Raw genomic sequence first — 67957 nt, forward strand, 5'->3', positions numbered from 1 at the left:
GGGCTAAACCCAGCCGAGCCGCGCCCCCCCGACGGCAGCCGCCCGCGGCTCTCCCCCGCCCAGCCCGCAGCGCCAGGCAGCCCAACCCAGCCCCTTCCTCCTCCTCCTCCCCATCCTCCTCCTCCTCCCCTCGTTCCCCCCCCCCCCCCCCAAGCCCGATTTGGGCAGCGGCGCGTTCCGGTGGTGCCGGCAGAGCCGCCGGGTGCGTGCGCGGCGCCGGAGGCAGCTGAGCCCGGGGGGGGGGTGTGTGTGCAGGGAGGCAGGGTCCGGCCGCCCCCACCCTCCATCACCCCCTGCACCCCCCCACGGCACCCCCCGGCCCCCCCCTTCCCCTGCATGCCCGGGCAGCGAGCATGGCCCGCAGGCAGGAGCGGGCAGCGGGCAGCGGGCGCTGGCTGCCCTGGCTGGGCTTCGCGCTCCTGCCGCTGGCCGTGCCCCCCGCCGCCGCCCCCGGGGGCTGCCCGTCCGCCTGTTACTGCGTGGCCACCCCGGAGCAGGTGCAGTGCCGGTACGAGAGGCTGGAGGAGCCGCCGAAGGAGCTGCCGGTCACCGTGCACAACCTCAGCATCGCCGGCAGCAACCTGAGCGTCCTGCCCCGCGCCGCCTTCGCCGCCCGCCCGCTGCCGGACCTCCGCCTGCTCCGCCTGCGCCACGACAACATCCACAGCATCGAGGACATGGCCCTGCAGGGGCTGCCCGCGCTGCGCACCCTCGACCTGAGCCACAACCCCCTGCTCTCGGTGGCCGCCGGTGCCTTCGCCGGCGTGCCCCTGCTGCGCACGCTGCAGCTCAACCAAGCGCTCTTGGCCGCCCCGTTGGAGGACCAGCTCGCCCTGGCCGTGGGCAACCTCAGCCTGCGGCGCCTGGAGCTGGCGGGCAACGCGCTGCGGGCGCTGCCGGCCTCCCTCTTAACCCCCGGCTTGGAGGAGCTGGACCTGCGCAACAACTCCCTGCAGCGGCTGGTGGCCGCCGAGCTGCGGAGCCTGGATGCTCCGGGCTTGAGGGGCTTGAGGCTCACCTTGGGAGCCAACCCATTGAGCTGCGACTGTGCCCTGCGCCCCTTCCTGGCCTGGCTGCGCTCCGCCGCCGGTGCCCGCGTTCCCGATGCCCGCAGCCTGCGCTGTGCCGCGCCACCGGCGCTGCGCGGGGCCGTCCTGCTGCGCCTGCGGCCCGAGGGGCTCGTGTGTGCGGATGCTGAGGGCGGTGAGCCCGGCAGGCTGGAAACGGCCTCGTACGTCTTCTTCGGCATCGTCCTGGCCCTCATCGGCATCGTGTTCCTCATGGTGCTCTACCTGAACCGCCGGGGCATCAAGCGTTGGCTCCATAACCTCCGCGAGGCTTGTCGTGACCAGATGGAGGGGTACCACTACCGCTACGAGCAGGACGCTGATCCACGCTGTGCCAGCACCATCGGTACCCCCGGCCTCTGATGGCATCCTCAGTATCCCACCGTCCCTGCTCCGGCATCCAACCACCATGCCGTACCTCGACACCTCTGCTCCTGGCATCCTCCTTGCCTCATCCCCATCCTCATTCCCTTCCCCGTTCCCATCCCCATCCTCATCCCCATCCCCATCCTCATCCCCTACCCCGTTCTCATCCCCATCCTCATCCCCATCCCCATCCTCATCCCCAACCTTACGCCCATCCCCACCCCATCCCCTTCTCCATCCCCATCCCCATCCTCATGCCCATCCCCATTCTCATGCCCATTCCCACCCCATCCCCATGCCCATCCCCATTCTCATGCCCATTCCCACCCCATCCCCTTCTCCATCCCCATTCCCATCGCCTTGCCATGGCACCAGTGAAAACTAGTGTCTGAGGATGAGCCGGCCTCGGGGATGAGTGCTGGGGTGCATCAGAGTGGGGTGCACCCTCCCTGGAGGGCTCTGGACCAGCTCTCCCTACCCATGCCCCAGTCAACCCTGTCGCACTGATTCCAGAAGCAGAACTGGATCCATTCACCCCATCCCAGTGCCCGTGGGCAGGGGGAAGCACATCCTGATCCCCCCCATGGGATACCAGCACACGCAGCCCCGATGCTCCCGGGAGGATTAGGAGCAGCTTCCCATGGTTTCTCCGTTGGACTGCGGGATCCACAGTGAGTGTTTGCTTGGCGCATCCCGGGAAGCAGCGGGCCATACCTGAGACTGTCCTCCTGGATGTTCCTGGAGCCTGGACTTGACTTTGACCATGTACAGCTCTCTTTCCTATTAGATTTCTATTTGAGAGATGCAAAACTGAACTTCCTGATGCTTTCCCCTTTTATTTTGCTTCAGACAGAGGAAAACGCTCCATCCTGCTGCTCCCCCTGGGAACCCACGTCCTCTTCCAAGCCCGTTGATCCGTTTCATTTTGATCAATGACATTCCCAGCTCTTCCCAGGCACAGAACCATGCAGCTGGGTAGGAAACTCCTCCGGCTGCGTGCATGTTCCCCAGCGCACACGGGGACAGCCCTTCTCTAAGATGTATCCTAGACCAGTGTCAGCACTTTGTAACTTAAACCAAGCGAGCCCAGAGCTCTCGACCTCCTCCACTCGCCCGTGGTTGCTTTAGAAGCTGTTGTATATCCTAGAGCAAATATATCTAAAGCTGCATCCACGCCGTGGTCTATTTTCTGTAGAGCTCCTTGCGATGATTCCCGATATCCCCTCGGCTCAGGTGATGCTGATGCTGGAGGAAGGTGCCTGTGGGCTCCTTCCGTAGTTTTGCTGCTGCTTGGAAACTTCTTTTCCTGGCTTGGTTTGGTGGGCAGGGATGCGGAGAGGTTTGTGCACAGAGCTCGGGCTCTGCCAGTCCCGATCCTTCCCTCGTAACAGGGGCTGGAGCTCAGGAAAATTATCCAGGTAATGGTTTCCTAAAGGAGGTTTTGTCTCCCGGGTGGTTTGGTGCCTAATCCGTGCGAGAACGGAGCGATGAGGGATGCTGCAAGAGGCAGCGCGGGGCTGCGACCTGCAGCATTCCCAAAATGGGAAAGCTTCCCATAGCTTTTGCACTGTGGCACCCTAAAATGCTGAATCTGGGGGCTTAAAAGTGAAGCGTTGCATTTGGATGCATCCATGTTTGCCTTCCTCCATGCCGGGAGGATGATAGGGGAAGCTGGGCAGGGGTGAGGCTGGAGGCTGCATCCTTACATCCGTGCTGGACCAGCCCCCCGTGTTTGCTCGGTGTTTTGGGATCCCTGATGCAAGGAGCAGCAGGAATCCGGTGCGTTGGGTTTGTAAGTGAGGGGTTTGTGGGATTTATGGACCCTGAGCCTCCGTGTGTGTGCGTTCAGCTGCAGGGTGGAAAGCTCTGCTGGGGGAAAGCACAATGATCCCCATCCCAGAGGCTTTGGGAAGGATGCGACCTGGCACAGGATCCTTTCCATTTTATCCCTTTGCTTTTCCCCCTTTGGCTTTTTCTCCCAGTACCGAGGTGGGCAAACTGGGAAAAGGGAGCTGATGCAGAGCCATGCGTTTGGGCTGTGCTCAGGCAGGGATACGGCACCAGGAGACAAAATGAGTGTCCTGGATGCTCTGGGCTGGTCCTGCTGAGCTGGGAGCTGCTTCCCCACCGGAGCTCAGTCCCGATTCATGGCTCAGCTCATCAGAGACGAGCTGCTCCAGCAGAAACTCCCATCTCCTGAGGTTTTCTCCCTATCCTATGGGCTCCATCCCCACCTCACCACCTCATGCAATGAGTTATTGAGGTTTATGGGGAAGAAATCTCAGCCTGCCTCTCGCCGCCATCCACTTTCCCACCTCCTCTTTCCTTTTCCCGTCCCCACGCAGCCAGAACGAAGCCGCAGAGCAAGGGAAAAGACAATGGGGTGGGTTTGCACATCTGGCAGCCACATCTGGCAGAGCACACCATGCCAGGAGTGCACACTGCTGGGCATTGAGGGCTGTCCCGGGCTGCGACTCAACCGGAGCAGCGTCAATTCAAGGGGATGATGATGGGAAATCCTTGAGATTTAACATCTGGCAGTGAGGAGGGGAAGCAGCTGGAAGGGTTTCATAGAATCATGGAATCCTGGAATGGTTTGGGTTGGAAGGGACCCTAAAGCTCATCCAGTTCCAGCCCCTGCCACGGGCAGGGACACTTTCCACTAGAGCAGCTTGCTCCAAGCCCCATCCAACCTGACCTTAAACACTTCCATGGGTTCTTTTTGCAGGCAGATGGGTGCTTGTTGGACCAGGAATCAGAGCATCCGGTGCCTGGAGATAGATAATGGGAAGGAAATTGCCTCCAGGCAGATAGGAAAGCAGCCAAACACATCCAGACCCCAAATCCCTTTGGGCATGAGGGTGGCTGGTGTGGGCAACTGGCTGCTCCGGCTTTCCCTGGGCTTGAAGGGAGGGTTGTGGTGGGGTTTGGTTTCCAGGGAGGAGGATATTCCTCCTTTCCGCAGTGGGATATTGGGAACATCGTGGTCCCCATCCTCACTGGGTACACTGAGGTTCATGCACCAGCCCTCCCTGGGGAGGCAAAGCCCTGCCACCCTGTGAAGGTGACATGAGGGTGGTTGGGTGGGCAACCAGCTGTGTGGCTTGCTGATGCAAATGCTATTCCATACAGCACACACCCCATGGATGACAAAGCAGGAATAGGGAACCTCTGGACTAGCAAAACCAAGACTCAAAAGGTGCTTTTGGGTCCCCAGAGGCAGCTGCTGTCATGTTTCCATGTGGTCCCTTCCCACAGAGGGCTCTGGAAGAGGGATATGAACCTCCCAGTGAGCTGGTACCCAAGAGGAAAATCATCCTGATGGCTCCTTGAGCCAAATGAAACCCAGGATAGAAACAGCATCTGGGCTACGAATCAAGTGCAGGATGCTCAGAGCCCTCTGCAGTGGCTCGTCTCCAAAAAAGAGGGGAACCCCCCAAAACTCTCTATTTAAAAGCCTTGCATGTGAGATGCTTATAAAGCCACCGGTGTTTTGCAGCCCCTGGTCTTTCAGATCTGGTTTTCTTTCCTTGTTTTCCAAAGAGAATCCATGCAGGAGCCAAGCAGTGAGATTTAGACAAGGGGGTGGATGTGGGTGCGGCTGGAGTTGGACTGGGCAACCCTACCTGCATCCTGCATCCTGCATCCATCCATCCATCTTCCCCCTGCACACATCCCTGTGGGATGTAGGTGCTCGTGTCGCTGGACCAGCGCATCCCGGGTGTGTTTTTGCTCAGGTTCAGTGGAAGCTGCTCCGTGGTGCCGGGATGCTGAGCACGGTCTCAGTGCAGAAGAGGCCAAAGCTCCCCGTGTGGTGATTCCTGCTTGATTTATCAAGTGGAGATACCTGGGCTGAGCATCATCCTGCTCCCTGCTGACGTGGGGCTGCGGTGCCCTGGAGTTTGGGCAGGGAAGGAAGTCAGTCTCCCCCTTCCAAGCACACACAGTGTTAACAACAGCTCATCCCCCCCAAGCACGCTCATCCCAGGAAGCTTCACACCAGGTTCCTTCATCCCCATCCTCTGTGAACAGGGATGAAGCAGAGGAGAGAAACCCTCTGTGCTTTCCATGTATTCCTTTAGGATGAGGAGGTGGGAACCGTTATCCTGAAGCACTGGGGAAACTGAGGCACAAACTGAACCAGCTCCTGCTGTCACAGAAGGCTTTGGGCACAAACCACACAGAAATGGGGTTCAAACCTCACGAGGTTCACTTAGAAGTCGGGGCTCCAGGGCTGTGACAGCCCCTGCTCTGTTTGTCCTTCCTGCAGCTCAGAGGTGGCCCCTGCAGCCTGCCAAGGAAATTGGGATTAAACAGGATCCCTGCTATGCACCCGGAGTGCTTCCATTGGCCAGGCTGGGATAATGCTGGAGGTGCAGCAGCAGGGTGCAAGGATGGGCAGGACAGGGACCTGGGCAGGAGGAGACCACAGAATCCCAGGCTGGGTTGGGATGAAGGGACCTTAAAGCTCCTCCAGCTCCAACCCCTGCCACGGGCAGGGACCCCTTCCATAGAGCAGCTTGCTCCAAGCCCATTCTTATCCCTACAGGCCCTTGTCCCAAGCCCCTCTCTGGGTTTCCTGCAGCCCCTTCAGGCACTGGAGCTGCTCTCAGGTCTCCCCTTCAGGAGCCTTCTCTTCTCCAGGCTCACCCAGCCCAGCTCTCTCAGCCTGGCTCCAGAGCACAGGGATCACCCCATGGATCAGAGATGGGCAGGGGCAGGCCAGGCAGCACCAGGCTGGGATGCACAAGCAGGGGCTGGATGGGAGGCTGCTCCCCACACCCCAAAGGGGGCTGACCCCCCCTGTCCTCATGCCCTCCCTGCTGCACGGGTCCCCCTCATCCCCCCTGGGAGCTGGCCCAGCACCACTGGGCAGATGGGGAGGGATCTTCCCCCCTAATCTGGATTATTTCTGACAATAAACCTGCTTTCCCAGCTGTTTTAAACATGGTTTTGGCACGTTGGGATAGGTGGGATTGTGGGATGAGGGAGAAGCTCGTAGGGGTGGAAGTGATGGGTAACACAGGGAGAACACGTTGCTGTCCCTGTGCCACTGAGGTCCATCTTTTGGCACTAGAGCATCCCCAAGGTGGTTTTGGCCGCGCATCACCCAACTCATGGGGCTGGGATCATCCATGGTCCTTATTCTGGACACTCAAGTTTTCCCCTATCAAATGCTACTGGGAAATAACTTACATTGAGGGACTGGTGTCCCAAAGCCCATCTCTCCTCACCCCATCTCCCATCCAAAGCAGAGCTGGGATCTTCTGCAGCTCCCATCGGGCTAAAACAGCTTCTGGCCATGCTGATCCCCATCAGCCAGCTTTGGGGGGTCTCTTAGAGAGCCAGGATGAGCCCAGGACAGAGCAGTGCTGGTCCCTCAGCCTGCATAAGGATGCACGGGTCCCCGCTGAGCTGCTCCATCCTCCCGGCACGTTCCCAAGCACTCACCCTGACATTTACAGATCCCTATTTTTAGATGATCATCAGCATCATTCCTAATTGGTGAAGCTCCTCGGCCTCAGCTCGAGGGAGACAAAACCAGTCCCTTCCCTGCAGGTCCTTCCCCCTCCTGTGGTCTTATACTGGTGGGACTGGTCCTGTGGTCAATGGTGCTACATGAGAGCTGCTCACAGCTCCATTCACTCACCCTTTACTCAGACCTTCCTGCTTCAAAGGATGCCCTTGAGAAGGACTTTTCTGTGGTAGCTTTTTTGGGGGAGTTTTCCATGTTCTTCACAAACAGCAGCCTAAAAGAATCTCTATAATGTGCAAGTAAAGAACCCGCACCCCAGCACCTTGGAGATGCTTCTCTGCAGGGGCACAAAGAGCCCCTGAGGCCCCAAACCTATGGAGATGCTGCTCTGCATGTGGAGAATGGTCCCCTGTGTCCTCAATCCATGAGGATGCTGCTCTGTATGGGCAGGATGGACCCCTGAGCCCCCAAACCCATGAAGATGCTGCTCTGCATGGGCAGGATGGGCCCCTGTGTTCCCTAAACCCACGGAGATGCTGCTCTGCACAAGCAGGATAGACCCATGAGCCCCCAAGCCCATGGAGATGCTGCTCTGCATGGGTAAGATGGGCCCTTGTGTCCTCAATGCAAGGAGATGCTGCTCTGCATGGGCAGGATGCAGCAATGGGACCCCAAACCCATGGAGATGCTTCTCTGCATGGGCAGGATGGACCCATGGGACCCCAAACCCATGGAGATGCTGCTCTGCATGGGCAGGATGGACCCATGGGACCCCAAACCCATGGAGCTGCTGCTTTCCACCCCGATGAGGCAGGCTTCCAGAGCAGCTTCCAGCCCTCCCCTTTGAGATGCCCACACCAGCAGCCTCAGAGGGGGTTTCCATGCACCCCGTGCAGCCATCTGACAGCTCAGCCCTGGGAGGACAGAGGAGCTGGGGACCACAAGCAGCCCAGGAGCTGCTGCTCAGGAGACAGGGGCTGGATTTGGCCACACCACTGGGCTTGGGGCGGTGTTTCTGTTCCTTGCTCCATGCCTCAGTTTCCCTTTAACACTGAGTGTGAGAAGGCCGGGAAGGCTCCAGCAGAAGGAAACCTTCCAGGGCAGAGGGACCAGCAAGAGGATGCTGGGACTGCTCTGGTGGGACTCCCTGGAGCTGAAGCCTCTCCTTTGGGTGGGTGCTGCCTTTGGGGGGGATGCTGTTGGGGACAGCATCCTGATGTGAGAGAAGAGATCTCACCCAGCATCATCAGGGCTTCAGGGAACGCTGCTGGTCCTGGGGCATCGCTGTCAGTGCTCCTCCTAGCCCAAGGCAGGAACAGTTCCCCACCAGCTCAGCTTTTGGGCCACCAGCATTGGACTAAGGAAGACAGAAGAAAGATGCAGGATTGCTACTACGAAGAGAAGGTTTTATTACTTGTAACACTTCATTGAGCTGAATCCACAGAGCAACACACAGAAACGGTTCAGGAAAGTGCAAATTCCCACTCTGCAGTTGGAGGACTCCTGGTTTTACAGGACAGGCACTGGGTAAACAAGAGCACAGAGCCAGAACTGCCCAGGATTCGAGACAAGGAGAACGATGCAACTTGAGATACTCCTGTCACCTCTGTACAAAGCTACTCAGGAGCAAAGGGGAGGATGGGGAATGTCCTGGGTCTTTTAACCAACAAGGCATCACCATGCAAAGAGCCCCAACTCTTACTTGGGGAGAGGGCAAAAAGGGGAGACAAAATGAAGTGATGCCAATATTGGTTTGCAGATTAAAGAGAACATCCAAGTGCTTTCCAAAGCAGACCACACGCTCCACCATGCCCCTATGATAGAAACCATCACTCCACTTCTCCCTCAATACTCCCTTTAATAAAACAGGAGGTGAAACCCCCAACGCTTTGGGAGCCACACAGAGCAGGGACACAAAGTGCTTCCCGAGTACTGCTACAGCATGGGTAACACCAGGGATCTCACCACACAGGTATCCTCCAACAGGAGATGCATCACCAAGCACCACCCAAGGCAGGTAAAGGAGGCCGGGCAGTGATACTGGGTGCTGTAACTCGCCTCAATACCCGAAACACATTGCATTCTAGCTCTCAGTTTACTTTGTGGATGACAAAGCCAAGTTATTTCCCCTCCTCAGAAGGAAGAGGTGGGTATTTGCTGTTAAGGAAATGAGACCTCAGGCAAAACCCCAGCCCAAAGGAAACCTGGCTCCTTGGAGGTGCATCCTGCTGGGTGCAAGGGAAGTGAAGGGCAAGTGATGCACGACTGACCCACCATTTGGATGGGCACCAGGACACAAAGCAGGGGCTACATGACTTTGGGCTACAGCTCAAGCTGTGCTTGAAGCTTCCAGTCACTCACCCTGTGTTAAACACGCTCCCTCCTCCTCCTCCTCTTCCATGCAGGAGTCGAGATTCAGTCGTGCTGTGGCAGGAAGCATCCTCTAGAGGGGCAGGAGGAGACCCCTGAACAGCACTTGAAGGTATTTAAGCCACACTGGACACTGTATCACAACTAGAATAAACCACTCAGCTAAAAGCTCTGTGTTATATATAGATGTCCAACCCTGCCTGGCAGCCCTGTGCTTACAGATGGCCTGTCCTAGACCCAGGGAACCAACTTCATCACGTATCTGAGGGAGACGGAGGTCAAACCTGTCACATCAAGAAGGGAAAGGGCAAACCTGAGCCCTCCTAACTTCAACAAATGCTAAACCCAAGTCATTGCTGTCCAAGCACAGTTAAAGCCAATGACTGGCTGCAGACCAACCTCTGAAGAGGCCTATTTTAACTGGAAGCTCCTAACAAGCCCCATCCACGGTGTACTTTGATCTGTTATCTGCTTCCTATTCAAGTCGGGAAAGCCTTTGTTCTTATCTGGAAAGTACTAACGAAGAGCTGACAACTGAAAGAAGGTTGTGCACAAGCCCAACAAACTCCAACACGATGCAGAACAAAGTCAGAAGTAAGATAACTCCACAACTTCACATAACAGAAGGGAAGCGAGATCAGAGGGAGGAGATAAAGGAGGAGTTCCACAAACGGAACAGTATAAATATATCCAACAGTTCAAATACAGTAGGAAAACAATGGTAGCAGCAGCTTAAAACCAGCAATAACTATTATACCCTTAAATACATTCAACACGTTGTGCCTGTTGCTGTCATACATCTCTAACTCACTGCTCAAACCTATGGATGAGAAGAATTCCAGGTATTAAACTCCCTGCTATTTGCCTTTATTATTAAAGACATTTAAACTATGAACAGTTACCAACTTCTAAGAATGCTGACTGGAAAACAATTTGCTTCCATACTGCATTTATAACACTTGTCTACTGATAGAAAGCAGATCCCTGGGGGAAGATGCAGGCTCCTGCTCTTTGCAGGAGCATCAATGTTAACTCAAGACATAACTCCTAATGCTAACTGCTACGATACACACAGAGCTGGCCTTACCACACACACTATGCTTTTTAAACCTTTGTTCAAACTTAGGTTCCAAGCCATTTGTTCTCTACTACTAAAAGGCTATTGAAGAACGAATCCAACCTGCCCAAGGCTTTACTCTGCTGCCACTGAAGGAATGATGAGTCCTCATGCAGCTGGGATCCAGATCTGCACCTCTTTGTGAAAGCTGAAGCCAAAGCAGCAGTCAGAAGTACCTTCACACCTCCTGACACTTGCCAAGCACTGTACAACAACATGAGGATACCCTAAGTGTAAATGCTTTCACCCCATTCCCCCCATCAGTCAAATATACAGTCAAAGAGAACCAACCAGGCTTTTTGGCATTAGATACATTTCACCCCATTGCAGAACAATCTGGAAGCATTTCCTCTGAAAGTAATAAATAAGTATCAGTGGCCAACAAGACTTTGTGCAACACAGACCTCCTGCAGCACAGGTACATTCATATACAGCAAAAATACTTCTCCATGGTTATAGTGCAAAGCTGCTGTCAGCATGAAATACCTAACATGAACCTCTGGTGCTCTTTGGAGCTGTGGGAGTGGGACACACACAAACCCACTGCCCAACCCTGTGGCATCCAGCTGTAAGGGTATAATAAGAGAGAGGACAAACGGAGGGATTTAACAATAGTGGCAAGACAAGAGCTTTAAATTAAGTGCACCTTAGGTTCTTCTCACCTAACCTTCAATAGAGCCCTTAAGAGTTTATCTATTTCTTTTACTGTGAAGTGATAGCAGGGAGATATCCAGAACATACTGACCTTATTCTGGAGCCTTCTATAGCCATTCAGGACACATTAACAAGTATTACTCTCAGTTAATCAATACCCAGTTTTCCTTGAAGCACTGCTTCAGTTAAAGCATCTTTCATGGCTTTTCTATGCCAAAACGTGGCTTTTGCTTTCTGAAATCCTACCTATGTCCATGAGAACTTCTGTACTGGCCTATTTCTTGGGGGGGGAAAAGGGATGAGCTGTGCCATTTTACTCAAGCAAACGTAGGAAACAGATGGGAAGTTGTTAGAAACATGCCTTAAAAGAGAAAAAAATACTATTGTGACTGCTCTTGTAACAGAAATCAGCTTACAAGACACCACAAAAAGTAATGGCTTAGTAACTAGGAAAGAAAATATGATGGTATCTGGGTCTCACCTCCATGTCCACTCCTTTTGCAATACACAGGCAATAGGAATTCAAGCCATAAACCCCCCAAAAAGTCACCAGCTGGAATTTGCAGTCAAAGTTACTGGATTATTTCTGACACCTTTACTAAAAGGTTTAAGATCTCTTTCTCCCTTCAGGGCCATGGGCTAAAAGAAAGCAGGTGCAAAGTAGCTCAAATGGGCAATTTAACCAGGGAATGAGTAAGTCTCTATCCCTCTGGAAGCACTGTGTAATCCAAACCCAGGCTGCAAGTGGAGCTCTGTGTGGTGCCACTATTGTTACACCGTTGAGTAAATAAGGTACACACAGGAACGTTACAGCGCACCAAGAGCACCTTGAACAACAGAAGGTTACTTCAGGAGCTGAAAAAGGTCATATTGAACAACTTGCCTAAACAAGGAATGCAAAGCACTGGACTCTACCTCCACTTGTTGGGAAATGAAGAGCTGTCATGATACCTACACTCACACACAACAGCTAGGAAGAAACAGGCTTCTTTGTCAGGCTGGAGCAATCGCTTCCTTTAAGTGACTATCTGATTATAAAGCCTTTTCCCACAAAAGCTATTTGATACCTGAAATGAGTTGAAGACATGATCTAGTGGTTAAGATCTGTCTTAAACCTACGAGGGCAGTTCATTTGCATTGGTGCAGGTTAACAAAGTCTTTTGGTCAAAAGGATTGAGAACTGTAGTAAGAAAAGAAATTCCATCCTTTTCTCTCACCTCCTCTCCTTATCCCAATTTGCTTTTCCAATGTTCTTTTGGTGAAAAGCCTGACAAAAGAATGCTCCTTTATAGAATAAAACCATAGCTGTTTAACACACATACACACACACATATATATTAAACTGAGTTGTGTTCTTGGTTCCTTTGTGACACAGGGCAGAGGGTCACTGCTCTGAACACCAGGGCCAGCAGATCTAAGCCGAGCGCCAGATCAGTCCATTCTTATCAGGTTCAAGGAAATTCTCAATCAAAGCTTCAATCAGCTTCTGAAGCTCTTCTTCCAGCACGTTTCTGTCACTGGACAAGAGAACAAGATGGTGTCAGAGGTCTGATACACACCAAGCATCCATTTACAACCTGAAAAGCAGGATCTGATGGTGATGGAGCTGTTATGTTTCCTACCAGCATCACAGTGTAGAGACTCCAACCTTCTCACTTCAACCAGCTACTTTTCCATGGGGACTATTGCAATATCAATTTAAATTCATTTAATTAAAGAACAAATTAATCTCCACTAGAGGGCTCCAGGCTGGCAGAGGGGATACGACAACTCCTAACTGCAAAACCAATGCAAGACTGGTCAGACACGGAGTGTAAATGGGTTTAAAAGTAAGAATGAGCTACCAAGAGGAGGTAGAAAACCCATATTTTCCTCCACACAGCATCCAGATGCCCATCTTGGGTGACATGGCTTAGGCTGAGCTGTCCCTGCCCACAGCAGGGGGTAATGGAACTGGATGATCTTAAGGTCCTTTCCAACCCAAACCATTCTATGATTCTATGATCTAGGGTTTCTGATTGTATTTTGGCTAAAGAGCCATTTAGGAGGATTGAGTAATCAAGGCAAAGTGTCGTGGCTCAGAAGAGGACACTGTAATGTGCTGATCCTTTCCCTATTTAAATGCCCAGACATTCATTTGATCCGCCTGCACTAATGCATTGCAAAACTGCTTTAAAAATGCATAACCCTGTGCCAGAAGTCTCAGTGGAAGGAGAGGAACTCAGCCTGGTTTTAACAGAGAACAGGCAAAACAGGCTTATTTACATCTGCTTGCTTCATTTGTGGAACTGAGACTCCATCATTGCACTTCAGGACACCACTGCCTCTTAAAGAAACCACCCCAAAATGCTGTTGTTAAACTGCCTTTCCTGATGTTCAGCTCTTAAGAATAACCACTAAACAGGAACCCAGAGTATTTGGAATGCTGTTACAGAGAGGGATGCCTTTGGAGGTTCCTACAGGCCATTTTATGCCTTGAACCAGGGAAGCTTGAGAGCTTTTCAATTTAGAATCATAGAATCATTTAGATTGGAAAAGACCTCTAAGGCCATTGAGTCCAGCCATTAACCCAGCACTGCAAAGCCATCACTAACCCGTGTCCCTAAGTGCCACATCTATTCATCTGTTAAATATCTCCAGGGAGGGTGCCTGCAGCCCTGCCCTGGGCAGCCTGTTCCAATGCCTGAGCACCCTCTGGGGCAGGAATTGTTCCTCAGCTCCATCTAAACCTGCCCTGGTGCAGCTTGAGGCCGGTTCCTCTTGTCCCATCCCTTGTTCCTTGGGAGCAGAGCCCAGCCCCTCCTGGCTCCATCCTCCTCTCAGGCACTTGTAGGCAGCCATCAGGTCCCCCCTGAGCCTTCTCTTCTCCACACTGAACCCCCCAGCTCCCTCAGCCCTTCCCCATCACACTTGGGCTCCAGGCCCTTCACCAGCTCCTCTGCCCTTCTCTGGCCCCACTCCAGCACCTCAATGTCTCTCTTGCAGTGAGGGGCCCAGAGCTGAACACAGGATTCAAGGGGTGGCCTCACCAGTGCCCAGTGCAGGCGCACAATCCCTGCCCTGGCCCTGCTGCCACAAGCCAGGATGCTGCTGGCCATTTCGTGCTCCTGATAATAATGGCCATTAACCACAGGTAATAAATTAAATGTCAATCCACTTTCCTGACTTACCAGAACGAACAGCAGCAGAAGCTTAAATGATGCAAAGCATCCTCCTGTCTGTTGTTCCTCTCCCCACTACCCTTGTCTGGCCTTTACTTGTGTTAAGATTAGGTAAAAGACAGCATTTCTAGCATTTGTTTCTTCCTTTTTGGTGCAGCTTCTTCCCCTAAATATACCTTGCCTTTTCTTTCACCAAATGGTATGTTGCCCACTCCCAGGTTCATGGAAACATGTTCTAGCTGAAGTGAGAATTTCCATACCCACATAAGTGCTTTCACATGCCACACGAGCAGAAAGCTCTCTGACTAAATAAATAGCAAGGTTCTAGCAAAAGCTGCCACTCAGAAAACTGGGATATAGAATCCCCACTTCCCTGACCTGCTCTTATTCCATGGTCACTACAGAACAACTAAAGCATGATGCAGAACATAGGCCATACCTGTGTTGATGCCCTTCATGTAGCTCCTCCCTGTGAGGGTGCTGAGGTGCTGGCACAGGGTGCCCAGAGAAGCTGTGACTGCCCCATCCCTGGCAGTGTTCAAGGCCAGGCTGGACACAGGGGCTTGGAGCAAGCTGCTCCAGTGGAAGGGGTCCTGCCTGTGGCAGGGGTTTGGAACTGGAGGAGCTTTAAGGTCCCTTCAAGCCAAACCAGGCTGTGGTTCAATGATTCTATATACAGCAATAAAGCACAGATTCCACAGCAATCTGTGGAAAACTGCCTAGGCATGGATTTGTGTGTCCCCTCACATGGACATTTTCCAAGCAAGGGCTATCTACCACTCACAATCTATCCACTGACTGCCTAAATCTGACCCAAACATTCAGTGATAAAACCATGCTCAGCCTGAATTCCTGCCAATAAGTAGAAAGAAATAGCAAATCAGAGGCCCCTATACATTATTTCTATTCTCTGCTCCACAGGAATGTTGGAATAAGAGTCTAAAAGGGGGGATACTGCTGCAATTCAGGTTAGGAATCCAGTTCAAGAGCTGGTTCTCTCCATTAGCCAGGCCAAGAAGCTAGGCTCATACACACTCCTGATTTCACTGGTGCAAACACACCCTGTATTTGCACCCACCTCTTTTAAACTGGGAATAGCTTAATCGAGGTGGCTGTCAAAACGGGACAGACCTTTACTACTATTCCTGTAGCTCAGAGCAACACAGATTCCCAAATGCAGCAAGAATTCACCAGGGTTTAAGCAACGTGCCATCAGCAGCACTTAATCACTCTTTAATTTGAAGTGAATGAGGAGCTGGGTTAATAAATGAGTCTCCTCATGCAGCAGATGCCGAGGATTCAGTTGTCTTATCCACTACAGAGGGGCTCCCTTAGGAGCAGGAATGTGCATCACTGGTGAGTTTAACAGGCTGGAACAGTCAGTGAGGCTCAGGTCTCCAAGGAGGTAGCAGAGGAATCGCCCACAGGCAAGGAATTGGTTCCTTTCTACTGACTTCCATCCCAAATGCATGTTGCAGTGTGCATGCAGCTCTCTGCTTACCTCTGCTCAGGCAGTGCACACATCTCTGCATAGTACTTGATCTTTGGCTCTGTCCCACTTGTCCGAAGGGTGGCAACACAACCATTTTGGAAGGTGAAAGTGATCATCTGACTGCTTTTACTCACTGGCAGCACCTATAAAACCAACATCATCTTATTACACAAGACCCCACCTTCCACGAAAGGGGGTGATTTTGTGTTTGGTTGGTGTTAACTACAACATTCAGTACGTGCAAAGCTAAATAGACATGCTGGAATCCCCCCCTGTATACATCCACCAGCCAGTGCAAGGCAAGAACAAGTCATTTCAGTCTGATGAGACTCAGTATTTAAGGATAACAGAACGGCCTCTTGTTCCAATTGGAATTCCAACATCTGGAAGCCTGCTAGACAGCTTCAGAGTTGAAGAACACCGAGCTCACTTCAACTAATAAAATCAATTCACTGTTACATGAAAATAAGTGAATACTTGTTTTCTTATAATACTTATTAATACGTATAAGTCTGCTCTGCTCTTGCAAGATGCCACTTGCAACACTCTGTGCAGTACTGGTGTCCTCAACATAAGGAGGGGATGGAGCTGCTGGAGCAAGTCCAGAGGAGGCCATGAGGATGCTCAGGGGCTGGAGCAGCTCCTGTATGGAGCCAGGCTGAGAACATTGGGGCTGTTGAGCCTGGAGAAGAGAAGCTGTGTGGAGACCTCAGAGCAGCTTCCAGTGTGTGAAGGGGGCTGCAAGGATGCTGGGGAGGGACTCTTCATCAGGGACTGCAGTGATAGGACAAGGGGTGATGGGTTCAAACTGAAAGAGGGGAAGTTCAGGTTGGAGATAAGGCAGAAGCTCTTCCCTGTGAGGGTGCTGAGGCGCTGGCACAGGGTGCCCAGAGAAGCTGTGGCTGCCCCATCCCTGGCAGTGCTCAAGGCCAGGTTGGACACAGGGGCTTGGAGCAAGCTGCTCTAGTGGAAGGGGTCCCTACCCATGGCAGGGCGGGGAACTGGATGATCTTAAGGTCCTTTCCAACCCAAACCATTCCATGATTCTCTTGCAAAAGTCCCTCATAACTCACCGATATCTTATTTGGCTGGCTGCTGTCATAGCCAGTGGTGACATCTCGCACATGTAAGATATTGTAAATGCCACAAAGTTTGGGATAAGACTGAGGAGCATCAAAGTTCCGAAGTCTCTCAAATATCCTTTTGATAGTAGGAGGATCATAGCACAAGAAATAGGAAGTCTTTGATATGTGGTACCCGTACCTACAAGCAGATGAACATTTTCAGTTACCAGACTCAGTTTTCTTTACATTTAGTAACTAAAGAAAGCTCCTGTGTGGAAAAGCAACACAAGAATGCAGTTGTCACAGCTGTGGGAACAGGTATTTATAGGCAAACGGTTGGACTCTGAAGCAGATTTAGCTGCATTACTCAGATCACCTTCAGCTATTTTATAAACTCAAGTATAGGTCTGAGCTCCAAAGAACTAAAATCCAGTCATTTGGCTTGGAAGCCTTCAGGAAATTAATACCCAGTATCATTCCCTCACCATCAAAACTTGTCTGCCATAGCCATAACAACAGATTATTTCAATAGCCTCTGAGGAAGGTGATTGATGAGTCCATCCAAGTTTAAACTACTACCCCAAATCAGACCTAATGTAAGTGCTCACCAGGTGCTGGGCTGGCAGGATATTAGGCAGAAGCTCTTCCCTGTGAGGGTGCTGAGGCACTGGCACAGGGTGCCCAGAGAAGCTGTGGCTGCCCCATCCCTGGCAGTGTTCAAGGCCAGGTTGGAGCAAACTGCTCTAGTGGAAGGTGTCCCTGCCCACGGCAGGGGTTGGGGCTGGATGAGCTTTAAGCTCCCTTCCAACCCAAACCAGTCTGGGATTCTATGATCTGCTGTAACTGTGCTTCCAGTTCCATTAGAGCACAGGAATTTCTGCTGATGAACAGGGTTTATCACAGCAAATGACTTAATTCTGACATAAACATGCTCCTCATTTTGCTGCAGTGAATTGTCTGTAGCTACTGAACACAGGCCATTCCTTTAACCCCTCTTCTAATACAAACCTCTGCAAGAGCAGCACGTAACAATCCCCAGACTGTGTTGAAGTCTAAATGGTGTTTCAAGAGAGGCACACAGAGCACAACTAAGATACAGCCACACACCACAAGATAACAAGTGACACAGTGTGAATTTAATGAGTTTGATCTGCTGGACCTATAATGCAAAACTCTTTCACAGTAGGAAAGGGCTCTTTAGTCCTTTGGGAGACAGAGCATTTAAGTAGTATCTGGAATACTGGAGACTGCAGTTCATCATAGCATCAGAAAAAAACAGCTTGCAACGAGAAAACAGCTGAGGGATGCATTAAAAAGATTTATTATTCCCAGCTCCTGAAGGGTGAAGTGGAACATACTAATGGGAAATACAACTTACGTTTCATATATCTCGATGAGTTTCTGTGCTAGCGAGAGGTTCTTGTCCTCCAGGTAGGTTGCCATCTCAGCTATGACCACAGCTGCACTTACACCATCCTTATCCAACACTGATGTGCCACACATGAAACCTAGAAATCAAGAAAAGTAACCTGAGACACTACGACACTGATTTACTTGATTGGCTTTTTAACCTTCTTCCTGTAAAAGGATATTGGCCAATACACATAAACTGGTTTTATCACTGCATATGCATTCCCCTTGTCTAAGAAAGCTAAATTAACTTAGGATTGTAGGGCTGGAAAGATATGTGCTCTAATCAATTCATTCCAGATCAATAACATCTGCTCTCTGAAGATCTCTCTCACAGTACAGTGCTAACCATAAAAATAAGCTTGTTTTGTGCAAGCACATCAATACTGCAAAGAGTCTTGTCAGTAATGAGAATCAATCAAGAGATATAGCCTTGGTAACCCCCAAATCAGTGCTTCTCACAAATGCTGGGATGCTTTCTTTGTGAAGGGATGCACGAGCAAGATCTTAACTCCTGGTTTAAAAGCTGCTCTGACTTTATGAAAGAAACTGGCATGGACATAAACCCTCTTCAGTGTGTACTTCAGCCTTCCAGTGCCTAAAGGGGCTGCAGGAAAGCTGGAGAGGGGCTTGGGACAAGGGCCTGTAGGGCCAGGCCAAGAGGAATGGCTTTAACCTGCCCAAGGGGAGGTGGCAGGGGTTGGAATGGGATGAGCTTCAGGATCCCTTTCAACCCAAACCATGCTGTGATTCTATGATTCATTTTCAAACATCATATTATACAGGAATATGATGTCCCAAAAGCTGCCATTTATACTAAGTGGAGAATTCCCATAGCCAAAACATTCACTACACAGCTCTCCATGGGTAAGTGGTGCCAGCAAGATTACCAAGATAAACAGAGTGCTCCAGTCAAGGTCAGCAGGAATAGTCACACACTTCCATAAGGTATGTAATGCTATTCCTGCATGTCTGGATTCCTCTCATATTGTATGAGGGGACAGTATACACCTCCTGAAGGTGCTGCAGCACCAACATGATGGGAAGTGTGACCAAAGCAAACCTCCTCCCAGTTCCACAGAGCCATTAGTAGCGAGTCCTCACTGAGAGGACCTGGGAGATATTAAACTGATTAAGAACAGATCCTGTGCTTCACCTCAGCTAAATGACCACACAACAACAGTAGTTGGGCTCTGGCATCTCAGGACTCTCAAGCTGTACCAGACGAGGCTTGTGTCAGGAAAGTACAATACCAGAATCAGAGATTCATGTATCATTTATCATCATAGTTGGCAAATTGATTTGATGAGAGAAAAATATCAATACCAGTAACTACATGAATGGAAATAAAGTGCTTTTGATTTGTTCCATAACTAAGACCACTTCTTTTTAGTGACATTTACCCACACTTCTCACCATTTTAAAATGATATGAACGTATTTACCAATAGACTCTTCAAATGCAAAGAGAACTTCTTTCCCATTATCTAGGAGATTTTTTACTCTACTTCCAATCCACTTAAATCCAGGGAGTGTTTCCTGAAACAGAAAAGATAAAGAGTGCATTAAATATATATTTTCAATGTCGTTTCAAGTCAAAGAAGTATATCCACTATAAAAAAAACATCTCTTTAGATGATAAATCTAAAACAAAGAGTCACTGGATAACGTTTTACTAGGGAATAGTCAACTAGGACGTGAGTATCAAATCAAGGAGTAAGTGTGCTTGAGAGATGATGGTTCAGTCTGAGATCAGAAATGATCTTCCATGGTGATTTATCAGGTGAGACAGCAGCACAAAGTTACTCAAAAGGAAAAGTTCTAGAAATACAAGCAGCACTTCAGGGTGATGGAGGGAACAGCACTGCTTGTGCTCTTCAAATCATGCAAAAGCAGGCAGAATCTTAGATTCAGTCCTTAGAGAGAAGGAAGGGGCAAGAAGGGAAGGATTTAGAGGAGACCAAGGGGTTCTGTAGATTCCTCATCCTTTTTTCAGTCCAATGTGCTCCTTTCCACAAAAGGAAAAGTATTTCGAGAGATAAAGCAATTCAGTGCAAGGCAGCAATATCCAACCTGCCTGAATACTGAATGTCCTCCTGTGAGGGTGCTGAGGCGCTGGCACAGGGTGCCCAGAGAAGCTGTGGCTGCCCCATCCCTGGCAGTGTTCAAGGCCAGGTTGGACACAAGGGCTTGGAGCAAGCTGCTCTAGTGGAAGAGGTCCCTGCCCTGGCAGGGGTTGGAGCTGAAGGAGCTTTAAGCTCATCCAGTTCCAACACAAACCAGTCTGGGATTCTGTGATGAAGCATATCTGGCCAGTCACTCAAAATGGATTTCACAGTTATTTTCCATTTTACTTTTTAGTTCCTCATTGTTTGGCAAAATGTTTTTTCCTACTACACATGGCTTTAATTTAGATATGTATTAAAAACAAGCCCTGGATCTTTGCATGTTTGTGCTAAGCTCTAGAGCACTTAAAGTCTCTTATGACAGTCTCAGACATCAGAGCAAGTACATAATTTGAATGCAGGAAGTAAAATACAGTCACTGGGGACAGCCCCACTACCTCTTTTAGCAAGTCCTTCACGAAACTACATTAAAGATCTGAACAAAAGAGTTCCTTTGTCTGTCACAATCTGAAGTAAAACCTACTTGGAACCTGGGCACCTGGAGGAACATGGTGTAACCTCTAAGCACTGGGTACAAAGCCACCAGAAAGCATTCCATTTGTGTAGGAAACACTGAGTTGCACAACTTTCATTCTCTTACACAGAGGAATTTAACTCTAGGGAAATAACCATGACAAAAGTATTCCTGTTTTATGTAAGTTAGGGTTTAACTTGTGTCACCTCTTACAGCCTCCTTGCAGGCGAGTTGAAAAGTTAATGTGATTTAAATTCAGGGAAATTCTTTCAAGAAAAATCAGGAAAACTTCCTTAAATCTCACAGTCTGCAATCACTGTAACATGCATTGAGAAATGCTGCAGATGGGGTAAATGCTCCATCCCTGGCAGTGTCCAAGGCCAGGCTGGACAGAGCTTTAGGTGACGTGGTCGAGTGAGAGGCATCCCTGCCCATGGCAGGGGGTTTGGAACTGGATTATTTTAAGGTCCTTTCCAACTCAAACCATTCTATGATTCTACATGGAAATCAGGCCTGTTCAGGTAAAACAGCATTCTTCACACACTGGAATGCATAAAAACTCCAAGCCCAAAGACTGGAAGTCATCTATTTGTCCATTTCATAAAGTTAGAAGAGGGGGGAGCTAGATGGAGAATGTGGCAATGAGATTTTACTGAGCCAGAGGACCTCATAAACCCCATACTTACTTCAAAGTGAAATCCTTCTTTAAGTGCAATTGCCCTCAAAATCTTTGAGGACACTGTGGTGGCCAACATGTAAATGTTCTTCACATCAGCATCTTCAGAGCAGTTTTCCTTCCAGCATGAGAACATCCACCACCCAAACAAAGCTGCTAGCTCATTGCCAGTGAACACCTTCCAGCACCCACTGCAGACAGGATAGAAAGGTTAGTGCTCATTCAAGGTATCCCAGGAGCATCCACGCAGGGGGAGATGCTTCTGCGGGCACTGGAACAGGAATCTGAGTGCACTGCTGATAAGCTGCTCTACACAAAGCCACCATATTAACAGGACTTCACATTTCTCACATCTCAATGATTTACAAGCCCAGTGCATTCTGTTAGCAAGTAAAGATACCATAGTAAGTATCCTTACTGTCAGCTTCAGAATAGCTTAGACCTTTTTAGCTTATCAACCAGGAGTATAGCAATCTATATAGCCAATACTTGATAGGCCAAGGGGAATGGCTTTAAACTGAAGGAGGGGAGATAGGTTTAGGTTGGACATAAGGAAGAAGCTCTTTACTGTGAGGGTGCTGAGGCGCTGGCACAGGGTGCCCAGAGAAGCTGTGGCTGCCCCATCCCTGGCAGTGCTCAAGGCCAGGTTGGACACAGGGGCTTGGAGCAAGCTGCTCCAGTGGAAGGGGTCCCTGCCCGTGGCAGGGGTTGGAACTGGAGGAGCTTTAAGCTTCCGCCCAACCCATTCCGTGATTCTATACACTGCAGTCAGGTGTATTACAGACAGCTACTTACACAATGACCAGAATTTTGGCCTGTCAGTGGAAGAAAAATAGTTTCCATTCAATATGAAGCAGCCAGAGAAAAACAAAGAAACATAAAACCCCCAATAGCTACAGTCCCAAAGCAGAATGTTTGCCTAATAGAAGTGAAAATACAGCAACAAGAAGATTTTGCTGTCTTCAGTAACCACTGAACTGTTTAATTTGGCCTTTTACTGTAACATGAATAGATCTGGTGAATGCTCCACCCCTGGCACTGTTCACAGCCAGGTTTGATGGGCCTTGATCAACCTGGTTTAGTAGGCATCCCTACCCACGGCAGGGGGTTGGAACTGGATGAGGTCCCTCCCAACCCAAACCAGTCTGGGATTTTATGACATTCTGTGCCTTTTCACTACTACTTCTGCAGAAAGAGAGAAAAGAAACGATCCCATCACTCACTTCTCCTGCTGTTCCGCCACTGCTAGTCTATCTGCATCTGGATCAGTGGCCACTACTACTTTAGCACTTTCCTTCTCTGCAAGCCTCAGTGACAGCTCCTGGTGGGAGAAGAGGGATGGGAAGAACAAAAAAAAAATCACAAGAGCAAATAAACCCAGTCTTCCTACTTTGATATTACATGCATATGTAATCTCATACAGATTGTATTAACTGAAAGCCAGGTACTCCCTGCTCTCTTCCTTGGTTTTTCAACACTATCATACCCAAACAGAGGAATGCTCACAGAAATCTGATGAAATAGAAACAAAAATACCAGCACACATTCCCCTTCTTCAGGATTTGGGCATTTGACAGTGGAGAAGTCTGGATCTGGATCTTTTTGTTCAGGTACTGGAATGGGAGGCTGGAATCCAAAAGCTTTGAAAGCCAACTGCACGTAGTCATGTCCAACTCCATGAAAAGAGGTATGAACAAACTTCAGAGTTGTTTGCATATTCAGCTCCCTGAGGAGGAAAGAAGAATTTCAGGAAGATTTTAGTTATTTAACAAGATTCCTTTCATGGGGGAAAGCAAAAGCAAAAGAAAATGCAGTTACACTTTGTACTGTTCTGCTGATTCCTGCATTGATTTCAAAGGAGGAGCAAAGGAAACGTGCTCATTTGGAGTTTCACTAGAAATTGCTGGTTGAAAGCTTCTTCCTCTGGAAAATGAGATATTCACCTTCTGCTGAATCAGCTGAAAGTCTCCCAAGAATGAACTGCTGGTTTGTGCATCAACCTCCAGCTCTTCCACCACCCTGAGAATCTTACTGTGGCTCTGCTCTACCTACATTATTCTTCACCCTCCTTTTATTCTCCTCTTCTGCCCCAGCTAACCTTTACACTTAATCTTCTCACCTCTATTCCACACATGTACACCCTGTTGTGCGTTGCATTTAGTTAGCTGAGCCCCTTTAACTGAGGTCTTTTGATGGGTGGTCTTCCTTAGCATGAGTAGTAATGGGAAGCTGAAGTTGCTGGAGCCTTAGGCTACAAGCAGGTAACTCCCACCTAAAGCTGAACTGAGTTTACAACCTGTGTTTATTTATGCAAAGGAAGGCCTTAAGCCCAGTGCAAACTGGAAGATAAAGGAGTTACATCCATTAGCAAGGAGCACCAGAGGTAAGATGACATTTATGGCCCATCTGGAGACAAGGAAAGAACCCAATGACTGATAAACTTTTGTCCTGGGTCCCTCCCTGGAGGCACCCACCTCAAGCTGCTCCTATCCCTGCATCCCAGTTATTAAATGAGTTTTCTAAGTATCACACATCTGATATTGTGCTGTGGGAAGCCTGAGGCACAGAATTCTCTGTCACAACCTCACTTTTAGTCTGTATTTATCTTTGAACACATTCATTTGTATCAAATCATCAGGGTGCATTACTGTAGCACAGTGCCCAAAAGCAGGGTTTTTCATTAGCAAGTATGATTTAGGCCTAATGCTGGTGACCATTTAATCAGAGGAGGGATGGGGTAAGACAGAATGGGGAGAGGACCAGGAATTATTGCCCACATTGCACAGAGCAATGGCCTCAAGCAGACAGTGATGTCTGGGGCAGTGGAGCACCCAGCTTCTGTGAACCATAAAGACACATCAAGTCACTGGTCTGGGACAATAAAAATCACTACAAGCAGGGCTGAAACTATTACAATTTGGGAAGACAGCCCAATCCCTATGCCCAAGTGAACAATGTTTCTGTATGGCAGCACTGCATGCTTTATTACTGAAGTCAGTTTTCCACATGGAAACCAAAGCTCCCTTAAAACCATCATTTAAGTACATTTTGCTTTATCCAGTACCTGTAATAACAGATCTTTTTCAGGTCTTCCATGTAACAGTCACAGATTTTCTTCAGAGGATCCTGCCTAAGGGGACTGGTATCTACTAGATTCTCATTCCAAGAGCCATTCCATGGTTCAACACACTCTTCTATGCACTTGATGATTTCCTTATCGTGAGGAGAGGTGATCTGCGCTCCATTTTCCCAGTAAACCTGGTGTAAGTTTAAAACAAAACAGTTTATTCACAAAGATTAACTTGATAAATTCTTTTAGATACAGGATTCTGCTGACTTCCTGCTCCTTGAAGTCAGACAGGAAAGGATAACATCAGACTGGCTTGATCCTCCAAAGTCATGTGGAATCACAGTTCAGCATTCCAGCTGTGCAAACACCACAACCTGGTGTCCCAAAAGCTGGTATTCAACTATTATGACTGAAATCATGAGGACCTGAGAAACCAAAACTGGGCACTTAGAGTGCAGAGTGCTGTGCAAACCAAACAGAAACAATCCATTACCTTCCTCACTGTCTGGCATTCCTTTCATAAAGAGACACAACTTGGGTTGGAAATCGAAGCCAAGCAGATAAGCAGTGTGCCAAGGTACATGGTTTTCTGTAACTGAACAACTGGAAACACTGTGAAACCCTGAGCTATGAAAAGTCTTTGTTAAAGAACGATTTAGATGCCAATTTTCCCACAGTTGGTTGCCAATAGCATGGTTGAGCTCACAGAGCAGATCAATTTGTCTCTCTTTACTCAGTGCCTTTGAAACTATGGCTTGGTCATGTTTGGTTAAAGTTGTCCAAAAGCCTTTAGAAGCTGCTGGATTCATAGAGGAAATAGTGACAGAAAGAACAATTCTTGTGGAAGACTAGGATAAAATCCAATATCCTGACATAAGTGCTTTGTATCAGAGACACAAACATAAGAGCTTCTTGATAAATGAAACACCTGGAAAACAAACGTGTCTCATTCATCACTATTCTACGATTCCATTTTCTTCTTCATTGCTATAGCTAAGCAAAGGCTGCTGAAGCACTTTACAACTTGTTCCACAGAGGATAAATGCAGTACAGGCACACCCAAGAGTTATCTGTGTGCAGAAGAAGGCTGGGTTTTCTATCCTTGCCATTACTCATTGACTTGATGCTTTTAGAAGGCCAAGTTTAGATAAAGTTTAGAGTTTAGTTCAGATTCATATAAAGTTTGGAACAAAAATACTGTTACAACACTGCATAAGCAGCTTTTACTACTATGGATGGTTACACTGCTCCAAGCTTTCAAAATGAAGGCACCCACCTTTCTCTCAATGCCCAGAATAACAACCTTAGAGGGAGCAGCACAGTCTTAAACAGTCATCATCTTCAGCACAGTCACCTACTGTGTGGGTTAATCCACCTAAGTTCTAGCTTAGTTTCAAACTCATTTTTAAGTCTAAGAAGTGAACACATAATTAAGCATTCCTCCAGCTGCTGATTTGACTCTATGGAATGTCACAACAGACCTGGGCTCAAGAAACACAAGCAGTGTGTTCCAGGTACAAAGGAAAGCATGTGTAACTCAAGTTAAAGACAGATGAATTACCTGAAATCATTTCTCCTTCTAACCTACACATACATGTGCCACAAAGGAAGACTCTTCCCTGTGAGGGTGCTGAGGCGCTGGCACAGGGTGCCCAGAGAAGCTGCGGCTGCCCCATCCCTGGCAGTGTTCAAGGCCAGGTTGGACACAGGGGCTTGGAGCAAGCTGCTCTATGGAAGGGGTCCCTGCCTGTGGCAGGGGGCTGGAACTGGAGGAGCTTTAAGGTCCAACTCAAACCAGTCCATGATTCTGTGCTGAGCCAAATGCCCAAAGCAGGTAACATGGAAGAGCAGCTGGCTGTGACACGCTACAGGCTTCAAGCCTTACCTTGTACCCGTTGTCCTCCTTCCGGTTGTGGGATGCTGTGATCATCACACCAGCCACAGCATTGAGCTGCTGAACAGCATAGGGCTACAAAGGAAACCCAGAAACACTGATTTAGTCAAGAATTCTGCAGCTAGAATGGCACAGTATCATTGTATTATTAGGAGAGTTACACAATGGGATGCTACAGGAGAAGTGGCTCTTAACATCTCACCAGTTGATTTGAAACTGTATACATGAATGCTCATCATTCTCTTTCCTGTAGTTAATAGGGAGAGTTGTTGCATAGGAAGATTATTCCATTTACTAACTACACAAACACAATTGTTAACTGACCAACTAAAAGCCTACACTCAGATTACACTAGGATTGAAGAGAAAATGGGTCGAAATAGAAAGAAGGAATCCACCAAAGGGCTTGTGGAAAAACAAGTGACAGGTACTTTCCGCTAAAGAGCACTCAGTTCTTTCAGGCTCCCCTCAAAACAAGATCCATAACACACCAGAACAGCTTACAGAAGAGAAAACAGGGCAAAATGTGATTCTATTGACTATGTGCATGCAGGAGAAGTCAGAACCATTCTTGTTACAGCCTCCCTCAGAAGGACCTAGACAGGCTGGAGAGGTGGGCAAAGAAATTCAATGAAGTGCATGGTCCTGACCTTGGGGAGGAATAAACGCTGGCACCAGCACAGGCTGGGGCCTGACCTGCTGAGAAGCAGCTCTGTAGAGAGGGGCTTGGGACCTGGTGGACACCAGGTTGTCCATGAGCCAGCAATGGGACACTGGGATCAAGGTGGCCCAGACTGCATCAGGTAGAGCACTGCTGGCAGGTTGAGGGTCCTGATCCTCCCTCTGCACAGCCCTGGTGAAGCCTTCCCTGAAGCATTGTGTCCAGGTCTGGGCTCTCCAGTATGAGAGACCTGGAGCTCCTGGAGCAAGTCCCACAAAAGGCTGTAAGAATGATGAAGGGTCTGGAGCATCCCTCCTATGAGGAAAGGCTGTGGGAGCTAGGCCTGTTCAGCCTGGAGAAGAGAGGCCTCAGGGGGATCTGATCCATGCATACAAGTACCTGAAGGGAGGGTGTCAAGAGGATGGGGCCAGACTCTTCTCAGTGGTGCCAGCAATGGGATGAGAGGTGACAGGCTTAAACTAAACCACAGGAAGCTCTCCCTGAACACGAGGAAGAACTTGTTCACTGTGAGGATGACTGAGCACTGGAACAGGTTGCTCAGAGAGGTTGTGGAGTCTCCTTCCCTGAATGGAGAGCTGCCTGTTCAGGAGCTGCCTGGATGCAATCCTGAGCAATGTGCTTCGGGTGACCCTGCTGGAGCAGGGAAGCTGGACTAGATGACCTCCAGCCTCAGCTCTTGGGTGATTTTGTACCAAGCAGCCTCTATTTTCTGTTTAAATAATGGGATTTGATAAAAAAAAATCACTAGTTTGCATTTTTAGTGAACTTTCAAGGACTCCCTTACCTGCAGGGCTCAACAATATAACAAAGAAGATGACTTACCACAAACGGAGTAGGGACATAGGTGGAGAAGAAGTACACAGGTACATCTTTAGCCAGCAGGACTGCAGCAGTGAGCTTTGCAAGTCTATCAACAGGAAGAAGAAAGCATTCAGTCAACCCAACTCCCCACAACACTCCAGCAGCCATTCGTGTAACCTTCATTTCACTTGTTTGTCAAATCCCCCTGGTGTTTTCTTGCTCACACTAAGAGTAGTGCCCTATAGCTTCTAGGGTTGATGTAATGCAGTCTTCAGGTTGTAGAATCCAAGTCAGTGCTTTTAATAATTGCTTGAACAGAGCAGCAGTCAACCCCATAAATAAATCAGTGCTATCAAACCCTCTTGGTGTGATTCCCATCCTTCATTCAAGGACAGAACCAATCTACCAGAAAGTCTGAAGCACCAGATGTCTGCAACAGCAGGTTTGGGAAAGGATTCAGCATCCCACCCAGCAAAGCTGGTTTGCCAGCCTTGTTCAGCAGCTTCAGACAATATCCATGAAGAGATCTCTTCCCAAACATACTTCTGCAAACCAGTACACTTTTACTCAGAAAAGGTTAGAAACAGTAACAGCAACTCTTGGTTTAAGCTGCCTTTATAATAAGCTTTTCCTCTTAAGAAGCAGGAAACTTAACTCTCTTCCAGGTAACTCATATGAAACTGTTCGGTTCAAATCAGACACACACAGCTCAGCAGTCAACAGGAAGTCTCAGAATCAAAATAGGTGAGGGATTAAACAGTGTAAATTTGCTTTGCTCACTTGTCATGGGAGATAAGGAAGCAAGTATTAACACTTGTCTGTGTGCACAAGTATAGTGTAGCCTAAGTTTCAGTGACTCAGAATTTCACTGTGGCACCTATCGGGTATCATGTGAATATACTTCAAAGGGTTTGAGAGCTCAGGTTGTGGTTGAAGCTACTGACATTTTGCTCCTGTAGCACAACAGTTTACATCAACTTCATTACAGGATACAGTCAGACAGTCTGACATCTCCATCAGCACTGGAGCTGATGCAAAGAAAGGAGCACCGCTGCTCACGTAGTGCTGGATAAGCACACTGAGCCAACTGAAAACCCCCTTGTGGGGAGGTTCACTTTGATTTCAGCACTACTGGAACTCTGTGTCATCCCAAGGGGACAAAAGAAACACATAGTTGAGAACTGATCGATTCTTGAACCATGGAATACAACTGTGCTGCTATCAGATCTGAATTCCAAGCTCTGCGTGGCTGAAAAGGAATGTATTTTCTTACACTTCCACCTTTTTAGGCTGTGCATAACCCAGATGATTTGGGTAATAACCTTGCAAACACAGTGTAACAGAGAAAAAAAAACCTTCTGCCAAAGCCTGGTTGCTGACATGCCACACATTCTGATGACCAGGGTGGAGAGGCAGAGCTCAGGGGGATGGAGAAGCTCTAAGAGACACTAGATTCTGTGCTCTATTGCACTCCATCCTTGCAATATTAAATGCTGACAAGCATTAAATATCCCAAACTACATTAGTTACAACAATTAGACACAGTAACTACATTAACTCCAACAATTAAACAGTTAGCTAATGGGTTGGGGTTTGGTGAGAAACATCATTCAGGGAGCAAAACACGTGTTGTAATTGCAACGGGATTAGGATTCCTCTTTTATAGGTCCACTTTCCTTGCAAAGGGCACATTTCAGCATCACTGTAAGTTTACATTTTAAGCATTCCAGGTAAAACATTCCCAATGTAGAACTGGGATCACAGATGAAAATAAGGGTGCCAAAACACCAGGTTATGGTTGGCTGCAGGTAGAATTATTCTCCCCCAAGCAAGCTTAAATCAGGTGTTAAACGTTATCAATAGTGTACTAACATTTAGTGATTTCAAGTTAGATGTTAGTACTCAGAATCTACCTTCACATTCAAATTTCTCTCCAGGCACATCAACTTCTTAATGTCTGCCTAATGATCTTGGGCATTTAGATTGTAAATTCTTTGGTGAAGGGACTAGTTTATATGCCACATTTGCTGACAAGGTATTATAAAGGCTTTAGTCCGTGCATCTCTTCCTTACTACTTAAATGGGCTAAGGGAGGGGAAAGTGTGTGTAGCTGGTGACACAAATACTCTGATGGAACAGAAAGCATTTAAAAGCACAATTTAATGTCTAGACTTGCAAATGTAATCAATACTCATACTTCTTACTGCTGCAGTTGCTGGTCACCTGACCTCGTGTGTCATATCCAACAACAAAGCCTCTCTGCTTAAAGTCTGAGAAAGACCTCTCAAGATACTTGTAGATCCCCTGGAAATAGAGAAAAGAAGAGGTTGGGAAGAATTAGCTCCAGTGCAGCACACACAAACGTCACGAACGATCTTCCATGAGGGATGGAGAATGTCAGGAGGCAAACCCCAACTCAGCTAAAACATCAAGCATGCTATTCACGAAAGCAGCATCTTTTTTTTCCCCAGTGTTCACAGAAAGAAAGAAATCAGAGAAAACCAGGGAAATAAAACCCACACTACAATAAATGACCTGACAGCATTAGCAGAAAGCTGGAACCAGCAAAACCCTTGAGCAGTAAGTACTTGTTTTCAGTCCTTCCTCTGCTTTTATGTATTCAAATCACCTTGGAGACTCAATAGAGAGTAATCCACTTTTTGAAAGCCTATCCACTGTGGCAATGTTAGGCCAGTGCCAGCCAGTGCTAATCTTTATCCTTCTGCTCACAGTACAAGTCAGGCACCTTTTCATCATCACTTCAAGCCATCAGTTCTAAATCTGCATTAAAAGGATGCTTCATCCTCACCCACTTCCTCAACCAAAGGTTTATTACTAGTGACCTGCTCCAGGTGGACAGATTGAAGCCCTCAATGTATGTATGATGCAGATACAACAGCAAAAAAACAAACTGCTTTCTCTTCATCAAGGCAGAAGATTTCCAGTGGAAAGGTATCAGAGATCAGCCCCATGCATGGAGGAGAAAAGGGAGCACATTTGTAAAACACATTGGGGGTGAGGAGAAATGTGTGCTGAACCACACACAGGGAAAACCAAAGAGCTCCTTGGTCAGCTATCCCTCTACCAAAGGGGAGGAGATAGATGCTCTTTGGAATCACAGAATCATAGGTTAGATACAGTTGGAAAGCACCTTGAGATTATCTAGCTCCAACCCCTGCCACGGGCAGGGACCCCTTCCATAGAGCAGCTTGCTCCAAGCCCCTGTGTCCAACCTGGCCTTGAGCACTGCCAGGGATGGGGCAGCCACAGCTTCTCCGGGCACCCTGTGCCAGCGCCTCAGCACCCTCACAAAGAGCTTCTGCCTTATCTCCAACCTGAACTTCCCCTGTTTCAGTTTGAACCCATCACCCCTTGTCCTATCACTGCAGTCCCTGATGAAGAGTCCCTCTCCAGCATCCTTGCAGCACCCTTCAAACTGAAAGATGCTCCGAGATCTCCATGCAGCTTCTCTTCTCCAGACTCAACAGCCTCAACTTGCTCAGCCTGTCAATAGCTCATTACGTGATGTTCCAGCTTCACCTTTCCTGTGGCCTCCAAGTCCATTAGTTTCCCAGTTAGAAACTCTCTGGAGATCCAGCACAGACACAACCTAGGATGGATCAGCAGTTTTAGACAAAAAGGCACTGCTGTTAATGGAAGCTGCCAGAGGCTACAGGTCACTACAACCAGAACACAGCTCTAACACAAATACAGTGCTCTGAACATATCACAGCCAATGGCATCCTAAAAAAGCCAGTTCTTGTGAGGGTCAGTTTCCTCCTGACACAATGAAGGTATGTTCTGCAGTAGAATTAAACAGGTTTCCCTCCAACATTAAGTGCAATGCACACAGTCTGGATCTGATCTGATGTGGAGCCAGGCTGAGAGAGCTGGGCTGGGGCAGCCTGGAGAAGAGAAGGCTCCTGAAGGGGAGAACTGAGAGCAGCTCCAGTGCCTGAAGGGGCTGCAGGAAAGCTGGAGAGGGGCTTGGGACAAGGGCCTGTAGGGCCAGGCCAAGGGGAATGGCTTGAACCTGCCCGAGGGGAGACTGAGCTGAGCTCTTAGGCAGAAGCTCTTCCCTGGGAGGGTGCCAAGGTCCCTTCATCCCAAAGCAGTCTGGGATTCTATGATCACCAATGAGCACTCTCTGAGCTGGAAAGCCAGACTGACTCCTCATGAAATTCAATGAGCTCAATTTATTTGGTGTTTCTTGCCCTTTTCCCCCACAGAACGTGCTTCAAAACAGGAAGAACTGGATACTGGCATCTCTCTGGAGAATTATGTCAGCTGCAGATGTCTATAGAGGGATTCAGACAGCAAAAAACCTTTAAAATCAATACAAACCCTGCATAGGGACAGAAGTGGAAAGTGCCCGCGCACAATTGGCAGCTGAAGTCACCTTCACACCGAACTGAACTGTGTTGATACAAACACACATTCACCCTGCCCTACAACCTACCAAGAACCTTCATTCACAACTGTAAAGAGACAAGAGATAGAGGAATGGAGAAAACTTGATCGTGTTTGACTTGAGCACACTGAATAACATGTAAAGAGATTAAGAGCAGATGATGAGGAGGAGGAGGAGCAAGAGATGATGATGGGGAAGGGCTGAGGGACCTGGGGGATTCAGTATGGAGAAGAGAAGGTTCAGGGGGGACCTGATGGCTGCCTACAAGTGCCTGAGAGGAGGATGGAGCCAGGAGGGGCTGGGCTCTGCTCCCAAGGAACAAGGGATGGGACAAGAGGAACCGGCCTCAAGCTGCACCAGGGCAGGTTTAGATGGAGCTGAGGAACAATTCCTGCCCCAGAGGGTGCTCAGGCATTGGAACAGGCTGCCCAGGGCAGGGCTGCAGTCACCATCCCTGCAAGGGTTCACACCCCATGGAGATGAAGCCTCAGTGCCATGGGGCAGTGGTGGCCTTGGCAGTGCTGGGGAACACTTGGACTAGGTGATCCTGAAGCTTTTCCAACCTCATTGATTACAATTTCATTCTACAATTCTATGATTTCCCTATATGAGATTCACAAAGGGAGATCTAGATTGCTTCTCCAGGCATGAATAATCCTTTTGTATGTCAAATCGCTCAGGATTCGTTTCAAAAGAGAAGTGAGGGGAAAGCGATGCTATCACGAATGGGATAGAAGGATTTGGGGTTGATGAAATCAGAAAGCTGTTACTGTCTCTCTTGAAGCCCAGTATTGAAATGTTTCAACTCTTATCTTCATCTTTGCTTATACAGCCAGAAGCAATGATGCAAAGATGACTGGTTTTGTCACTGTGGGGTCAGTGACTGGTTACTCACCCAGTAAGAGACGCAATTGGTTCAGTGGGGCAGAAGCAATATGTGAGCAGGAGATTCAAGGCTTTATGTGTAGGTTACATCCCTACAACCACCAAAAGCAAAAGTCATTCAAAAGCAACTTCTGAATATCCTGTACCCTTCTGGATCTTTTAGTGACATCAATATAATCATGCAAGGACACAGCACGTGCCTAAGCATGCATCTGAGCTAAGGTTTAACTGAAGGGAATGCTTTAACTTCACTGAAATCTCCTTGTTTTGAACAGCCATTCCTTCCTGGAACAGGACACATAGAGCCAAGGCTGTCCATTTTCACATGAGGTTCAGCCAAACTGTTAATGTCATCACCTTCTGAAGCAAGAGTACTCAAACAAAGAGATTAAATCCGATGCAGCTGACTTCAGAAACACATTCTCATCTGCTTCCCAATCTTGACTGATGAACAACCAAAAACAGAAGCTCTAGAGAGGGAGCAAAGGATTTCAGCCCAGACTGGTACTTTCAGAAACCAGTATTGCCCATGAAACTGAACTCACAAACACATTCCCTGCTGACCAAAAGGAACCTTGCCCTTTCTGCCAAGAATGTGTCTCACTTGGGCAACCCAAGTTCAGTCACGCTTCCACGAGAATGGAAACAAAGGCAGCATGCAATGTCCAGGAGATCAGGGCACGAGCAACTCCAGCTTCAGTCTGCACAAGCCAAGAACTGACTTACTTCCTTTGTGTTAACAAGATATTCTTCTGTACGGCTGCATCAAAAGGAGCAGGAGCTCAGGGAGGGGATCCTGCCCCTCTGCTGTGCTCTGGGGAGACCCCCCTGCAGTCCTGGTCCAGCTCTGGGGCAGCAGCACAAGAGGGACATGGAGCTGTTGCAGAGAGGCCAGAGGAGGCCATGGAGCTGCTGCGAGGGCTGGAGCAGCTCTGCTCTGGAGCCAGGCTGAGAGAGCTGGGCTGGGGCAGCCTGCAGAAGAGAAGGCTCCTGAAGGGGAGACCTGAGAGCAGCTCCAGTGCCTGAAGGGGCTGCAGGAAACCCAGAGAGGGGCTTGGGACAAGGGCCTGTAGGGCCAGGCCAAGGGGAATGGCTTTAACCTGCCCGAGGGGAGACTGAGCTGAGCTCTTAGACAGAAGCTCTTCCCTGGGAGGGTGCTGAGGCGCTGGCACAGGGTGCCCAGAGAAGCTGTGGCTGCCCCATCCCTGGCAGTGCTCAAGGGCAGGTTGGACACAGGGGCTTGGAGCAAGCTGCTCCAGTGGAAGGGGTCCCTGCCCGTGGCAGGGGTTGGAGCTGGAGGAGCTTTAAGCTCCCTTCCAACACAAACCAGGCTGTGACTCTATGAAGACTAAAGGTGGGAACAGGCATTTAACTGTATCTCATATACACAATACAAAGCCGTTTGTATTTTGTATCCTCATAAGAAAAGGAACCACAGGACATCCATTTTCTGACTCATGCTATTCATTCTCAGAAGGATTCAACACTTGTCTGTTTGCCTCCCACCACCTTCACTGCAGTGAGACAAAGCCCCATTTTGCAGATTATTAAGCAAAAAGCATTCAGATTCTTATTTACCATCATAAAGTACATGCAAGAATGCCTATCACAGTCAGGAATGATAGTTTAACAGAACTACAACCCCAGATAAATCAATGTTCATACTCAGACTCTTTCAAGTGCTCAGCGTCTGGATAATATCACATTAATTTCCAATGTACTGTGAATTTATTTCTGATACAGGTTAAAGTATTGAATGTACTTGTTCTGAGGGAAAACTGATACATCCACTCAGAACAGCCTGGTACTGTAGAAGCAGCAAATATAAGAACACATCCACTATGAGATAGCAATATAGAAAAGGAGCGTGGACCATTTGTGATCAAAACATCAAGTGTCCCTTCCAAAGGTGTTTATTGAAAAGGTGGGGAAGACGTGAGAAAACTGGGGACCTTTGAGGAAGAACAGATCATCCACCCTTGAGCAAAACAGTGTGTCAAAGAAAGGCAGAGACCATGAAGCCTTATATTAATCAACAGGTTGATTTATTCAGGCCATCAACACACATATAACTCATTAACATTGCTTGAAAGAGAAGCAGGGAGAGAAATGGAGAAGGGAGTGATCGTTTCCCAGCCCTCATTGGCATGCAAGACCAAAATCAAGAGAGGAAAACAACTGATGGCAGAAGCCAGTGAAGAAATGCATCCAGAAGACTGTACTTCTGTTTGTTATCAACTTAAACCACCAGTCAAAAGAATCTGTGATATGGTTTAAGGAAAAGATGTGCCTGAAGTGAGGAATCTCTGCCACCAGTCTCCCCTACAACAGCACTGGTGCCACTCACAACCCCATAGCAGCTTCTCTCCAGCTCCTGAGCTCTCTGTTATCAACTATTGTGTCCTTCTAGATGTACATCCAGCACTACCAGCAAGCGGAGCTTAATCTCTGGCAGAGAAAACTGGGATTAAAGTTCCCCTGGCCAAAACTGTACTCACACCAAACCCATCAGACCCTTTCCAACAGCACTAACAGATGACTATCAAAATGGCAGTCAGGAGCCAAATCTAAGTTCCAAGATCTCCCTGTCTGTATTTGAATCAGGAAGTCCATCCCATAATACTGTACTCCAGAATACAAAGAACTAGTCCTCAAAGACAGCAACATCCATTTACAATGTTTTCCTTAGCAAATAATTCTATGGTGATGTCTCTAACCCACATACACAGCTATTAAATCATAGATAAGCCATGAATCAGCCCTCTCTGATACAACATGTAACATAAGATTTGCTGTTTGAGAGTTTAAATTCATATCTCAAATTACCTCCTTGCATCTCCAGTTTAAGAAGTGCCAAGAGCCACAGGGAGACTACAGTCATGGCACTGCACTAAACCCCAGTATTTTCTACAACCCATGTAACTGGAAGGATTCCCTGGAAGTTAAACAATTTACAATACAGATGCTCTTCAGTCAGTCCACATTTGCTTTTTCACCTTGCTTCCTGTTCATTTTCTTGGTAAAAACTCCTTTTTTTTTCATATAGTTATGAACAGCTTTAGCTAAAGATGAAAGAAAAGGCTTTTATTTGCTTGGGGCTGGGTTTGCTTTTAGGTTTTCTTGATGGGCTTTTCCTTAGTTTTTCACTAACACGCAAAGTTCTTACAACAGCCACTCATTTCTCCAGCTACAAAGCAGCCTAACAGGCCATAAAAATGTGATTGGCCATTCCACTGGCCAAATCCCAGTGGAAGGGATTATATCCTCCTCCTCATGTGCCCAGTTAAACCTGATCAAGCTATTTTCCTTCTGCACTAACCGCTCCGTGCTATCACTCTTCTATTGAATGCCTGCTCTGTTTCACCCCCAGCTTGTGTTTCAGCAGTACACTACATGCCCCAAACACCATGAGACCATTCAGTCCTCACCTACACAACTACTCAGCTTACCTGTGTGGACTGGATCACTGTAAGATCATTAATGTAGCAGAAGCCAGCTCCCATGGCAGAGCGAAGGCCGGCGGTCCCAAAGGTCAGCCTGCAGCAGAGGCGATCCCGCAGCTCTTTGTGCTTCCCATTCTGCAACAAGCTCTCAATCTGTTCTTTAGTTTTCTGGTTCTGAAAAAGAAGATGAAGATCTTCATTTAGCTCTTGAAACCAGGATGTGAACTATATGCTCAGTGGGGTTAAATCATTCCTAGTTCTGCAGTGCAGCAGGTACTTCCTATGCTATAAAATGCCCATCTGCACAAACTCACCTTCATTGTAGCGCTCATTTCTAGCATAGAATCCCAGATTGGTTTGGTTTGAAGGGACCTTAAAGCTCTTCCAGCTCCAACCCCTGCCATGGGCAGGGACACCTTCCACTGGAGCAGCTTGCTCCAAGCCCCTGTGTCCAACCTGGCCTTGAACACTGCCAGGGATGGGGCAGCCACAGCTTCTCTGGGCACCCTGTGCCAGCGCCTCAGCATCCTCACAGGGAAGAGCTTCTGCCTTATCTCCAATCTGAACTTCCCCTGTTTCAGTCTGAACCCATCACCCCTTGTCCTATCACTACAGCCCCTGATGAAGAGTCCCTCCCCAGCATCCTTGTAGCCCCCTTCACACACTGGAAGCTGCTCTGAGGTCTCCACACAGTTTCTCTTCTCCAGGCTCAACAGCTCCAACTCTCTCAGCCTCATCCTTATTTATAAGGCTTCAGGAGCTCTTGCTGCACCTATCTGCTGATGTGTTTGCCCGGTTGCTAATACACCTTCCAGCTACACGAAGCCTGGAAATGGGAAGCACAGACTTCAGAAGAGATTCTTCCCAACGCAGGTCCCACCAGCTCGTTCTGTGCTGCTGGAAGATAGACAAGAATCCTGACTTCAAAGCACCATTTCCTTCCTTCCCAGTGCAGGAGAAGTCTGTCAACAGGCACAGTAAGAGCAAGCTGACATTGTAAAAGCAGAAAGCAAGCTTGCTTTTTCAAGTTACATCAGCTGTTAAGGAGGTGAGTACAAGAGAGTGAAAGCTCCTATTGATCACAGCTGTCCAACAAAGATGGGTGCTTCTCTGAGAAAGGCCCAGACATTTTGGATACTTGCCCTGCTCAGGAGGCAAGGGGGAAAACACCAGTAACTACTGCTCCTGAAGGGAAGTATCACATGCCCCATTGTAACAACCACTTTCACAACCCTCCAGACTTAAGACTTCTAACTTTATTTACGAGGACCTCAAGAATTTTGTCAGTAAAATGCAGAGAATTGAACCAAACCTTTCCAATTACTTCTAAGTTCAGAAAGAACCCATTTTCCATGATACAGCGACTAAAGAAAGAATCATCCAAAACAGTCCTTGGGTTTACCCTTCTGAGGAAGTCAAGTCACATATTGACAGTGTCATGGTTCATCCCTCACCTTCATCATCTAAAACCCATGACTAAAATGAATGGCCAGCAGACAGGGAAAAAGTCTGGCTAAAGAGAAGAGTAGGAAGCAATTCCTGTGACCCAAAACCTACTCCATTTTAGAGTCCCTTAGATTCTTCCCTAAATGCAACGTTTGTCATTTCCATGCATAGAGAACACATTTTCTCTCATACACAATTCAGCTGAGGGGGTGATTATACACGTCTGAAAGTCTTAATTCAAGTAGTTACCTTAAGGTAGGAAATACTACAACCTTGTGTTTTAAAGTCACTCGCATTCACTGCAAGGTGTGTTCTGTAGCAGGATACAGACACTGATTATATTATCAGTGTTTTCCTGAACTCTCATCACTGTCAAAGCTATGAACTTCCGAATGTACACACTGCAAATACACAGACTGGTAATCAGACCTGAGCAAACTCTTCCCTGGGAGGGTGCTGAGGCGCTGGCACAGGGTGCCCAGAGAAGCTGTGGCTGCCCCATCCCTGGCAGTGTTCAAGGCCAGGTTGGACACAGGGGCTTGGAGCAAGCTGCTCCAGTGGAAGGGGTCCCTGCCCGTGGCAGGGGTTGGGACTGGAGGAGCTTTAAGCTCCCTTCCAAACCAAGCCTGTCTGTGACTCTATGATTCACAGTTACTCAGCTGATACTGATGCTAGGAAACAATGGGACATAATAGCGAAAACCTTACTATTACCCATGATGATTAGAATTAGACAGTCATGCTTATACCCACAGCATCATCCTGGACATGCCCGAGGGGACCTAAGGGACAGAAAAAGAAGGTGAACCCAGTTTGACAAAAAAAAACCACAGTAACAGAAGAATATTGATGTGTGTCCTTTGACAACAGGTACTAACAGGGAGTGATTCACCCATAGGATGCTGTTTTGAGAGATGCTGTTTGGATGAGTAAGGACCCATATTAGAAGGGCAGCAGAGCTGGTGCAGGGCCTGGAGCCCAAGTGTGATGGGGAAGGGCTGAGGGACCTGGGGGATTCAGTGTGGAGAAGAGAAGGTTCAGGGGGGACCTGATGGCTGCCTACAAGTGCCTGAGAGGAGGATGGAGCCAGGAGGGGCTGGGCTCTGCTCCCAAGGAACAAGGGATGGGACAAGAGGAACCGGCCTCAAGCTGCACCAGGGCAGGTTTAGATGGAGCTGAGGAACAATTCCTGCCCCAGAGGGTGCTCAGGCATTGGAACAGGCTGCCCAGGGCAGGGCTGCAGGCACCGGCCCTGCAAGGGTTCACACCCCGTGGAGAGGAGGCCTCAGTGCCATGGGGCAGTGGTGGCCTTGGCACTGATGGGAATGGTTGGATTGGATGAGCTTGAAGGGTTTTCCAACCTGGATGATTCCATGATTCAATAATTTATAGCACAGGGATTCTAAAGGCTCTGTGAATTCATTTGGTTATCAAGAAACTGTCTGCTGCCATCCTGTTTGGATGAGACGTCTCCCAGGTCCTATAAACACAGCACAACCCAGCCAGACTTGCTGACAACACAGGGGATGTAGCAGATAAGCAACACACAGCTGTACAAAGCAGTGACTCCAGTCATGTAATAGCACAAACTGCACAAGTGCTTCTCTAAACCAGTGCTCCTTCAAGCAGGATCCCAAGGAAAGGTTAAAACGGCAAAGGGAATGTGAATGGCAAAGGTGGAGCACCCTGACATTTAAAATAGAGGTCAGCCAGCTCCAGCTCAGGCACTGCCTGCCCCAGGGCAGCCTCTGCAGCACTGGAAACAGGGAAGATCTGCAGGAGCAATGGGGAAACACAACGAGGAGAGCTGCACACCTGGAGGAGGAAAAGAATACTCATTACAGCTTGCTGCCAACTCAGAAGCTACCTCCACAGCCTGACAACAGGCCATGAGCACCAACGTAAGAGACATGGGCATTGAAAAGCAAATGAAACCATGCCTGTTCACACTTCAGATGGCTCCGAACCCAAAGCCATCACTCACAACCCAGCTGGAAAATGGACTACAAATGAAACAAACCCAACAAGGCACATCAAATATTCAATCCCAGAAGTAAAAAGCTTCTCTTTCAGTGTTCAGGAACAGCCAACCAGAACACAAATGAGTAATGTGAGGAGCAGCAGAGGCAAAAGGACATGAAAACCTCATTTCACACTATCATAATTCAATACTTTGTTTTGCTTTAAAATAAGGGCTATTAAATGACACAACATCATTAATGGGTTTTCAGGATACGCTGCATTGCTTGTCTGCAAACGCAGAGTAACGTGGAGTGCATTAGAGTTTATGGCCAGGAGTTCTGCAGGTCTGAACCAAGAGTTTACTGAAACATTTCTTTTACAAATAGGTTAACATGCATTTTTGATTAAAGTCACCTTATTTATTTCCAAAGGGAAGAAAATCAGCCACAAGAGCATCCAACGAGCACGAATTTGCTGCGTGGAGACCTCAGAGCAGCTCTGAAGGGGGCTACAAGGATGCTAGAGAGGGACTCTTCATCAGGGACTGCAATGATAGGACAAGGGGTGATGGGTTCAGACTGAAACAGGGGAAGTTCAGGTTGGAGATAAGGCAGAAGCTCTTCCCTGTGAGGGTGCTGAGGCGCTGGCACAGGGTGCCCAGAGAAGCTGTGGCTGCCCCATCCCTGGCAGCGTTCAAGGCCAGGTTGGACACAGGGGCTTGGAGCAAGCTGCTCCAGTGGAAGGGGTCCCTGCCCGTGGCAGGCATGGGAGCTGGATGAGCTTTAAGCTCCCTTCCAACCCAAACCATTCCATGATTCTATGATTTCGTTTGCTCAGGTTGCACTTGGTCAACTAAAAAAAGTAAAAACCATAAGTTCCAAGTGAAGGAAGGAAGTCTCCAAGCTTCCCACAGATGACCTGAAACTCCCTGGCAACAGAAAGAAGGAATTTTCAAGCCTTGGAATAAATTTATACATGGTGATGATCAGTCTCACGCTCTGGGTTATGCTTTCAACAGCATTCAAAAACTGATCTCAAGACTGTTCCCCCACTGTGGCACAGCACTCACTGCTTTTCCTTTTTTCTCTCTCCAAGTTGGAGCTTCAAAGCTTCAAATGGATCCCTTCAGCTTCCTGCAGCACACTGCTTGGGCATGAAAACCATTCACCACACTAAACAGAGACTTTAAAGAGTCAGGGAGGGCTAAACGACAACAACAGCTCCCACTGTTGACATTTAACCCTGAGGAAGACCCTTAGGATCATCAAATCCAACCACTCCCCAGCACTGCCAAGGCCACCACTGCCCCATGGCACTGAGGCCTTGTCTCCACGGGGTGTGAACACTTGCAGGGACAATGACTGTAGCCCTGCCCTGGGCAGCCTGTTCCAATGCCTGAGCACCCTTTGGAGCAGGAATTGTTCCTCAGCTCCATCTAAACCTGCCCTGGTGCAGCTTGAGGCTGGTTCCTCTTGTCCTATCTCTTGTTACGTGGCAGAAGAGACTGACTCCCATCTTCCTACAACCTCCTTTCAAGTAGTTGTGAAGAGTGATGAGATGCAATGCACTAAATGTGCAACACAATAACATTAGAGACTGGGGTTACAAAGCAGAAAGTCCAGTACACCTTTACACAAAGCATCTTCTCTGCAGTCATTAGTATCCCCACACAGCCACTCTCCACCAACTCCAACCTCCCCGTTATGTGATGCAGGAAGCACTAGGAGGGTGTATCGGATGAGTCAAACTAGGCAGCATGCCCTTGTACTTCCAAATTCCAAAGAAATATTGTCAATGCCGTGCAATTCCATGACACTGAGGCAGGAGGCTTACGAGCAGCTTTAAGTAGTTCACTGGTGTATTCAGCAAATAACTGTAACAGATCACTGCTTAGCAAAGAATCTGTCAAGCTTCTGAAGCCCAAAGCAGTGCTAAATGCCCCAGCCCTGGCAGTGCTGGAGGCCAGGTTGGACACAGGGGCTTGGAGCAAGCTGCTCCAGTGGAAGGGGTCCCTGCCCATGGCAGGATGAGCTTTAAGGTCCCTTCCAACCCAAACCAGGCTGGGATTCTACGATTCTAAGCCCGATGAGGCAGCAGCCCAGTGCCAGCACCACACTCAGCTTAGAAACACAAACTGAGACAACTCAAGTGCCTGCTCTTCACCATTGCCTGGATTAGCACATCAGGAAGCTCTGTTAATCACAACACAGCAACCTAGAGTAAGCAAAAGAGAAGCCCCTTAGAGATTACCAGCTACAGTGTCTGGACGGTATATTTAATACCCTTAAACAACAGAGAGCTGCCTAAAGCTTCCTGTCTTAAGTAGAAAAACTAGGCTCTTTCATACCAAAATAGCAGTTCCTTAATAAAAGCAGTGCTCTAAGATATCCTGACAGCCCCAAGGGCTCTGACATAACCATTCAAATTCTTCTCATGGATTCAGTGATTTAAAGAGCCCACAGAATTCCGAGCTTCGCCTACAGTCAAGCAACGTGTGGCTGTCGAGGATATGAAACCAGCATTGATTCCAACACCCACCAAACACGCCACATCCCCGCACTGGTGGCCAACAAGGCTCTGTGGAAGAGCAGCTTCAGCCCCCACAGACAGAGGAGCAGCTCAGGGAATGTGATTCAGGAGCCCAGCACTGTGCCAGCGAATGCAGCATCAATACTGAGGCACAGAGGGGAGGGCAAGGGTGCTGTGGTGAGCTCAGCACCTGCAGTCATACCACACCAGTGCAACTTGTGGTCTTCCCTAGGGTCTCCCAGGTAGGGATAACCCAAGGTAGGGATAAACCTACCTCTCAGGTAGGGTTATCCCAAGGGGCTCACTGACATGTATTGGTTTCTCCTTCATAGCCCTGTGAAACTGAGCAGGGAACCATAGGATGGTTTGAGTTGGAAGGGAGCTTAAGGCTCATCCAGCTCCCACCCCTGCCACGGGCAGGGACCCCTTCCACTGGAGCAGCTTGCTCCAAGCCCCTGTGTCCAACCTGGCCTTGAACACTGCCAGGGATGGGGCAGCCACAGCTTCTCTGGGCACCCTGTGCCAGCGCCTCAGCACCCTCACAGGGAAGAGCTTCTGCCTAAGAGCTCAGCTCAGTCTCTCCTCTGGCAGGTTAAAGCCATTCCCCTTGGCCTGGCCCTACAGGCCCTTGTCCAAAGCCCCTCTCCAGGTTTCTTGCAGCCCCTTTAGGCACTGGAGCTGCTCTGAGGTCTCCCTGCAGCAATATCCCAGTAACCAGGCTTCAATTGCCATCCTGCACTAGGACATTGTTAGAGAAGGGGGGAAAAAAGAAGCTGAGTCCATTTCAATACCTTGACTCTGGCAGGGTCTGCCTGAGCCCAGCAGCTGGCACCATGTCTGACAGAGGCACCCCTGACTCCCCTCAGAGAAGGGAGAGCAGGACCATTCACAGCTCTACTGGTTTTCAAAGGATTACTAACTAGTGGACAAGGCATCTGACAAAGAGCAAGGTCCTTCCATCCCACAGAGATCAGCCTCCCAAAGGTAGGCAAAGCAGGGAAGAGGGTGAGACCCACGCAGAGGCTCCCATCCTACAGGGATCCATCCTCTGCTGACAGCCAAACAGCTTTAACACACATCCAACACCACAGAGCCCCACACAGGTCAGGAGGCTGGACAAGGCAGTAATCAAGAAGCAACAGACAGGGTTCCTCCTGCTCTGGGTGGGGAAAGGGGTCCTGACCACTGCTGGCAGGGTGCAAGGAGGCAACAGATAAGGTGGCAGCAGCCAGGAGGTCCCTGGAAGGAGCAGCTTGTGCTACCTGAACAGACACTGCTGGGGCCAGGAAAGGGGAAGGGAAGGCAAGAGAGGCCCTTGGCTGGTGACTGGGCTCCAGGCAGGTTTCTGACTGCAGCTCTCCTCTTGGTCCAGCGCAGTCAGAAAAGCAGCACCAGTTCCCTCAGCCTCAACCCAGAGGGCAAGTGCCCCAGCCCCTGACCATCCTGGAGCCCCTCGAACCACTTTAATCAGTACCCATCTTGTACTGGGGGGGCCAAAACCAGACACAGATCTGGATGTGGGCTAACACGTGTGGAGCAAAGGGAGACATTCCTTCCCACACTGGCCCAGGATGCTGCCAGCCTCCTCTGCTGTCAGGGAAGGCTGCTGCCCAGCATGCTGCCTACAGACTCCCTGGGGCTTGGCAGCAGAGCCCAGCCCCAGCTCACATGGCCACAGGCAGTTCCTCTTTCCCAGCCTGTCCTCGCTGAACTGAACTTCATGTCCACTCCCTGACCCATCTGCTTCCCTTGGGAAGAGCAGTTCTGCCCTCAACTCTTTACTTCCCAACCTGGCAGCACCTACAAACATGATGCGAGTGCCCTCACACATTAATCTGCCATTTTAAGATGTAAATTTGGGAAGCATTCTTCTTGTTTTAACAGTTTTGAGGCTTGCCACTGGATACGTGGGAAGCAGAGAGCAACCAGAGGTCAGGCAATGTCTTCCTATCCTGTTTCAAGTACATCCAAGGAGTCCTCTCATCCTCACGGAGCAGGGTTTGCATTACTGAGGAGCTGGGAGGAAAGAGAATGGAAGAACCTCTCCTTCAGTACTTCAGCTTCACAGTCACGGAGAAGAAACATGAAACACTTGGGACAGAGACAGGCTATGGCATGTGTTAGAGCTCAGATGTAGTTCTGCACTTTATAGAACACCAGAAAACAAGTCCTGCATTATTTTTCCTATATAATTATTATACTATTACAGATGCATGCCATCTCTAGAGAGCTGGTACTACAACCTTATAAAACAGGGGGGGTTGGCAAGTTACCTGTTTTGTCTCCGACTTCAGTTCACAGGCAGGAGCTTCATGTAACTTGTGTAAGTGGTCTCGTGGCATTAAACTTTAAAGTTGTTACAATGGCTTTTAAGGAGAGGGAAGAGAATGAGCTAGATGCAAGATAGACATTAAGCAACTAAAGATTTACTGTCTCAATCAGATGTAGGGCAGAACTGTGGGGTCACATCCTGCACCAGTTGAGACCCTCCAACATAAACGTGTTTAAAGCAGTCTTTGAGCTTTCCTTGGACAAAATACATATATATATATTCTGCTAAATTCAGTGTAATGCTGCTTCATCCTCAGTTTCCATGTTCTGCAGTCACCTGCTGAGCTAGAATTAGACTCCTTTTGTAGCTCATCAGGATACATAATCAGAAACAACTGGAGAATTAAAGCACAAGGACATTAGCTGAGTATCCCTTACTGGTCCTTTCATTCCCAACCATGTTAATAACATGTACTTACTGCCGGAGCTGGGTTTCAAAGCTAATCCTGTCAAAGTAAGCAGCAGTTCACAACTCTCATTGCAATCATTTTCTGCTTTGGAAACACTTTGCATGCAGCCAGGAAGGGAAGGAAAGGGTCTCAAATTTGCTTAGAATTCAGCAAATTTGACAGCAGCTTTTGGGTTTTAGTCAGCAATTGGTTTAAGCCTCTTTTTAAATGAAATCAGCGTTAGTTCCTAAGATCCAAACACATCAGAGCATCTATTTCCAGGCAGTCCCAATGAAGAACAGAGCATTGTCCATGGCCTAGCTAATCCCTACATACCCAACTTAACACCAGCAGTGGCACTTGCATCAAGCTCTCATTTCCAATTTCTCTTAGAAATTGTAGGTTCTCATTTCCTCTTGTTAGGCCAGAAACGACTGGTTTATACTCAGCAACTGCATCAACATTTTAATGTCAAAATCAGTTGGGCAACTGCAGGCAAGCAGTTACAGAGGCCAGTTACTGTGGTGGGAGAAGGAAAGGTGATGGAGTGAACCACAGCCTCTACACATGGCTGTAGGTGCTGTATTGCATAGAATCATGCCATGGTTTGGGTTGAAGGGAGCTTAAAGCTCATCCAGTTCCCACCCCTGACACAGGCAGGGACCCCTTCCACTGGAGCAGCTTGCTCCAAGCCCCTGTGTCCAACCTGCCCTTGAACACTGCCAGGGATGGGGCAGCCACAGCTTCTCTGGGCACCCTGGGCCAGCGCCTCAGCACCCTCACAGGGAAGAGCTTCTGCCTAAGAGCTCAGCTCAGTCTCCCCTCGGGCAGGTTCAAGCCATTCCCCTTGGCCTGGCCCTACAGGCCCTTGTCCCAAGCCCCTCTCCAGCTTCCCTGCAGCCCCTTTAGGCACTGGAGCTGCTCTAAGGTGTTTCCTTAAGGAGCATTCCCTTCTCCAGGCTGACCCAGCCCAGCTCTCTCAGCCTGTCTTCACACCCGAAATGTAGAAGGCTCCCTACGTGACATCCCTTGTCTCTGCCAACTCACTGGGAATACATGTACAATGCAAGTTTATCTTCTGTTTCATTCCCAAATCCTGGTCCCACAGTGAGCCACACCACCTCCACAACAGTTGGTTGCTTCTGGTAGGGAGCCAGGCTGAAAGACCATTTTAGGTACAGTCTACATCCATTCTGCCTGTTTGGAGTGCCTCGTGGAATAGTTTTGCTTTGTGCACCAAAACCAGTCCTCAAATACTGTCTCCTAAGGCCCTGCACCTCCCCTGTACATTGAACAACCCATATATACCGGGCTTAAGTCTTCACACTAACAAAACCATCACTCGGAACTAACAGGAGTGATGTGCTCCTGTGGCAGGGAGGCTGCATGGACCATAGAGATGGGCCTCAGCCAAGCACCACGGAGCATTAATAGTGAGCATCCACTCTGGAGGGTGTGAAGCCACAAGCAGTGTGACTTGCAGCCACACTCCACTGTAGAAAGCACACACACCCCACACTGCTGATGTGCTGCTTCCCTCAGAGAAGGGGACAGGAACATCACACCAGCTTTTCAGGAATGCTAAAACCTGGAAATCCTTATCTCTGAGGAAGAATGGTAAAAAAGCTCTGAACTAGCAATGCTCTGATTAGGAAGATCCTGAGAAAGACCAAACACTGATTGCAAGAGGAGCAGCAAGCAGAAGCACAGCTCAAACTCTGCTGATTTAATTCAGTGGCTCAGTGTAGAGAATAGGAAGCGGCAGGCAAAAAACAGGTCACATCACTGTGCTGTTCATCACTTACATTTATAAACACAGAGGTACCCAATACAGGGAAATCCCATACTATCCAAAGCAAGCCTTAATTCTCAAGTCTTATTTCTGACTCTCATGGTTAAAAGTCTGCATGCACAGAACAGCAACACCCTTTCCCACTTCCATAAGAACACCATAGACAGCATACAGCTTATTTATCAATATAGTATCAGTAGACAGTATTACTGTGAAGTACAAGTTTCAAAACCATCCTGATGGACTTCCTATAGCTTAAAACCTTAGAACAGCACTGAAGGACAGTCCTTGTGTTATTTCAGAGCTCCACAAAATGGTTGTACCCATTTTGGTTGTACCAGCATCGGGTTTGTGTCCCTGTTTACCCAGAACCAACTACTTCAAGTATTCAGTTTTATCTTCAATGTTTTAGTATTAGAGCTTGCCAATTCCTAGACTTCATTTCCCCATTTTTAGTCTTAAATAATCACTTAAAAGGTCTTCAGATAAAAATACCACAAGTTGAATAACAGGAGCAGCTTACTGGTCTCTAACTACCAAGTCCATTTCCTCTTGAAAGTCACACGCATCTTAAAAAGCCACTTAAAAGCATCCTAAAAGCCACTTTTCCGTCTTAAAAGTCACAAGAACAACAAGAACACCGAGGAGCGCTTCAAAACAAAGCCCTGAAACCAGCCAAGCCACACTGTCAGCAAGCAGGAAGCTATTCATGCTCTGACAATGAGGCCATGAATTAGTAAAGTGAAAGTACAGTGAAAGGGGCCTGTACAAACAGCACCTCGAGAACCAATTCAAGTTTTCCCCTCCATGTGATGCTCTGTGCCTTTGACAACCACATAGCATCCCTTTTTCCCCCACCCCATCCACTCCACAACAGCCCAGGAAGAGTCTGTGTACAAACACTCCTCCAGATCCCTGTTGGAGATGGGTAAAGCTACACTGCCCTGAGCACACAAAGGGAACCAGAGCCTCGTCAGTGATCTCAAAAGGGTAATGAATAAACCAGCAGCCAACAGCTTGGGCTTAGGCTCCAGTCTTGCACACTGAGGACTTACTGGGGGAAAGCAGAGGGCACCCACCAGTTACTCTGACTCGAAGGCAAAGCTGTGGATCTTTCTTTGGGATCAGGTTTTTCATTAAGTAGATGGGGATCTTGGGGGCTTTTCAGCCTGGAGAAGAGAAGCTGTGTGGAGACCTCAGAGCAGCTTCCAGTGTCTGAAGGATGCTGGAGAGGGACTCTTCATCAGGGACTGCAGTGACAGGACAAGGGGTGATGGGTTCAAACTGAAACAGGGGAAGTTCAGGTTGGAGATAAGGCAGAAGCTCTTCCCTGTGAGGGTGCTGAGGCGCTGGCACAGGGTGCCCAGAGAAGCTGTGGCTGCCCCATCCCTGGCAGTGTTCAAGGCCAGGTTGGACACAGGGGCTTGGAGCAAGCTGCTCTAGTGGAAGGGGTCCCTGCCTGTGGCAGGGCTTGGAGCTGGAGGAGCTTTAAGGTCCCTTCCAACCCAAACCACTCTGGGATACTACCTTAATCATCCTGGTCACTCCCACCAGGTGCTGAGCCAGTACCTGACCCCTAACTTGCACCAAAACCTCCTCTGCTTCAGCATACAACAAATGCTCAGCTGCTCCATGGAGCACACCTCATTTCCATGCCACTCTGTAATTAAACCTTGCCACTCTATAAAATAAGACAAGCACATAAAGTCATTACTACAACCAAGGTCCAAAAATCTAACATTTGCTCTAAAGAGAGGTTTTATTGGGGATAACTGCTCCAACACAGCTTTCCACAGGAGCCAAACTCCTTTAGAAGCATCAAGGCAGAGGTGGAAGGACAATAGGAAAGTTAGGGAATGGATTAAGAGGAATTAAAGGGAAAATAAACATAACAATGACTAATTGTTGACATAGTTTACCAATGAGGATCAACCACAAGGAGGGTGCCTTGTGCCTCCAGGCCTGTCTCAAAGACAAGAGTGAACACACAGCAATTAATGAGAGAATGGGAAAAGAGGGAGATTTAATTACTGAGCTTCCTTTAAACCAGTTGCCAAGAGGCACTAAGGATGATGCACGACAGAGGTGGGAGAGGAAGAAAGCAGAAGGACCATCATCTGGTCAGGTTTCTTCCACCCACGGCCCAGCCTGGAAGCAGTTATGGTTTAACAAGAGGTTAGCACATAAAACCCCATCAGAAAGGATGGAAACACAACTCCATTAATTACAGCAAGTAATTTTCAATTAAGTTAGAGGACAAAAGCTCCCCACAGCAAAATACTGCTGTGAATGTAGTGCATGGATTTTTGCCTTGCTCAGAGGCTCAGGAAGCTGGTGGGAGGGGAAAATAATCCCTCCTCATGCCATACTTTGTTGGTTGGCCTTGCTCCCCTGCCCCACAACACCTTCACCTCTTGTTTCCATCCTCTACAGAGTGACTGCAAGTGCTTCAGAACCAGGCAGTGTAGCCCTCACTGTAGAGCCCACAGTGTGTGCCCCTGCTGGAGCATCCAGTCCTCCTTCTTCAGGTGATTTTGAATACTCAAAATCCACAGAAACTCTCTTTAACATCTCTCCAAGTAGTAAGTTCAATAGTGCAGGTCATGATTGTCACCTAGGGGAGCAAGGGTAAGCAGCTGCCATCAACCCTACTCTTCAGTTTGTATTTTCTTGGTTCATTTTAGCCTTAGAAGGAGCTACAGAAACAGTTAAATTTCACTAATCTGGTTTTAATCCAAGTATTTTCCCCAGTAATCTTCCTATTAAAAATGTGTAAGTTCTCAGAGGAGACCTTATCCATGTGTCAGGAGTTAAAGGGTGGCTACAGAGAACATAGAGACTCCCTTTTGTCAAGGAGTCCCACGAATAGACTGGAGGTGATGGGCACAAGCTCCTCCTGGGGAGGTTCCCACTGGACACAAGAGGGTTTTCTCCCCCAATGAGAACAATGCAGCCATTGGAGTAACCTCCCCAGGGAAGTGGTGACTCCCCAGCATTGGGCACCGTTAAGATGGGGCTGCACAGGGTGCTGGGCATCCAGTCTGGGTCATGCTTTGCCTGGAAAGTCTGGACCAGATGATCCTTGAGGTCTCTTCCAACCTGGAATTCTGGGATTCTTCTACTCCATACATTTTGAGGATAAACATACATTAAGCTGCTTTAAAAAGCAACCTTTCAATCCACCAACCCCCCCCCCACATTTACCGGAGTTCAGTCCACATTGCCAAGTGTATTATCAGGAATGCTATTTCCTTCTTCCACTCCTTCCCTCCCCCGTGCCCCTATTCCCAGCTATTTCCACGACAGCAGCTCTGAGCACAGAACACGCAGATGGCAAGTGCTGATTCCTGCACAAACGAAGGGAGAAGGCAGATTCCCAAGCAGCATAAAGCCCATCTAAGGGCCAACACAGAGCTCACTTGTAGCCCTCCTGCTTCGAGCCCGACAGGACTGAACAAGGGGGAAACAGGATAAACACATTGATGACCACTCTCCGTAAAGTAAAAGGGAAAAAAGCAGGAAAGCAGCCACATAAAGCCACTGTTTGTTGACCCGCCTCCATCTCCCAAGGTATTTTTAAAGTACAAGCCATGATGTTTGGGCAAACGAGCTGGGAAATAGAAGTAACCCTTCCAACACCGTATTAATGTTCTCGTTATTATTATGGCCTCAGGTTTGCTTTGGATGGGTTAATGGGAGCTAACAGAGCCTGCAGCCCTCCTGACACCCTGATGAGGATGGCAAGGGAAGGGGTATGGCAGAATACCCGCCTCTAAAGCCTGCTTCTTTGTAAGGGATGGCGTTCAAGGAGGACAGAAAAGACAGCCACGCCATTTGCCTCCAACAGCATCAAACCACCCTGAAACGAGGTTACACGAGACCACGCCGATGTCTTCACGGAGGAGCAGGAGCAACACGAAGCAGGTGCCGTGCTCCATGTGGCAGCGAGATGACATCACCCCATCAGGTACAGCCCTGAGGGGGGGAGCCGCTTGCCTCACCCTTCCCCTCTCCCAGGGTACGGAATTCCCAGCCCCGGCAGCACCGGGGTGGTTATTTCCCAAAGCCACCCCTCAACCCCAACCCCAGGGGAAAGGGCGAGGAAGAAGGGGCCAAACACCGCCCTCAGCACCGGCGATGGAACGCGCTGGAAACCAAAAGGACCGAGTGTAACGGAGGCGATCCCGCTGCCCCCCCCCAACCCCGCCACACACCCACCTTGTCCCAGCTCAGCCACTGCCACACCGCCTTGTCCAGCTGCGCGTCGCCGGTGCTGGGGGCGATGAGCACGTTGGAGTTCACATCCCCGGGGGCTCCGCGCTCGCCCATGTCGCCGTCCGCAGGGGTGGAAGGAAAAAGGGGGGAACAACAACGGCGGCGGCTTCGCTTCTTTCACTCCGCCGCGGCACCGCGCATCCCCTGAGGGGAGGTAAGAGCGGTGCCGGTGCCGCGGGGAAGCGGGGAGCACCCGCAATTTACCTCAGGGTAACGGCGCCCGCCGCCTCGCACCGGCAACGCTCCGAGCGCGGCCCCGCTCCCCGCCCTCCCGCCGCTCGACAACAACCGCGGCCCCGCCCCTCCCGCGCCGCCGCCCCGCCAATCACGCCTCGCCCACCCCACCGGGGTGGGGGGGGTGCGAGCGGCGCTGCAATGCATGATGGGAAATGTAGTCCGAGTGACGGCGCGAACCGCCGAGGGGCGGCGGGAGAGAAACTACAACTCCCGGCATCCCTTGCGGCGCGCCGCTTTCGCCTCGGGCTGAGGGAAGCGGGCTGCGCTGAGGGGAGCGGGTTCGCTTCCCTCGCTTCAGTGATGTCTGCTGCGGGGGGAACCGCTTCTCCGGCCGCGTTCCCTCGCCGGGAGCCCCGTCTCTCCCCGCAGAGGTCCCGGCTCCCCCCGCGGTGGTGGCACTGGACCCAGGGGCCGGCAGCCGTCGAGTGTCGCAGAGCGCTTGGCCCTCAGGGGGCCTGAGCAGGGTCAGGGTGGAGGCAGGGGGCTGGATGGAGGCTCCCTCCTTTTGCTTGGTGCAGACCGAAAGTGCACGTTGTACCTCTTAACACCCGCTCTAACAGGCGCTCCGTGCCGCCTGGTGATCTACGTGAGGAAGAGCTGAAAACCTCCCTGGTTCTGCTTCAGCCTCCGAGGCAGCTTTCATGCTCCCGAGCGCGTCTCTTCACTCTGAAAGGGTAATGGAAGCAGCACAACCCCAGGGGAAGAGCTTCTTGTTCAGAAGCGTCTCCAGCTGGGCTTCGGAAGCGATTCAGTTTCCATTAGGAGAAAAATCACAATTCCCCCATCTCCCTGCCCAGGCTGCAGCAGTTCTACTTGAACTGCGCTGAGCAGAAGACCATGGTGGTGACCACATCCCGCAGAGCATCCTCATCCCGCAGAGCATCCTCATCCCACAGCCCATCCTCATCCCGCAGAGCACCATTATCCTGCAGTGCATCCTCACCCTGCAGCACGTCCTCATCCCACAAAGCACCCTCATCCCGCAGAGCATCCTTATTTTAGACGGGATACAAGGAAGAAGTTCTTTACTGTGAGGGTGCTGAGGCACTGGAATGGGTTGCCCAAGGAGGTTGTGAATGCTCCATCTCTGGCAGCGTTCAAGGCCAGGTTGGACAGAGCCTTGGGTGTCATGGTTCAGTGTGAGGTGTCCCTGCCTAAGGCAGGGGGCTGGAACTGGATGATCTTAAGGTCCTTTCCAACCCAAACTATTCCATGATTCTATCCTTATCCCACAGAGCACCTTTATCCTGCAGCATATCCTCATCCTGCAGCAGATCCTCATCCCGCAGAGTATCCTCATCCCGCAGCGCATCCTTATCCCACAGAGCATCCGTTGCAGATCCTCTTGTAGGTTGCCATAGTGACAGCAAGCACTGCGGAGGGATGCAAGGATTTGGGAAGATGGGCAGAAAGCAGTGGGACTGCTGCCCAGGGGATGCTGGATGTGAAGGGAGGGATGAAATGCATGGGTTGTGAGCACCACAGGCTCTTTGGCGAGGTGGAAAGAGAAACTCAAGGGAGAATGAGATGTAATGGGTAGATAACAAACATGGGGGGAGGTGGCTTGGGGTACCCAACCAGCATAGCACACAGTTAAAAACTGTACATATATAGAAGAGAATGACCCATCATCAGGAAGCTTAGAAATCTCAATGTAACATCTCCCCCCTTCAAAGCTCTCTGGTCCATGTCCTGAAGGGACTTCTTTCTTGTCTGCAGACACAAACAAATCCTCTGGTCCAGAGCTCTGACTCAGGTGTGGGGAAATGAATCCTTAAATTGGTCCCTTGCGGTAAGTTACTGATAAAAGTCAAGAGAAGGTAAAGATAAGAAGGAAAGAAGCCAAGGTAAGTCTTCTGTTATCTCTAAAGGACTCTCTTAAGGTTGTTTCTGGTACAGAAGAAGAGTCTGGATGCTGATAGAGTGAGGAAATGAGGCGGAATAGATGACTTAAACACATTATTCCAGATCTCAGGATAGCTGACGAGGGTTTCTTCTGCAGTGGATTTGCACCTGAGAGTCAGCGGGAGGCGCAGCACCTGCTTTTCATCCCTTTGCTGCTCTTTTCTCCTCCTTTGTGGCGTGTCTTCAAGGAAAGAAGGTAAAGCCCAGTATAACAGGAGCTCCAGCCCCTAAAACCTTCGTTATCCCCTCCAAAAAGGGACAATGGGCATGTTAAATGCTTCTCCAAAGGGCATTTCTTACAAAAGCTCTGTAGCTATTTGGAAAGGCAGTAAAAGATGCTGTTGAAATGAAACTTCACACTTGAAACGCTTCAATTCTTGCCTCTTTTTTTCCCTTCTATGTGCCTAATGAAAGCTTTAACTCATCCTGAATGGTGGTATTTTTTGCCATCAGAGTAGAAAGGCTCTTTCTGTACATGAAACCTTGACCCTCATGAGGTGCTTTCACGCCGTGCCCACACCCTGTGTTATCAGCTATGATTTCCCCTTCTGATAACAGTAGAATGATCATTCTTTCAGATGTCAATGCTTCTTCTATGATTATATCCCTGAGGAGCAGATAAACCAGCCTTATAGAGGATAAAAGTCTAAGCCTGTAATTTCTTTACTGGGAATAACCAGAGCGTGGAGGGTTTAAAACGTCTCAGAATCCCCCCAGTGCATCCAAAGTCTGGATGAGCTGGCTTCCAGATCCTTCCCCATGGGAGGACTTTGGTTAGTAAGCTCCGAGGCACCACAGTGCATACAGCAGATGCCAGACAGCTCGAGCAGCTCCAGAGCAAGGCAAGCATCTAAAGATTATAGCTGATAGGGCTTAGATGGTGCTTGTGGAGATTTGCTGTGTTTACCTGGAGAAAACACCAACCCCAGAGGAGATGAGGAGAAGACAATCAAGTCTGATGTATCTGAGGGTTAGTGAGCCACCTGAAGAGCTTTTAAAGCTGATTCTGTTGCTGCAGGAAGGTTAAACTGAGTCCCATCTGCTTTTGTGCTGGCGCAGAGAGCAATAGGGAAGAAGCTGGTGGGACTGGACTGTTCTGTGGCGCGGCACATCATGGCTCTGCTGGGCACTCTGGGGTAATTGCAGAGCCTCCCATGCTAACCATGCCTGTTGCCAGCAGAAATCTCTATTTTCATCTATTACTGAGGGCAAAATTTGCTGTGGAGGAAAGGCAGGACATAGGGACTGCATGTGCAGGTGAAGGGAAGGCAACATTTCCAAGCCCTCACCCTCATGTATCATAGGGTCTAATGCAGGCAGGGCACACTCAGAGCAAACAGAGCAGCAGCAAACAGTCTCAGGGCAAAAACTGCAGGAGAGGACACATTGCCCGTGATGAACAGGAGCCGGGCTGGGAGGAGAAGGGCTGACAGGCTGCTGGCAACCACTGGCTCGTGTGCCGGGAGCTGCCAGAGCCAGTGGGGACCATGGCAGGGCTCAGCTGCAGGGAATGGCTTCTTCCTAGCTCAAACGAGCATGTGCAGCCACATACATACACACTGCTCCTGCTGTCAAGGGAGGGACCAACCCTCTGGGCTGCTGTGGGCCACATGTAGCAAAATGCAGCTATGAAATGGCAAATGACTGACTGAGCCTGATGCTGCGAGGGCTGGAGCAGCTCTGCTCTGGAGCCAGGCTGAGAGAGATGGGCTGGGGCAGCCTGGAGAAGAGAAGGCTCCTGAAGGGGAGACCTGAGAGCAGCTCCAGTGCCTAAAGGGGCTGCAGGAAAGCTGGAGAGGGGCTTGGGACAAGGGCCTGTAGGGCCAGGCCAAGGGGAATGGCTTTAACCTGCCCGAGGGGAGACTGAGATGAGCTCTTAGGCAGAAGCTCTTCCCTGGGAGGGTGCTGAGGCGCTGGCACAGGGTGCCCAGAGAAGCTGTGGCTGCCCCATCCCTGGCAGTGTTCAAGGGCAGGTTGGACACAGGGGCTTGCAGCAAGCTGCTCCAGTGGAAGGGGTCCCTGCCCGTGGCAGGGGTTGGAGCTGGAGGAGCTTTAAGCTTCCTTCGTCCCAAACCAGTCGAGATTCATTAGTGACACATCATTCCTGTTTGGGATTTGCAGTCCTACAGTGTGGGGGTAAAGAGCATATCCATCCTCCTTTACAGGATTAAATGTATCCTTCCTCCTATCAAGGTTGGGTTTGCAGCATCACAGTATCACACCCCTGAATAGTGATGCATATATTTGTTCTCACCAATGTGTTTCATGTTGTTTTTCCACAGAAGGAAGACTAAACATGCCTTGCTGTCACCATACAGTGGCATTAAACGTCTCTACAGTCACATTAGCTCCTCAGTGATCTGCTTCTGCATACCAAATCCTCACCCACCACAAACTGGATTAGCTCTGTCTATCACACCACTCTACCCAGCCCTGCACCAAGAGCCTCAGGCCTCAACCCACCCAGTACAGTGTTTCCATGGCAATTTTGCCTCACAGTTTATCCAGATCCCTGCAAACAGCCCAGGGCTCCCATGGTATTCCAGGTTGTTTCTCTGCCCCTGCTTTGTGCAGTGAGCTGTGGCCAGGAAGGATGAACCCAGATCATCCTTCCAGCTCTCTGCAGGCACTGCGCCTGTCCTTGCTTTGCAGCACAGCTTCTGTGTTATCAGTTATGTACCCTGAGCACCCCTGCTCTCCTCTCGGGTCACCTAACACAGGTATTCCTTCCATGCCTTCCATTCCCCTCTCTCAGAGCAATGTATTGCCAGACTACACTGTAGGCAGCAGTGGCATCCCTGCCACTTGACAGTACAGGGAGGGGTGGGTGCGTTTGGGAGCCTGAATGCTGTTTTAAATCTAATCTGGGGCCCAAGCAGCCAAAAGTACTTTGTCCAGCACTGATTACACGCTCCTTGGCTTCCTCTGGAGCATAACACCCTAAATACCCACACTCTGCCACTCTGCGTTGGTGAGACCCCACTTGCAGCACTGTGTGCAGTTCTGGGGTCCTCAACATAAGGACATGGGTTCAGAGGAGATCACAAGGATGCTCAGGGGTTGGAGCAGCTCCTGTATGGAGCCAGGCTGAGAACACTGGGGCTGTTGAGCCTGGAGAAAAGAAGGCTGTGTTGAGACCTCAGAGCAGCTTCCAGTGTGTGAAGGGGGCTACAAGGATGCTGGGGAGGGACTCTTCATCAGGGATTGTAGTGATAGGACAAGGGGTGATGGGTTCAGACTGAAACAGGGGAAGTTCAGGTTGGAGATAAGGCAGAAGCTCTTCCCTGTGAGGGTGCTGAGGCGCTGGCACAGGGTGCCCAGAGAAGCTGTGGCTGCCCCATCCCTGGCAGTGTTCAAGGCCAGGTTGGACACAGGGACTTGGAGCAAGCTGCTGCAGTGGAAGGTGTCCCTGCCCGTGGCAGGGATTGGAGCTGGATGGGCTTTAAGCTCCCTTCCAACCCAAACCACTCTGGGATTCTATGACTTTAAATACCCACACAGCTCAGAGACACGGGAAACCCTCCTCCCGCAGCCCAAAGGCTGGGCAGGGAGCAGCTCTCCTCCCCATTCACGCACTCTCAGCTCTCTGGCTCCCAGACCCCACCACAACAAACACAGATGGTGAGATCCTCCCCAGCACCCAGCTTGGAGCCAAACCTGCACCAGGAGTCCAATTCTGTCACAGGCACGTGCCTGAGGCAGCAGCTCAGAGCCAGGAAGCAGAGAGGAACTGAGCCTTATCACCTCTTCCCACCCTCATCTTTTGTCCTAGCTGATAAAGCCATATTATAGGCTCCAGTGACTAAGTATTTAATCTAGTTCTCAATCAAGTACTGCTTGTAGGGGCTGAGTAACGCAGCGGGTGTAGGTGCAGGGAAGCTGGGGTGAGCATCTCAATCCCCAGCACACTTCCAGAGCAGCCATTGGTCCAGCTCTCCACGTTCTCCCTCTGGAGTAAGCACTGATCCAGCTCTCCATGTTCCATCTCTGGAGTAAGCACTGATCCATCTCTCCACATTCTCCCTCTGGAGTAAGCACTGATCCATCTCTCCACATTCTCCCTCTGGAGTAAGCACTGATCCATCTCTCCACATTCTCCCTCTGGAGTAAGCACTGATCCAGCTCTCCACATTCTCCCTCTGGAGTAAGCACTGATCCAGCTCTCCACATTCTCCTTCTGGAGTAAGCACTGATCCAGCTCTCCGTGTCCTCCCTTCTCTCAGGGCACAGGTTCCATCCAGAGCTATTCCTTCACCAGGGAAGTTTCAGTGCCTCCTGCTCACTCTTGGCCTCAGCACCCCAGGGAATCTGGCTTCAGTCAGCAGCCTCCTCGTATATCAATGCTTGTCCTTTACAGACCAGAAAGCAAGCCCAGAGCTGGTTATTTTTAACCCTCCCCTCTAGGTATTATTAGCTCATGTGTGTGCTGAGCACTTGTACACTAGTTGCATCCAGCTGCAGGGATGTAGCGATAGGACAAGGGGTGATGGGTTCAAACTGAAACAGAGGAAGTTCAGGTTGGATACAAGGCAGAAGCTCTTCCCTGTGAGGGTGCTGAGGCGCTGGCACAGGGTGCCCAGAGAAGCTGTGGCTGCCCCATCCCTGGCAGTGTTCAAGGCCAGGTTGGACACAGGGGCTTGGAGCAAGCTGCTCCAGTGGAAGGGGTCCCTGCCCGTGGCAGGGCTTGGAGCTGGAGGAGCTTTAAGGTCCCTTCAACCCAAACCATTCCATGAATAATCCCAAGATACAGAGCAAGCTGTGTGGAACTGAGAAGTTCTGTACTGAAAACTTCCTGCAAGGAGAATACACGAGACCCTGGTCTCTGGGATCTCCTGACGGTCAGTAAAAGAAATGCTCTTTTGGTCTGTATTAAGAAATGCTGCTTTTCCTTCCCCTTGCGGCAGGTGTTGTAGGTACCCACAGGACAGTCAAGCTGAACTGAGCTGCCCCATAGTTTCACAGTCCCAACAGTCACTTTTATCACCAGACTTATGATAACACTGCTATAGCTTATCATCAGCCTGTGTGTCTCATCCTTCAGCCGGCCTGACCCCACGTGTCTTTTCTGCTCACCTGGGTGAGAACAGGGGAAGAAAAGGGCAACAAAGAGCAGGAAAAGGGAAGACACAGACCTGTACTGATGAAAACTGCAGTGCAGAGGAGGCCTGGGCCGTGCTTGCTCATGAGTGTAAAATGTGATGCAAAAAGGGCCCAGTGTAGCCCCGAATCCAGGCTCTTCCTGCTCGGGGCTCCTCAGCTGATAATTTGGCAGCTTTCAGTGCCCATCTGGGAGCAGCAGACACCAGGGAAGGGAGATGATGCTTTGAAGAGGGGCTCTGAAAGCCAAAGTCTCCTGAAGGCTGCATGTCCACGGTGTGCTTAAAACCAAGCTTGCAAAATGACTTCTGTGGGTTAGGCAAAACCTGCAGCAGCAGTTATGGGAGCAGCTTTAGGGAAGAGGCAGATGGCAAAGGCAGCTTTTGTGGGAGCACCCCGCGGAGAAGAGCCGGGACGGACCAGTGCTCCCTCTGCTGCCGCAGGGATGCATCCCGCTGTGCAGGCAGCTCGCAAAGGCGACCCGACCGAGCGGCTGGAGGGGGCTGCCCCGCACAGAGAGAGAACTGAGAGGGGCAGAATAAACGCTTTTCATGCCTGCGCTCACGTTGGTTTCCCTCATCTTTACCTAAAGCATCCGCTGTGAGAGAGGGAACTCGGACGGACAGCCTTGCATTGCAGGGGGATGACAGAAAACACAGGACAAAGGCCGTGGAGAGCTTAAAGCAACCGGCAATTCCTGCAGAGCTTCACATCTGAGTTACTGTGGGTAGCAATTGCCAGTGGTCCATGGGCTGCCCTTAGTCCCCTCCCCACCTTTTCCACCCCTGGCTGTGTAGCACTTAGCTGTAGCTGTAGGCATGGGACAAATAGAGCTCATGAGGGCTCCTTAGCAGCTAACGGTCATTTAGTTAGCACCAAAACAGCACTCAGTGGTAGTTGTGCACCATACCCATCAGGCACATCGTGCTGCAGCATCTGCTGCAGATCACAGCGTGCTGCAGCCGGCACGAGGAGCAGAACCAGCAAGAACAGCAGACAGGGAGGGCGAGAGGGGCTGGGGAAGTAGATGGGACTCCCCACTAACACATAGAGGATGCTTGTGCAGCATCCATCTGCTGCATCCAGCTCCTCTCTGCCATGCCATGAACTGGGAATGCTTTCCCTTTCCCTACTGTGAACAGGAGGTGCTTTCCTTTCCCCTCCTTTTTCTCTTGTTCCTAATGTTCCCCAAGATTAACTTTCCCCATCACGACCCCCGTGTGCCACAGCCTGCAAATAGGCATTGGTGTGTGTGAGCCTGGCTTGGCACACACGATGGGAAAGCAGTGTGACCTTCTTCCCAGGCCAGCAGCCTGCTCCTTCCCTGCATGCCCACCCCATCAGCAGTGCAGGATTCCCACTGAGCACTGACTTCAGAGAACCACAGGATCCCAAAGTGGCTTGGGTTGAAAGAGACCTTAAAGTTCCTCCAGCTCCAACCCCTGCCACGGGCAGGGACCCCTTCCACTAGAGCAGCTTGCTCCAAGCCCCTGTGTCCAACCTGGCCTTGAGCACTGCCAGGGATGGGGCAGCCACAGCTTCTCTGGGCACCCTGTGCCAGCGCCTCAGCACCCTCCCAGGGAAGAGCTTCTGCCTGAGAGCTCAGCTCAGTCTCCCCTCGGGCAGGTTAAAGCCATTCCCCTTGGCCTGGCCCTACAGGCCCTTGTCCCAAGCCCCTCTCCAGCTTTCCTGCAGCCCCTTCAGGCACTGGAGCTGCTCTCAGGTCTCCCCTTCAGGAGCCTTCTCTTCTCCAGGCTGCCCCAGCCCAGCTCTCTCAGCCTGGCTCCAGAGCAGAGCTGCTCCAGCCCTTGCAGCAGCTCCATGGCCTCCTCTGGCCTCGCTCCAACAGCTCCACGTCCCTCTTGTGCTGCTGCCCCAGAGCTGGACCAGGACTGCAGGAGGGGTCTCCCCACACAGACAGTACATCACCAGCTGCCAGAGGCACCTCATGCCGGTGACTCAACAGCCCCTGATACCCCCAGCATCACTCAGTGATACCATCACTATCAGGCCTATTTCACCTTGTCCATTCCTTATCATAATGCCCAGCATCAAAGCAACCCCAGGACCAGTCCTCTGTGATTCCCGTTGCTCCAACAGTCCTATCTTTGATTCACTAAACCAAAGTCAGCCTGAACTCCCCATACACACAACTTTCAATGTCCTTTCCCAAGTACGGTCTCACTGCTCCAGACATCATCTCACCAGTGATTCCTTGCTGTGTGCCAAGGAAAACCACCTTACATAGGCCAGCCTCCCATGTGCCCTCTTCTTTTCTTTCTACCTGCACTGCTGAAACCCCAAGTGCAGTCAGCTGTGATTTGCACAGCTGGGTTTAGTGGTTCAGACAAGGCCAGCACTTCCGCAGCTCTTCCCTCTTCTTCCTTGCTGTAACTACAGGAAGGAGCTCTGGGATGAGCACCTACTTAGTTGTGAACTCCATCCGCTGGCACCTGAAGCAAAACGCACCTCAGGAGGCCCCCAAATCTGTTTTCCCCCCCATATCCCCCTGTTTCTGTACCCCTTTGAGCATCCTCAGCAGTTCAGTGCAAGTCCCTGCTGCGGATCAGCTTGCCAAGGTGATCCAGAGACACGGTCTCATGGAGACACCCAACCAGCTTGTGGGTCCCATGAGGACACCCAACCAGCCTGAAGCCATGGGTCCCATGGGGACACCAGCCAGCTCTTGCCTCAGGGGTGCCAGGGTGCCCCATTGAAGAAGCACAGGGACCCTGAGTCAGCTGCCACAAGGTGGCACTGGCATCTTGTCCCCCAGCCTGGTGACATCCAGCCTGAGGCCCCAGGGTGGGGGCACCCAGAGCATCCCCCAGCCCTGCTGCAGGGTCTGGTGTGAGTTTAACTGTGGGCATGGACAGGAGGAGCTGCGGTGGGTCAGAAATGGGGTGGATACTGGTCACTGCAGGAGCTGTGTCTTGTGAGGGATTTTCCTCTTTAGGCTCTTCTGGATTAGGGAAAAGCAGCGTTTTCTTCTTTATGACATACAACCCAGGGCTGCCCCCAGGTCACAGCACCAGAAGCTTCTTGTCACGAGATCTGCCTGATGTGGGTCAGTAACCATCAAGGAGAGGCACATCACCCAGGGGGGTTTGGGTACCACACTCGCCCATCCCATCACAGGGACCCCCGTCTGCAGCTCATCCCACCGCAGGAGCTGCTATGAGAGGAGGCCCAGCACCACAGTGGTGGGGAACACTGGAGCGTGGTGTGTGCTTGCACCTCATGGGTGCAGCCACCTCGGCCTGGCCCCATTCCCCTGCTTTATTTGCAGATAAAGGGTTTATTTTCTTTTCCCAGCGCCGCAGCTGCAGGACAAACACGGCGAAGCCTCCTGAGATACCTCCCCCTTGGGCCGGGTGCCTGCGGAAGCGCTGGGGTTTGTCCCTGGGCCTCCTCCTTTGGCACCTCGTGCCTGTTGAGAAACCACAACGGGCTCAGCCCCATGCTGGGCACCCCCGAACCGCTCTGATCTGGGGGTTGTGCCCAAGGTGAGGCCATGGGAAACCAGGAACTGGTCCCTGAGCTCCTCCGGTGCCGAGGTCGCAGCCCTGCCCCAAGGCGCTCGCTCACACCCAGTGCTGGGCTGGGGATCAGGCTCTGGCGTCACTGTTTGGGCTGGGGCATCGCAGCCGGGTTTCACCTTTGAGTGCAGGCGGAAAGGGCCCCGTGGGCCAGATAATCCACTGCAATTAAAGACATTCATTATGCCATTATTACAGGGTAAGATAAGCGCGGGACTGGGTCACCGCTGCTCTTCTGGAGGACGGGGACACGTCTTGGACCCACTCCATGGGTCAGTCCTAAACCTGGGCAGCTTCATAGCAGAGCCAAAGGCAAGGAGCCAAAGCAGGACCCAAGAACATCCCCTTCCCGTCCACCTCTGTGCCCTCAGCCCGTGGAAAACACATTTGGGACCTGCGGTACAAAAGGCCAAAGCTACAGCCGACAGCAGGAAGGAAGCAGGAAAAACTCCGGCATCACCGTCCGGAGCCCACAGAGACCTTTGGTGACACGTGGAGCCGGATGCCTCCAGCCTGGCTTGGGCCATGCTCACAGCGTGTGCCCATGGAGGGAGTGATGCTCCCTGGATGGCAGCAGGGAGGAAGCACCTCATGTCCTGGGGTAGGGACTGCGATGCTGGGTGGGGATGTGCCCCATCATCAGGGCTGTGATGCCACCAAGGGGCTGCCCTCAAAGCCACCTCGGCACTGGCGTGGGTGGGTGCACCACGGGTTGCCCCCAACACTGACAGTGCTCAGAGAAGAAGCAATCGTGGACCCACAGGAGACAGCCACCTCCTTTAATTCCCCACCAGAAACGCAGGGTTCAACTATTACAGGGTTTTAGCACCAGGAAAACCCACTGGCCCGAGTCAGGAAGCTGCTGGGAGCCCACGGAGCCCACCACCAGCTGATGTGCACAGGGAGATGGTGAGTTTGTCTCCTTGGAGACCCCTGCCACCCTTGGGAGCCAACGGTGGGCAAGGAGCTGCTTCTGCTCCTGCCATCCCCCTGGGGCTGAGCCAAGGTGGGTCCACAGGGGGGGTCTCACCCCACCAGGCAGGAGCTGTAACCCAGCCGGGATGTCCCCACGCTGCTCACCCCCACGGGGACACCGGGAGGGTTTCCCAACCGCTCCCACAAGGAGCAGGATGCTCAGCAGCGACGTGACCCCAAATCCCCCGGCTCCAGGGCGGGGGGGGGGAGAAGGCGCCACGGGTGGGCTCAGATCATGGAGACCCTGTTCTTGATGTAGACGTGGTACGGGTCGCTGCGCTTCTCCACCTTGCGGGAGCGGGTGTAGCCCAGGATGAGGCTGCCCACGGTGGCGGCGAAGAGGGTCATGACGAAGAGGATGTACAGGAAGGCGTTGTCATCGCGGCCGGCCCGGGCACTGCTGCTGCTGCTGCTGCTGCTGCTGCTGCGTGTGGCAGCGGCGCCCGCAGCGCGGTCGGAGGCGCACAGCGGGATCCCGTGTAGGGTCTGGTTCAAGGCATCAAGCACCGCCTGCAGGCTTCGGTGCCAGGTCTCCGTCTGGTTGTGCTCCTCCATGGCCTCCTCTGCGCTGTGGGAGGGAAGGAGCAGCTTGGGGTGATGCTGGGATGTCCCACGGGACCCAACCAGGAGCCCAAAATGGTCCTTGAGTCACAAAATCCCAGACTGCTTTGGCTTGGAGGCACCCTAAAGCTCCTCCAGCCCCAACCCCTGCCACGAGCAGGGACCCCTTCCACTGGAGCAGCTTGCTCCAAGCCCCTGTGTCCAACCTGGCCTTGAACACTGCCAGGGATGGGGCAGCCACAGCTTCTCTGGGCACCCTGTGCCAGCGCCTCAGCACCCTCCCAGGGAAGAGCTTCTGCCTAAGAGCTCAGCTCAGTCTCCCCTCGGGCAGGTTAAAGCCATTCCCCTTGGCCTGGCCCTACAGGCCCCTGATGAAGAGCCCCTCTCCGCACCCTCAAAGCACCTCCTCTGCCACACAGCAAGGGTAGGAGTGGGGCACCCAAACCCTTTGTGTTCATGGCAGCCCCCTCCCTCAATCCCACTCCTTCCATGGAGGGGATGAAGCCCCCGCAGCTTCAGGGGTGCCTCCATCTCCTCCCTGGGGCTGAGGACACAGTGGACACAGACATCCCAGGGGCCGGGATGGTTGGGTTCACAGCCTGCTTTCCCTAGAGACATGCAGTGACAGTGAGCACCACCCATGTCCCGCACCCAGATCCAGCACCCAAGGGACCCTGGGAAGCCGGCCTGGGGTCCCCCATTCTCAGTAGCAGCTCCAGGGTGGATCCTGCCATGCATCCACCCTACTCCAGGCTAAGTTCCCTAGGGCAAGGAGCTGCAGTGGTGCTGGCAGGGGGTCCAGCACCCCATGCACCCCTCTGGATTCATCCCAAGGGGTCGCTGACCTAAACCCACCCCAGGATTTCCCTCCCCATGGATCCCAGCACCCCCCAAACCCCACGGGGACACAGAGCCCCTCTGCCAGCCCACCCCAGAACCCCACATGCCCTATGCACCCTTGAGCACCTTCACACCTTGCTGGGGCTTTAGAGCAGGCACAGATGGGACACAGGGACATGGTCCCCTACATGTGCCACCCTTTGGGACACAGAAACCACTGCTGTCTCCCCCCCCGGGGTGGCCACCCCCTGGTCCAGAGCACCCCATGCAGGCAGCACCAGCAGCTCTACCCCATGCACAACCTCCCCATAAAAGGGTGACCCCAAACCCGTGCTGCACCTCCGCGGATGAGACCCCAGCAGTGAGGAGGAGGAGGAGGAAGGGGCTGAGCAGCCACGAGTCCACGGGGAAGGGCTCGGGGCCGCGTTTGAAGCAGGAGGAAGCTGAATTGGGGGGGGTGGTTAGGGCAGTTAAAGGGGATAAAGGACCATGGGGGGCAGCGGGGGGGGCCGCACTCACCGGGGCCTCCTTCGCCTGCGCTGCTGCCCCGCGGAGCCGGCACTGGGGCATCGCGGGGGCCGCGGCCCGGGCGGGGAGCTCCGCGCTGCCTCCTCCCCTTCCCGGGGCAGAGCCACCTGCCCGGGGCCGGGAGAGCCGGAGCCGCCGCTTCCCCCCGCCCCACGGCCGCTCCTTCCGGCCGGCGCCGCCGTCACCGAGCCCTGCACCGGGCACCGGGGCTGCTCAGGGCGCGCTCCTTCCCCAGGCTCCATTGCCGGAGCTGAGCCGGCTCCACGCAACGGGAATTGCCCCTCTGCTACCTCCCAGCTGCCCACCCGAACCCTCTGGAGGCTGCGGGGCGGGGGCACCCATGGGTGGCTCGCAGGGATCCCCAGTACAGAAACCCCAAAGCCTGTGGGGCACAAAGAGGACCCGGAGCAGCGGCTGAGAGGGGATGCATGTGGGGCTCAGGTCTGGTTCTGAGCAGGGCGCAGGGGCTTTATTTGCCATTTTCCATCTCTCCCATCTCGGACACATGCAGAGACTTGGGGTGGGTCATGGTTGTGCCATCTACCAGCAGGGAGAAGGCTTTGGGGAGCCCAGCCCCTCCTGCCCACTGGGAGAGCTGCAAGCATCCCCAAGGGGCAGCAGGCAGCTCTGGAAGCTCCACCCCATGTTGGCTTCTTACCACTTAAGAAACCCACTGATGAAATCAGTTTGTGTGTCTCTATCAACAGGTTTGCATTGATGGGCAGGACCTTGGTGCCATCGCAGCCTTGGGATGCTGCATCCCGTCACTGTGAGCGCACGTTGATGCTGTGTCTGGAGCAGTCATTTCGGAGGTGCCAACACCATGGACCCAGCAGGAGCAGGTCCTCATTACCCAGGTCCAATCCCATGCTGTGTGGTTGGTCCCACAGGATCTGTGATGGCCACAGCTCCTCTCCCTGGGCATCCCAACCCCTTCCCCTCCTCTTCCTGCTTTCCCACATGGGCATCCATCCAGTGGTCTTTAATCACCGCTCACAGCCTCTCATTAGCGATTGTTCCTCAAGCACATCACTTCATCTGGGCTGCATCAGCCTTCCAGTGCCTAAAGGGGCTGCAGGAGACCTGGAGAGGGGCTTTGGACAAGGGCCTGTAGGGCCAGGCCAAGGGGAATGGCTTGAACCTGCCTGAGGGGAGACTGAGCTGAGCTCTTAGGCAGAAGCTCTTCCCTGGGAGGGTGCTGAGGCGCTGGCACAGGGTGCCCAGAGAAGCTGTGGCTGCCCCATCCCTGGCAGTGTTCAAGGCCAGGTTGGACACAGGGGCTTGGAGCAAGCTGCTCCAGTGGAAGGGGTCCCTGCCCATGGCAGGGATTGGAACTAGAGGAGCTTTAAGGTCCCTTCCAACCCAAACCAGGCTGTGGTTCTATGATTTTCCAGCCACCCAACACCACAGCGAGAATCCTTCTTTGCCATGTGAGGGTTTCTCTGGGTGCAGAGCAAGGCTGTTATTCACTAAGTCCTGGGGAAAATAAATGATCAAAGGATCAGCAGTTGAAGTTCCCAGCAACTCTCTTTATAGAAAATCTGCCTCTTTACGCAGCAGCGAGGGAAGGATGCTCGACCCCCTTCTTGTCATCGGGGGTGTGAGTGCTCACCCAAATCTGGGATATTTAGGAGAAAACAGGCAGAGATAAACCCACAAAAGCACCTATTTGAGCATCTCCCGAGTGCGCAGCGGGGATGTGGTACCCATGGAGGTCTCGACCCCTGGAGCTGCGGACAGCAGCCCTGATGGGGGTTTGGGTGTTTAAGCAACAGCCTGACCCTCTCTGTACCACCGCAGGCAAAGGCACTTTGCAGTAAAGCCCCAGGTGGCTCCATCACCACCACCCCGAGTGGCTCCATCACCACCACCCCAAGGGCTCCATCACCACCACCCCAAGTGGCTCCATCACCACCACCCCGAGTGGCTCCATCACCACCACCCCAAGGGCTCCATCACCACCACCCCAAGTGGCTCCATCACCACCACCCCAAGTGGCTCCATCACCACCACCCCAAGGGCTCCATCACCACCACCCTGAGTGGCTCCATCACCACCACCCCAAGGGCTCCATCACCACCACCCCGAGTGGCTCCATCACCACCACCCCAAGGGCTCCATCACCACCACCCCGAGTGGCTCCATCACCACCACCCCAAGGGCTCCATCACCACCACCCCAAGGGCTCCATCACCACCACCCCGAGTGGCTCCATCACCACCACCCCAAGGGCTCCATCACCACCACCCCAAGGGCTCCATCACCACCACCCCGAGTGGCTCCATCACCCACCATTCATCACTTCACACCAGGACACCAGGACACTGGAGTTCACCACGGCTCCCATCACGGCTCTCTTAGTCCCCGGGCTCCTCCGAGATGACCAAGGTGCAGTCAAAGACCTCCCGGAAGGAGTCGAGGAAGGGCTCGAGGACGTGCTCCACCGGGACGTGCCGGCCCAGCTCTCGGCTCAGTGAGGTGACCCCTTTCCCCTCCAGCCCGCAGGGCACGATGTGCTCGAACCAGCTGAGGTCGGTGCAGCAGTTCAGCGCCAGCCCATGCGATGTGATGTGGCTCCTGCAGTGCACCCCTGCCCGGACCGAAGCACACCCCCCCCCCACCCGGGTCAGCACCCACTGCAAGGGCACACCATGAAGGGGGGCTGTGGGGCATGGGGAGAGGGACAGGGGAATGGGGGGGGGGTCCAGGGGACCAGGCTGTAGACACTCAGCTCTGGGGTGCAGGGTGCTGGGCCCTGCTTTGGGGTGCCTCTGCTTGGGCTGCACCCCATAGCACACCCCCCAGTGTACCTCCCACCCAAAACACACCCCCTCCATCCCCAATACATCCCCTCGAGGGCACCCCCCGGTGCACC

General features: G+C 50.9%; 3 protein-coding genes across 3 annotated transcripts; 1 reads left to right on the top strand and 2 right to left on the bottom strand.

Moving 5' to 3' along the window:
• The first annotated feature begins 315 nt into the window (after window positions 1–315).
• On the top strand, window positions 316–1632 carry TPBGL (trophoblast glycoprotein like). Its single transcript, XM_062630060.1, has one exon. The coding sequence runs from the start codon at window positions 354–356 to the stop codon at window positions 1428–1430; it is 1077 nt and encodes a 358-aa protein (XP_062486044.1). The 5' UTR covers window positions 316–353; the 3' UTR covers window positions 1431–1632.
• Window positions 1633–10692: 9060 nt separating this feature from the next.
• Window positions 10693–51471, bottom strand: PGM2L1 (phosphoglucomutase 2 like 1). The gene is made up of 14 exons (XM_062630059.1): window positions 51344–51471; window positions 36684–36851; window positions 30136–30242; window positions 27960–28044; window positions 26448–26531; window positions 24557–24750; window positions 23029–23218; window positions 22716–22813; window positions 21503–21683; window positions 19622–19715; window positions 18146–18275; window positions 16777–16966; window positions 15713–15846; window positions 10693–12567 (listed from the first exon to the last, which is right to left on the bottom strand). The coding sequence occupies exons 1-14, from the start codon at window positions 51452–51454 to the stop codon at window positions 12465–12467; spliced, it is 1869 nt and encodes a 622-aa protein (XP_062486043.1). The 5' UTR covers window positions 51455–51471; the 3' UTR covers window positions 10693–12464.
• An 11784-nt stretch (window positions 51472–63255) lies between these two features.
• KCNE3 (potassium voltage-gated channel subfamily E regulatory subunit 3) lies at window positions 63256–65234 on the bottom strand. Its single transcript, XM_062630064.1, has 2 exons — window positions 65074–65234; window positions 63256–63721 (listed from the first exon to the last, which is right to left on the bottom strand). The coding sequence occupies exon 2, from the start codon at window positions 63706–63708 to the stop codon at window positions 63382–63384; it is 327 nt and encodes a 108-aa protein (XP_062486048.1). The 5' UTR covers window positions 63709–63721; window positions 65074–65234; the 3' UTR covers window positions 63256–63381.
• Between the last annotated feature and the right edge of the window lie 2723 nt (window positions 65235–67957).

Source organism: Pezoporus occidentalis, unplaced genomic scaffold (assembly GCF_034315485.1).
Source record: "Pezoporus occidentalis ecotype Australia unplaced genomic scaffold, CSIRO_AGI_Poc_V1 ctg347, whole genome shotgun sequence".
Classification (NCBI taxonomy): domain Eukaryota; kingdom Metazoa; phylum Chordata; class Aves; order Psittaciformes; family Psittacidae; genus Pezoporus; species Pezoporus occidentalis.

Coding starts and splice junctions, on each gene's coding strand:
- TPBGL (XM_062630060.1), top strand. CDS start 354: ATGGCCCGCAGGCAGGAGCGGGCAGCGGGCAGCGGGCGCTGGCTGCCC.
- PGM2L1 (XM_062630059.1), bottom strand. CDS start 51,454: ATGGGCGAGCGCGGAGCCCCCGGGGATGTGAACTCCAACGTGCTCATC. Junction 24,751..26,447: donor AGGAGGACAACGGGTACAAG/GTAAGGCTTGAA, acceptor AACTTACACCAG/GTTTACTGGGAAAATGGAGC. Junction 21,684..22,715: donor GTGGCGGAACAGCAGGAGAA/GTGAGTGATGGG, acceptor TCCTGTCTGCAG/TGGGTGCTGGAAGGTGTTCA.
- KCNE3 (XM_062630064.1), bottom strand. CDS start 63,708: ATGGAGGAGCACAACCAGACGGAGACCTGGCACCGAAGCCTGCAGGCG.